This window comes from Lonchura striata, chromosome 2 (assembly GCF_050655825.1).
Source record: "Lonchura striata isolate lonStrDom1 chromosome 2, ASM5065582v1, whole genome shotgun sequence".
NCBI classification, from domain to species: domain Eukaryota; kingdom Metazoa; phylum Chordata; class Aves; order Passeriformes; family Estrildidae; genus Lonchura; species Lonchura striata.
Window position 1 is genome coordinate 81,736,796 of NC_140704.1, and position 69,657 is coordinate 81,806,452.

Consider the following 69,657-nt stretch of genomic DNA (forward strand, 5'->3'; position numbering starts at 1 on the left):
AGCGCTTCGGAGCGTACGGCTGTTGTGTGCGCGAAGCAGCCGCTTCTCCTGCTCCGGGAGCCGGACAGAGCGGTAGCTTGTACGAGGGCGAAGAACGAAGCCGCAGAGCACCGGGCTTCTGCGCGCACACTAGAGGACTGCTAGAGAACGGTGGTGGCCGCTCGCCTGCCTCTTCAATTCCATTCTAGCATCATTATGGAAGGTGTTCCAGGACAATTTTCCTGAGTTTTGAATTCCTCCTGATGCAGCCCCTCCTGGGAAACTCCTGCTCGTCCTCTGAGGCTCCGACATGCAGAGACCTCGATGGCAACTGCAGAAATGAAGGGCTGCGTTGTGTTGTCGAGAAGCAAGAACATAGCCAGCGCCTTGTGTTTGGGAGTCAGGAGGTGCTGGACTTTTGCGATTGCTTTCACTGTGCACTGAATGCCAGGACGGCACGTGCACGTTAAAACAACGAGCTGGGCAAGAGTAATCGAAAGATCACGGCCGTCAGAAAGCAGCTTCTCTATTGCCCTGGAAAGAGCAGTGTTTTTGGAGTGTGCAGTAAAATCGTGTTTCTGGACAAGGGAGGCATAAGTGCGCTGCGCTCCTAAGCTATCTCCCTGCGAGACACACTGCCAAAGCTTTTCGTTATCATGCAGTCTTGTGCAGACGCACACTACGGCTCTCCGGAGCTGTCCGAAGCCAAGCGCCGGTCGCCGGCGTCTTTCGGCTGAAGCAGCGCTTCGGAGCGTACGGCTGTTGTGTGCGCGAAGCAGCCGCTTCTCCTGCTCCGGGAGCCGGACAGAGCGGTAGCTTGTACGAGGGCGAAGAACGAAGCCGCAGAGCACCGGGCTTCTGCGCGCACACTAGAGGACTGCTAGAGGACCGTGGTGGCCGCTCGCCTGCCTCTTCAATTCCATTCTAGCATCATTATGGAAGGTGTTCCAGGACAATTTTCCTGAGTTTTGAATTCCTCCTGACGCAGCCCCTCCTGGGAAACTCCTGCTCGTCCTCTGAGGCTCCGACATGCAGAGACCTCGATGGCAACTGCAGAAATGAAGGGCTGCGTTGTGTTGTCGAGAAGCAAGAACATAGCCAGCGCCTTGTGTTTGGGAGTCAGGAGGTGCTGGACTTTTGCGATTGCTTTCACTGTGCACTGAATGCCAGGACGGCACGTGCACGTTAAAACAACGAGCTGGGCAAGAGTAATCGAAAGATCACGGCCGTCAGAAAGCAGCTTCTCTATTGCCCTGGAAAGAGCAGTGTTTTTGGAGTGTGCAGTAAAATCGTGTTTCTGGACAAGGGAGGCATAAGTGCGCTGCGCTCCTAAGCTATCTCCCTGCGAGACACACTGCCAAAGCTTTTCGTTATCATGCAGTCTTGTGCAGACGCACACTACGGCTCTCCGGAGCTGTCCGAAGCCAAGCGCCGGTCGCCGGCGTCTTTCGGCTGAAGCAGCGCTTCGGAGCGTACGGCTGTTGTGTGCGCGAAGCAGCCGCTTCTCCTGCTCCGGGAGCCGGACAGAGCCGTAGCTTGTACGAGGGCGAAGAACGAAGCCGCAGAGCACCGGGCTTCTGCGCGCACACTAAGGACTGCTAGAGGACCGTGGTGGCCGCTCGCCTGCCTCTTCAATTCCATTCTAGCATCATTATGGAAGGTGTTCCAGGACAATTTTCCTGAGTTTTGAATTCCTCCTGATGCAGCCCCTCCTGGGAAACTCCTGCTCGTCCTCTGAGGCTCCGACATGCAGAGACCTCGATGGCAACTGCAGAAATGAAGGGCTGCGTTGTGTTGTCGAGAAGCAAGAACATAGCCAGCGCCTTGTGTTTGGGAGTCAGGAGGTGCTGGACTTTTGCGATTGCTTTCACTGTGCACTGAATGCCAGGACGGCACGTGCACGTTAAAACAACGAGCTGGGCAAGAGTAATCGAAAGATCACGGCCGTCAGAAAGCAGCTTCTCTATTGCCCTGGAAAGAGCAGTGTTTTTGGAGTGTGCAGTAAAATCGTGTTTCTGGACAAGGGAGGCATAAGTGCGCTGCGCTCCTAAGCTATCTCCCTGCGAGACACACTGCCAAAGCTTTTCGTTATCATGCAGTCTTGTGCAGACGCACACTACGGCTCTCCGGAGCTGTCCGAAGCCAAGCGCCGGTCGCCGGCGTCTTTCGGCTGAAGCAGCGCTTCGGAGCGTACGGCTGTTGTGTGCGCGAAGCAGCCGCTTCTCCTGCTCCGGGAGCCGGACAGAGCGGTAGCTTGTACGAGGGCGAAGAACGAAGCCGCAGAGCACCGGGCTTCTGCGCGCACACTAGAGGACTGCTAGAGGACCGTGGTGGCCGCTCGCCTGCCTCTTCAATTCCATTCTAGCATCATTATGGAAGGTGTTCCAGGACAATTTTCCTGAGTTTTGAATTCCTCCTGATGCAGCCCCTCCTGGGAAACTCCTGCTCGTCCTCTGAGGCTCCGACATGCAGAGACCTCGATGGCAACTGCAGAAATGAAGGGCTGCGTTGTGTTGTCGAGAAGCAAGAACCTAGGCAGCGCCTTGTGTTTGGGAGTCAGGAGGTGCTGGACTTTTGCGATTGCTTTCACTGTGCACTGAATGCCAGGACGGCACGTGCACGTTAAAACAACGAGCTGGGCAAGAGTAATCGAAAGATCACGGCCGTCAGAAAGCAGCTTCTCTATTGCCCTGGAAAGAGCAGTGTTTTTGGAGTGTGCAGTAAAATCGTGTTTCTGGACAAGGGAGGCATAAGTGCGCTGCGCTCCTAAGCTATCTCCCTGCGAGACACAGTGCCAAAGCTTTTCGTTATCATGCAGTCTTGTGCAGACGCACACTACGGCTCTCCGGAGCTGTCCGAAGCCAAGCGCCGGTCGCCGGCGTCTTTCGGCTGAAGCAGCGCTTCGGAGCGTACGGCTGTTGTGTGCGCGAAGCAGCCGCTTCTCCTGCTCCGGGAGCCGGACAGAGCCGTAGCTTGTACGAGGGCGAAGAACGAAGCCGCAGAGCACCGGGCTTCTGCGCGCACACTAGAGGACTGCTAGAGGACCGTGGTGGCCGCTCGCCTGCCTCTTCAATTCCATTCTAGCATCATTATGGAAGGTGTTCCAGGACAATTTTCCTGAGTTTTGAATTCCTCCTGATGCAGCCCCTCCTGGGAAACTCCTGCTCGTCCTCTGAGGCTCCGACATGCAGAGACCTCGATGGCAACTGCAAAAATGAAGGGCTGCGTTGAGTTGTCGAGAAGCAAGAACATAGCCAGCGCCTTGTGTTTGGGAGTTAGGAGGTGCTGGACTTTTGCGATTGCTTTCACTGTGCACTGAATGCCAGGACGGCACGTGCACGTTAAAACAACGAGCTGGGCAAGAGTAATCGAAAGATCACGGCCGTCAGAAAGCAGCTTCTCTATTGCCCTGGAAAGAGCAGTGTTTTTGGAGTGTGCAGTAAAATCGTGTTTCTGGACAAGGGAGGCATAAGTGCGCTGCGCTCCTAAGCTATCTCCCTGCGAGACACACTGCCAAAGCTTTTCGTTATCATGCAGTCTTGTGCAGACGCACACTACGGCTCTCCGGAGCTGTCCGAAGCCAAGCGCCGGTCGCCGGCGTCTTTCGGCTGAAGCAGCGCTTCGGAGCGTACGGCTGTTGTGTGCGCGAAGCAGCCGCTTCTCCTGCTCCGGGAGCCGGACAGAGCGGTAGCTTGTACGAGGGCGAAGAACGAAGCCGCAGAGCACCGGGCTTCTGCGCGCACCCTAAGGACTGCTAGAGGACCGTGGTGGCCGCTCGCCTGCCTCTTCAATTCCATTCTAGCATCATTATGGAAGGTGTTCCAGGACAATTTTCCTGAGTTTTGAATTCCTCCTGATGCAGCCCCTCCTGGGAAACTCCTGCTCGTCCTCTGAGGCTCCGACATGCAGAGACCTCGATGGCAACTGCAAAAATGAAGGGCTGCCTTGAGTTGTCGAGAAGCAAGAACATAGCCAGCGCCTTGTGTTTGGGAGTCAGGAGGTGCTGGACTTTTGCGATTGCTTTCACTGTGCACTGAATGCCAGGACGGCACGTGCACGTTAAAACAACGAGCTGGGCAAGAGTAATCGAAAGATCACGGCCGTCAGAAAGCAGCTTCTCTATTGCCCTGGAAAGAGCAGTGTTTTTGGAGTGTGCAGTAAAATCGTGTTTCTGGACAAGGGAGGCATAAGTGCGCTGCGCTCCTAAGCTATCTCCCTGCGAGACACAGTGCCAAAGCTTTTCGTTATCATGCAGTCTTGTGCAGACGCACACTACGGCTCTCCGGAGCTGTCCGAAGCCAAGCGCCGGTCGCCGGCGTCTTTCGGCTGAAGCAGCGCTTCGGAGCGTACGGCTGTTGTGTGCGCGAAGCAGCCGCTTCTCCTGCTCCGGGAGCCGGACAGAGCGGTAGCTTGTACGAGGGCGAAGAACGAAGCCGCAGAGCACCGGGCTTCTGCGCGCACACTAGAGGACTGCTAGAGGACCGTGGTGGCCGCTCGCCTGCCTCTTCAATTCCATTCTAGCATCATTATGGAAGGTGTTCCAGGACAATTTTCCTGAGTTTTGAATTCCTCCTGATGCAGCCCCTCCTGGGAAACTCCTGCTCGTCCTCTGAGGCTCCGACATGCAGAGACCTCGATGGCAACTGCAAAAATGAAGGGCTGCGTTGAGTTGTCGAGAAGCAAGAACATAGCCAGCGCCTTGTGTTTGGGAGTCAGGAGGTGCTGGACTTTTGCGATTGCTTTCACTGTGCACTGAATGCCAGGACGGCACGTGCACGTTAAAACAACGAGCTGGGCAAGAGTAATCGAAAGATCACGGCCGTCAGAAAGCAGCTTCTCTATTGCCCTGGAAAGAGCAGTGTTTTTGGAGTGTGCAGTAAAATCGTGTTTCTGGACAAGGGAGGCATAAGTGCGCTGCGCTCCTAAGCTATCTCCCTGCGAGACACACTGCCAAAGCTTTTCGTTATCATGCAGTCTTGTGCAGACGCACACTACGGCTCTCCGGAGCTGTCCGAAGCCAAGCGCCGGTCGCCGGCGTCTTTCGGCTGAAGCAGCGCTTCGGAGCGTACGGCTGTTGTGTGCGCGAAGCAGCCGCTTCTCCTGCTCCGGGAGCCGGACAGAGCGGTAGCTTGTACGAGGGCGAAGAACGAAGCCGCAGAGCACCGGGCTTCTGCGCGCACACTAGAGGACTGCTAGAGGACCGTGGTGGCCGCTCGCCTGCCTCTTCAATTCCATTCTAGCATCATTATGGAAGGTGTTCCAGGACAATTTTCCTGAGTTTTGAATTCCTCCTGACGCAGCCCCTCCTGGGAAACTCCTGCTCGTCCTCTGAGGCTCCGACATGCAGAGACCTCGATGGCAACTGCAGAAATGAAGGGCTGCGTTGTGTTGTCGAGAAGCAAGAACATAGCCAGCGCCTTGTGTTTGGGAGTCAGGAGGTGCTGGACTTTTGCGATTGCTTTCACTGTGCACTGAATGCCAGGACGGCACGTGCACGTTAAAACAACGAGCTGGGCAAGAGTAATCGAAAGATCACGGCCGTCAGAAAGCAGCTTCTCTATTGCCCTGGAAAGAGCAGTGTTTTTGGAGTGTGCAGTAAAATCGTGTTTCTGGACAAGGGAGGCATAAGTGCGCTGCGCTCCTAAGCTATCTCCCTGCGAGACACACTGCCAAAGCTTTTCGTTATCATGCAGTCTTGTGCAGACGCACACTACGGCTCTCCGGAGCTGTCCGAAGCCAAGCGCCGGTCGCCGGCGTCTTTCGGCTGAAGCAGCGCTTCGGAGCGTACGGCTGTTGTGTGCGCGAAGCAGCCGCTTCTCCTGCTCCGGGAGCCGGACAGAGCGGTAGCTTGTACGAGGGCGAAGAACGAAGCCGCAGAGCACCGGGCTTCTGCGCGCACACTAGAGGACTGCTAGAGGACCGTGGTGGCCGCTCGCCTGCCTCTTCAATTCCATTCTAGCATCATTATGGAAGGTGTTCCAGGACAATTTTCCTGAGTTTTGAATTCCTCCTGATGCAGCCCCTCCTGGGAAACTCCTGCTCGTCCTCTGAGGCTCCGACATGCAGAGACCTCGATGGCAACTGCAGAAATGAAGGGCTGCGTTGTGTTGTCGAGAAGCAAGAACATAGCCAGCGCCTTGTGTTTGGGAGTCAGGAGGTGCTGGACTTTTGCGATTGCTTTCACTGTGCACTGAATGCCAGGACGGCACGTGCACGTTAAAACAACGAGCTGGGCAAGAGTAATCGAAAGATCACGGCCGTCAGAAAGCAGCTTCTCTATTGCCCTGGAAAGAGCAGTGTTTTTGGAGTGTGCAGTAAAATCGTGTTTCTGGACAAGGGAGGCATAAGTGCGCTGCGCTCCTAAGCTATCTCCCTGCGAGACACACTGCCAAAGCTTTTCGTTATCATGCAGTCTTGTGCAGACGCACACTACGGCTCTCCGGAGCTGTCCGAAGCCAAGCGCCGGTCGCCGGCGTCTTTCGGCTGAAGCAGCGCTTCGGAGCGTACGGCTGTTGTGTGCGCGAAGCAGCCGCTTCTCCTGCTCCGGGAGCCGGACAGAGCGGTAGCTTGTACGAGGGCGAAGAACGAAGCCGCAGAGCACCGGGCTTCTGCGCGCACACTAGAGGACTGCTAGAGGACCGTGGTGGCCGCTCGCCTGCCTCTTCAATTCCATTCTAGCATCATTATGGAAGGTGTTCCAGGACAATTTTCCTGAGTTTTGAATTCCTCCTGACGCAGCCCCTCCTGGGAAACTCCTGCTCGTCCTCTGAGGCTCCGACATGCAGAGACCTCGATGGCAACTGCAGAAATGAAGGGCTGCGTTGTGTTGTCGAGAAGCAAGAACATAGCCAGCGCCTTGTGTTTGGGAGTCAGGAGGTGCTGGACTTTTGCGATTGCTTTCACTGTGCACTGAATGCCAGGACGGCACGTGCACGTTAAAACAACGAGCTGGGCAAGAGTAATCGAAAGATCACGGCCGTCAGAAAGCAGCTTCTCTATTGCCCTGGAAAGAGCAGTGTTTTTGGAGTGTGCAGTAAAATCGTGTTTCTGGACAAGGGAGGCATAAGTGCGCTGCGCTCCTAAGCTATCTCCCTGCGAGACACACTGCCAAAGCTTTTCGTTATCATGCAGTCTTGTGCAGACGCACACTACGGCTCTCCGGAGCTGTCCGAAGCCAAGCGCCGGTCGCCGGCGTCTTTCGGCTGAAGCAGCGCTTCGGAGCGTACGGCTGTTGTGTGCGCGAAGCAGCCGCTTCTCCTGCTCCGGGAGCCGGACAGAGCGGTAGCTTGTACGAGGGCGAAGAACGAAGCCGCAGAGCACCGGGCTTCTGCGCGCACACTAGAGGACTGCTAGAGAACGGTGGTGGCCGCTCGCCTGCCTCTTCAATTCCATTCTAGCATCATTATGGAAGGTGTTCCAGGACAATTTTCCTGAGTTTTGAATTCCTCCTGATGCAGCCCCTCCTGGGAAACTCCTGCTCGTCCTCTGAGGCTCCGACATGCAGAGACCTCGATGGCAACTGCAGAAATGAAGGGCTGCGTTGTGTTGTCGAGAAGCAAGAACATAGCCAGCGCCTTGTGTTTGGGAGTCAGGAGGTGCTGGACTTTTGCGATTGCTTTCACTGTGCACTGAATGCCAGGACGGCACGTGCACGTTAAAACAACGAGCTGGGCAAGAGTAATCGAAAGATCACGGCCGTCAGAAAGCAGCTTCTCTATTGCCCTGGAAAGAGCAGTGTTTTTGGAGTGTGCAGTAAAATCGTGTTTCTGGACAAGGGAGGCATAAGTGCGCTGCGCTCCTAAGCTATCTCCCTGCGAGACACACTGCCAAAGCTTTTCGTTATCATGCAGTCTTGTGCAGACGCACACTACGGCTCTCCGGAGCTGTCCGAAGCCAAGCGCCGGTCGCCGGCGTCTTTCGGCTGAAGCAGCGCTTCGGAGCGTACGGCTGTTGTGTGCGCGAAGCAGCCGCTTCTCCTGCTCCGGGAGCCGGACAGAGCGGTAGCTTGTACGAGGGCGAAGAACGAAGCCGCAGAGCACCGGGCTTCTGCGCGCACACTAGAGGACTGCTAGAGGACCGTGGTGGCCGCTCGCCTGCCTCTTCAATTCCATTCTAGCATCATTATGGAAGGTGTTCCAGGACAATTTTCCTGAGTTTTGAATTCCTCCTGACGCAGCCCCTCCTGGGAAACTCCTGCTCGTCCTCTGAGGCTCCGACATGCAGAGACCTCGATGGCAACTGCAGAAATGAAGGGCTGCGTTGTGTTGTCGAGAAGCAAGAACATAGCCAGCGCCTTGTGTTTGGGAGTCAGGAGGTGCTGGACTTTTGCGATTGCTTTCACTGTGCACTGAATGCCAGGACGGCACGTGCACGTTAAAACAACGAGCTGGGCAAGAGTAATCGAAAGATCACGGCCGTCAGAAAGCAGCTTCTCTATTGCCCTGGAAAGAGCAGTGTTTTTGGAGTGTGCAGTAAAATCGTGTTTCTGGACAAGGGAGGCATAAGTGCGCTGCGCTCCTAAGCTATCTCCCTGCGAGACACACTGCCAAAGCTTTTCGTTATCATGCAGTCTTGTGCAGACGCACACTACGGCTCTCCGGAGCTGTCCGAAGCCAAGCGCCGGTCGCCGGCGTCTTTCGGCTGAAGCAGCGCTTCGGAGCGTACGGCTGTTGTGTGCGCGAAGCAGCCGCTTCTCCTGCTCCGGGAGCCGGACAGAGCCGTAGCTTGTACGAGGGCGAAGAACGAAGCCGCAGAGCACCGGGCTTCTGCGCGCACACTAAGGACTGCTAGAGGACCGTGGTGGCCGCTCGCCTGCCTCTTCAATTCCATTCTAGCATCATTATGGAAGGTGTTCCAGGACAATTTTCCTGAGTTTTGAATTCCTCCTGATGCAGCCCCTCCTGGGAAACTCCTGCTCGTCCTCTGAGGCTCCGACATGCAGAGACCTCGATGGCAACTGCAGAAATGAAGGGCTGCGTTGTGTTGTCGAGAAGCAAGAACATAGCCAGCGCCTTGTGTTTGGGAGTCAGGAGGTGCTGGACTTTTGCGATTGCTTTCACTGTGCACTGAATGCCAGGACGGCACGTGCACGTTAAAACAACGAGCTGGGCAAGAGTAATCGAAAGATCACGGCCGTCAGAAAGCAGCTTCTCTATTGCCCTGGAAAGAGCAGTGTTTTTGGAGTGTGCAGTAAAATCGTGTTTCTGGACAAGGGAGGCATAAGTGCGCTGCGCTCCTAAGCTATCTCCCTGCGAGACACACTGCCAAAGCTTTTCGTTATCATGCAGTCTTGTGCAGACGCACACTACGGCTCTCCGGAGCTGTCCGAAGCCAAGCGCCGGTCGCCGGCGTCTTTCGGCTGAAGCAGCGCTTCGGAGCGTACGGCTGTTGTGTGCGCGAAGCAGCCGCTTCTCCTGCTCCGGGAGCCGGACAGAGCGGTAGCTTGTACGAGGGCGAAGAACGAAGCCGCAGAGCACCGGGCTTCTGCGCGCACACTAGAGGACTGCTAGAGGACCGTGGTGGCCGCTCGCCTGCCTCTTCAATTCCATTCTAGCATCATTATGGAAGGTGTTCCAGGACAATTTTCCTGAGTTTTGAATTCCTCCTGATGCAGCCCCTCCTGGGAAACTCCTGCTCGTCCTCTGAGGCTCCGACATGCAGAGACCTCGATGGCAACTGCAGAAATGAAGGGCTGCGTTGTGTTGTCGAGAAGCAAGAACCTAGGCAGCGCCTTGTGTTTGGGAGTCAGGAGGTGCTGGACTTTTGCGATTGCTTTCACTGTGCACTGAATGCCAGGACGGCACGTGCACGTTAAAACAACGAGCTGGGCAAGAGTAATCGAAAGATCACGGCCGTCAGAAAGCAGCTTCTCTATTGCCCTGGAAAGAGCAGTGTTTTTGGAGTGTGCAGTAAAATCGTGTTTCTGGACAAGGGAGGCATAAGTGCGCTGCGCTCCTAAGCTATCTCCCTGCGAGACACAGTGCCAAAGCTTTTCGTTATCATGCAGTCTTGTGCAGACGCACACTACGGCTCTCCGGAGCTGTCCGAAGCCAAGCGCCGGTCGCCGGCGTCTTTCGGCTGAAGCAGCGCTTCGGAGCGTACGGCTGTTGTGTGCGCGAAGCAGCCGCTTCTCCTGCTCCGGGAGCCGGACAGAGCCGTAGCTTGTACGAGGGCGAAGAACGAAGCCGCAGAGCACCGGGCTTCTGCGCGCACACTAGAGGACTGCTAGAGGACCGTGGTGGCCGCTCGCCTGCCTCTTCAATTCCATTCTAGCATCATTATGGAAGGTGTTCCAGGACAATTTTCCTGAGTTTTGAATTCCTCCTGATGCAGCCCCTCCTGGGAAACTCCTGCTCGTCCTCTGAGGCTCCGACATGCAGAGACCTCGATGGCAACTGCAAAAATGAAGGGCTGCGTTGAGTTGTCGAGAAGCAAGAACATAGCCAGCGCCTTGTGTTTGGGAGTTAGGAGGTGCTGGACTTTTGCGATTGCTTTCACTGTGCACTGAATGCCAGGACGGCACGTGCACGTTAAAACAACGAGCTGGGCAAGAGTAATCGAAAGATCACGGCCGTCAGAAAGCAGCTTCTCTATTGCCCTGGAAAGAGCAGTGTTTTTGGAGTGTGCAGTAAAATCGTGTTTCTGGACAAGGGAGGCATAAGTGCGCTGCGCTCCTAAGCTATCTCCCTGCGAGACACACTGCCAAAGCTTTTCGTTATCATGCAGTCTTGTGCAGACGCACACTACGGCTCTCCGGAGCTGTCCGAAGCCAAGCGCCGGTCGCCGGCGTCTTTCGGCTGAAGCAGCGCTTCGGAGCGTACGGCTGTTGTGTGCGCGAAGCAGCCGCTTCTCCTGCTCCGGGAGCCGGACAGAGCGGTAGCTTGTACGAGGGCGAAGAACGAAGCCGCAGAGCACCGGGCTTCTGCGCGCACCCTAAGGACTGCTAGAGGACCGTGGTGGCCGCTCGCCTGCCTCTTCAATTCCATTCTAGCATCATTATGGAAGGTGTTCCAGGACAATTTTCCTGAGTTTTGAATTCCTCCTGATGCAGCCCCTCCTGGGAAACTCCTGCTCGTCCTCTGAGGCTCCGACATGCAGAGACCTCGATGGCAACTGCAAAAATGAAGGGCTGCCTTGAGTTGTCGAGAAGCAAGAACATAGCCAGCGCCTTGTGTTTGGGAGTCAGGAGGTGCTGGACTTTTGCGATTGCTTTCACTGTGCACTGAATGCCAGGACGGCACGTGCACGTTAAAACAACGAGCTGGGCAAGAGTAATCGAAAGATCACGGCCGTCAGAAAGCAGCTTCTCTATTGCCCTGGAAAGAGCAGTGTTTTTGGAGTGTGCAGTAAAATCGTGTTTCTGGACAAGGGAGGCATAAGTGCGCTGCGCTCCTAAGCTATCTCCCTGCGAGACACAGTGCCAAAGCTTTTCGTTATCATGCAGTCTTGTGCAGACGCACACTACGGCTCTCCGGAGCTGTCCGAAGCCAAGCGCCGGTCGCCGGCGTCTTTCGGCTGAAGCAGCGCTTCGGAGCGTACGGCTGTTGTGTGCGCGAAGCAGCCGCTTCTCCTGCTCCGGGAGCCGGACAGAGCGGTAGCTTGTACGAGGGCGAAGAACGAAGCCGCAGAGCACCGGGCTTCTGCGCGCACACTAGAGGACTGCTAGAGGACCGTGGTGGCCGCTCGCCTGCCTCTTCAATTCCATTCTAGCATCATTATGGAAGGTGTTCCAGGACAATTTTCCTGAGTTTTGAATTCCTCCTGATGCAGCCCCTCCTGGGAAACTCCTGCTCGTCCTCTGAGGCTCCGACATGCAGAGACCTCGATGGCAACTGCAAAAATGAAGGGCTGCGTTGAGTTGTCGAGAAGCAAGAACATAGCCAGCGCCTTGTGTTTGGGAGTCAGGAGGTGCTGGACTTTTGCGATTGCTTTCACTGTGCACTGAATGCCAGGACGGCACGTGCACGTTAAAACAACGAGCTGGGCAAGAGTAATCGAAAGATCACGGCCGTCAGAAAGCAGCTTCTCTATTGCCCTGGAAAGAGCAGTGTTTTTGGAGTGTGCAGTAAAATCGTGTTTCTGGACAAGGGAGGCATAAGTGCGCTGCGCTCCTAAGCTATCTCCCTGCGAGACACACTGCCAAAGCTTTTCGTTATCATGCAGTCTTGTGCAGACGCACACTACGGCTCTCCGGAGCTGTCCGAAGCCAAGCGCCGGTCGCCGGCGTCTTTCGGCTGAAGCAGCGCTTCGGAGCGTACGGCTGTTGTGTGCGCGAAGCAGCCGCTTCTCCTGCTCCGGGAGCCGGACAGAGCGGTAGCTTGTACGAGGGCGAAGAACGAAGCCGCAGAGCACCGGGCTTCTGCGCGCACACTAGAGGACTGCTAGAGGACCGTGGTGGCCGCTCGCCTGCCTCTTCAATTCCATTCTAGCATCATTATGGAAGGTGTTCCAGGACAATTTTCCTGAGTTTTGAATTCCTCCTGACGCAGCCCCTCCTGGGAAACTCCTGCTCGTCCTCTGAGGCTCCGACATGCAGAGACCTCGATGGCAACTGCAGAAATGAAGGGCTGCGTTGTGTTGTCGAGAAGCAAGAACATAGCCAGCGCCTTGTGTTTGGGAGTCAGGAGGTGCTGGACTTTTGCGATTGCTTTCACTGTGCACTGAATGCCAGGACGGCACGTGCACGTTAAAACAACGAGCTGGGCAAGAGTAATCGAAAGATCACGGCCGTCAGAAAGCAGCTTCTCTATTGCCCTGGAAAGAGCAGTGTTTTTGGAGTGTGCAGTAAAATCGTGTTTCTGGACAAGGGAGGCATAAGTGCGCTGCGCTCCTAAGCTATCTCCCTGCGAGACACACTGCCAAAGCTTTTCGTTATCATGCAGTCTTGTGCAGACGCACACTACGGCTCTCCGGAGCTGTCCGAAGCCAAGCGCCGGTCGCCGGCGTCTTTCGGCTGAAGCAGCGCTTCGGAGCGTACGGCTGTTGTGTGCGCGAAGCAGCCGCTTCTCCTGCTCCGGGAGCCGGACAGAGCGGTAGCTTGTACGAGGGCGAAGAACGAAGCCGCAGAGCACCGGGCTTCTGCGCGCACACTAGAGGACTGCTAGAGGACCGTGGTGGCCGCTCGCCTGCCTCTTCAATTCCATTCTAGCATCATTATGGAAGGTGTTCCAGGACAATTTTCCTGAGTTTTGAATTCCTCCTGATGCAGCCCCTCCTGGGAAACTCCTGCTCGTCCTCTGAGGCTCCGACATGCAGAGACCTCGATGGCAACTGCAGAAATGAAGGGCTGCGTTGTGTTGTCGAGAAGCAAGAACATAGCCAGCGCCTTGTGTTTGGGAGTCAGGAGGTGCTGGACTTTTGCGATTGCTTTCACTGTGCACTGAATGCCAGGACGGCACGTGCACGTTAAAACAACGAGCTGGGCAAGAGTAATCGAAAGATCACGGCCGTCAGAAAGCAGCTTCTCTATTGCCCTGGAAAGAGCAGTGTTTTTGGAGTGTGCAGTAAAATCGTGTTTCTGGACAAGGGAGGCATAAGTGCGCTGCGCTCCTAAGCTATCTCCCTGCGAGACACACTGCCAAAGCTTTTCGTTATCATGCAGTCTTGTGCAGACGCACACTACGGCTCTCCGGAGCTGTCCGAAGCCAAGCGCCGGTCGCCGGCGTCTTTCGGCTGAAGCAGCGCTTCGGAGCGTACGGCTGTTGTGTGCGCGAAGCAGCCGCTTCTCCTGCTCCGGGAGCCGGACAGAGCGGTAGCTTGTACGAGGGCGAAGAACGAAGCCGCAGAGCACCGGGCTTCTGCGCGCACACTAGAGGACTGCTAGAGGACCGTGGTGGCCGCTCGCCTGCCTCTTCAATTCCATTCTAGCATCATTATGGAAGGTGTTCCAGGACAATTTTCCTGAGTTTTGAATTCCTCCTGATGCAGCCCCTCCTGGGAAACTCCTGCTCGTCCTCTGAGGCTCCGACATGCAGAGACCTCGATGGCAACTGCAGAAATGAAGGGCTGCGTTGTGTTGTCGAGAAGCAAGAACCTAGGCAGCGCCTTGTGTTTGGGAGTCAGGAGGTGCTGGACTTTTGCGATTGCTTTCACTGTGCACTGAATGCCAGGACGGCACGTGCACGTTAAAACAACGAGCTGGGCAAGAGTAATCGAAAGATCACGGCCGTCAGAAAGCAGCTTCTCTATTGCCCTGGAAAGAGCAGTGTTTTTGGAGTGTGCAGTAAAATCGTGTTTCTGGACAAGGGAGGCATAAGTGCGCTGCGCTCCTAAGCTATCTCCCTGCGAGACACAGTGCCAAAGCTTTTCGTTATCATGCAGTCTTGTGCAGACGCACACTACGGCTCTCCGGAGCTGTCCGAAGCCAAGCGCCGGTCGCCGGCGTCTTTCGGCTGAAGCAGCGCTTCGGAGCGTACGGCTGTTGTGTGCGCGAAGCAGCCGCTTCTCCTGCTCCGGGAGCCGGACAGAGCGGTAGCTTGTACGAGGGCGAAGAACGAAGCCGCAGAGCACCGGGCTTCTGCGCGCACACTAGAGGACTGCTAGAGGACCGTGGTGGCCGCTCGCCTGCCTCTTCAATTCCATTCTAGCATCATTATGGAAGGTGTTCCAGGACAATTTTCCTGAGTTTTGAATTCCTCCTGATGCAGCCCCTCCTGGGAAACTCCTGCTCGTCCTCTGAGGCTCCGACATGCAGAGACCTCGATGGCAACTGCAAAAATGAAGGGCTGCGTTGAGTTGTCGAGAAGCAAGAACATAGCCAGCGCCTTGTGTTTGGGAGTTAGGAGGTGCTGGACTTTTGCGATTGCTTTCACTGTGCACTGAATGCCAGGACGGCACGTGCACGTTAAAACAACGAGCTGGGCAAGAGTAATCGAAAGATCACGGCCGTCAGAAAGCAGCTTCTCTATTGCCCTGGAAAGAGCAGTGTTTTTGGAGTGTGCAGTAAAATCGTGTTTCTGGACAAGGGAGGCATAAGTGCGCTGCGCTCCTAAGCTATCTCCCTGCGAGACACACTGCCAAAGCTTTTCGTTATCATGCAGTCTTGTGCAGACGCACACTACGGCTCTCCGGAGCTGTCCGAAGCCAAGCGCCGGTCGCCGGCGTCTTTCGGCTGAAGCAGCGCTTCGGAGCGTACGGCTGTTGTGTGCGCGAAGCAGCCGCTTCTCCTGCTCCGGGAGCCGGACAGAGCGGTAGCTTGTACGAGGGCGAAGAACGAAGCCGCAGAGCACCGGGCTTCTGCGCGCACCCTAAGGACTGCTAGAGGACCGTGGTGGCCGCTCGCCTGCCTCTTCAATTCCATTCTAGCATCATTATGGAAGGTGTTCCAGGACAATTTTCCTGAGTTTTGAATTCGTCCTGATGCAGCCCCTCCTGGGAAACTCCTGCTCGTCCTCTGAGGCTCCGACATGCAGAGACCTCGATGGCAACTGCAAAAATGAAGGGCTGCCTTGAGTTGTCGAGAAGCAAGAACATAGCCAGCGCCTTGTGTTTGGGAGTCAGGAGGTGCTGGACTTTTGCGATTGCTTTCACTGTGCACTGAATGCCAGGACGGCACGTGCACGTTAAAACAACGAGCTGGGCAAGAGTAATCGAAAGATCACGGCCGTCAGAAAGCAGCTTCTCTATTGCCCTGGAAAGAGCAGTGTTTTTGGAGTGTGCAGTAAAATCGTGTTTCTGGACAAGGGAGGCATAAGTGCGCTGCGCTCCTAAGCTATCTCCCTGCGAGACACAGTGCCAAAGCTTTTCGTTATCATGCAGTCTTGTGCAGACGCACACTACGGCTCTCCGGAGCTGTCCGAAGCCAAGCGCCGGTCGCCGGCGTCTTTCGGCTGAAGCAGCGCTTCGGAGCGTACGGCTGTTGTGTGCGCGAAGCAGCCGCTTCTCCTGCTCCGGGAGCCGGACAGAGCCGTAGCTTGTACGAGGGCGAAGAACGAAGCCGCAGAGCACCGGGCTTCTGCGCGCACACTAGAGGACTGCTAGAGGACCGTGGTGGCCGCTCGCCTGCCTCTTCAATTCCATTCTAGCATCATTATGGAAGGTGTTCCAGGACAATTTTCCTGAGTTTTGAATTCCTCCTGATGCAGCCCCTCCTGGGAAACTCCTGCTCGTCCTCTGAGGCTCCGACATGCAGAGACCTCGATGGCAACTGCAAAAATGAAGGGCTGCGTTGAGTTGTCGAGAAGCAAGAACATAGCCAGCGCCTTGTGTTTGGGAGTCAGGAGGTGCTGGACTTTTGCGATTGCTTTCACTGTGCACTGAATGCCAGGACGGCACGTGCACGTTAAAACAACGAGCTGGGCAAGAGTAATCGAAAGATCACGGCCGTCAGAAAGCAGCTTCTCTATTGCCCTGGAAAGAGCAGTGTTTTTGGAGTGTGCAGTAAAATCGTGTTTCTGGACAAGGGAGGCATAAGTGCGCTGCGCTCCTAAGCTATCTCCCTGCGAGACACACTGCCAAAGCTTTTCGTTATCATGCAGTCTTGTGCAGACGCACACTACGGCTCTCCGGAGCTGTCCGAAGCCAAGCGCCGGTCGCCGGCGTCTTTCGGCTGAAGCAGCGCTTCGCAGAGTACGGCGGTTGTGTGCGTGAAGCAGCCGCTTCTCCTGCTCCGGGAGCCGGACAGAGCGGTAGCTTGTACGAGGGCGAAGAACGAAGCCGCAGAGCACCGGGCTTCTGCGCGCACACTAGAGGACAGCTAGAGAACGGTGGTGGCCGCTCGCCTGCCTCTTCAATTCCATTCTAGCATCATTATGGAAGGTGTTCCAGGACAATTTTCCTGAGTTTTGAATTCCTCCTGATGCAGCCCCTCCTGGGAAACTCCTGCTCGTCCTCTGAGGCTCCGACATGCAGAGACCTCGATGGCAACTGCAGAAATGAAGGGCTGCGTTGTGTTGTCGAGAAGCAAGAACATAGCCAGCGCCTTGTGTTTGGGAGTTAGGAGGTGCTGGACTTTTGCGATTGCTTTCACTGTGCACTGAATGCCAGGACGGCACGTGCACATTAAAACAACGAGCTGGGCAAGAGTAATCGAAAGATCACGGCCGTCAGAAAGCAGCTTCTCTATTGCCCTGGAAAGAGCAGTGTTTTTGGAGTGTGCAGTAAAATCGTGTTTCTGGACAAGGGAGGCATAAGTGCGCTGCGCTCCTAAGCTATCTCCCTGCGAGACACAGTGCCAAAGCTTTTCGTTATCATGCAGTCTTGTGCAGACGCACACTACGGCTCTCCGGAGCTGTCCGAAGCCAAGCGCCGGTCGCCGGCGTCTTTCGGCTGAAGCAGCGCTTCGGAGCGTACGGCTGTTGTGTGCGCGAAGCAGCCGCTTCTCCTGCTCCGGGAGCCGGACAGAGCGGTAGCTTGTACGAGGGCGAAGAACGAAGCCGCAGAGCACCGGGCTTCTGCGCGCACACTAGAGGACTGCTAGAGGACCGTGGTGGCCGCTCGCCTGCCTCTTCAATTCCATTCTAGCATCATTATGGAAGGTGTTCCAGGACAATTTTCCTGAGTTTTGAATTCCTCCTGATGCAGCCCCTCCTGGGAAACTCCTGCTCGTCCTCTGAGGCTCCGACATGCAGAGACCTCGATGGCAACTGCAGAAATGAAGGGCTGCGTTGTGTTGTCGAGAAGCAAGAACATAGCCAGCGCCTTGTGTTTGGGAGTCAGGAGGTGCTGGACTTTTGCGATTGCTTTCACTGTGCACTGAATGCCAGGACGGCACGTGCACGTTAAAACAACGAGCTGGGCAAGAGTAATCGAAAGATCACGGCCGTCAGAAAGCAGCTTCTCTATTGCCCTGGAAAGAGCAGTGTTTTTGGAGTGTGCAGTAAAATCGTGTTTCTGGACAAGGGAGGCATAAGTGCGCTGCGCTCCTAAGCTATCTCCCTGCGAGACACACTGCCAAAGCTTTTCGTTATCATGCAGTCTTGTGCAGACGCACACTACGGCTCTCCGGAGCTGTCCGAAGCCAAGCGCCGGTCGCCGGCGTCTTTCGGCTGAAGCAGCGCTTCGGAGCGTACGGCTGTTGTGTGCGCGAAGCAGCCGCTTCTCCTGCTCCGGGAGCCGGACAGAGCGGTAGCTTGTACGAGGGCGAAGAACGAAGCCGCAGAGCACCGGGCTTCTGCGCGCACACTAGAGGACTGCTAGAGGACCGTGGTGGCCGCTCGCCTGCCTCTTCAATTCCATTCTAGCATCATTATGGAAGGTGTTCCAGGACAATTTTCCTGAGTTTTGAATTCCTCCTGATGCAGCCCCTCCTGGGAAACTCCTGCTCGTCCTCTGAGGCTCCGACATGCAGAGACCTCGATGGCAACTGCAGAAATGAAGGGCTGCGTTGTGTTGTCGAGAAGCAAGAACATAGCCAGCGCCTTGTGTTTGGGAGTCAGGAGGTGCTGGACTTTTGCGATTGCTTTCACTGTGCACTGAATGCCAGGACGGCACGTGCACGTTAAAACAACGAGCTGGGCAAGAGTAATCGAAAGATCACGGCCGTCAGAAAGCAGCTTCTCTATTGCCCTGGAAAGAGCAGTGTTTTTGGAGTGTGCAGTAAAATCGTGTTTCTGGACAAGGGAGGCATAAGTGCGCTGCGCTCCTAAGCTATCTCCCTGCGAGACACACTGCCAAAGCTTTTCGTTATCATGCAGTCTTGTGCAGACGCACACTACGGCTCTCCGGAGCTGTCCGAAGCCAAGCGCCGGTCGCCGGCGTCTTTCGGCTGAAGCAGCGCTTCGGAGCGTACGGCTGTTGTGTGCGCGAAGCAGCCGCTTCTCCTGCTCCGGGAGCCGGACAGAGCGGTAGCTTGTACGAGGGCGAAGAACGAAGCCGCAGAGCACCGGGCTTCTGCGCGCACACTAGAGGACTGCTAGAGGACCGTGGTGGCCGCTCGCCTGCCTCTTCAATTCCATTCTAGCATCATTATGGAAGGTGTTCCAGGACAATTTTCCTGAGTTTTGAATTCCTCCTGACGCAGCCCCTCCTGGGAAACTCCTGCTCGTCCTCTGAGGCTCCGACATGCAGAGACCTCGATGGCAACTGCAGAAATGAAGGGCTGCGTTGTGTTGTCGAGAAGCAAGAACATAGCCAGCGCCTTGTGTTTGGGAGTCAGGAGGTGCTGGACTTTTGCGATTGCTTTCACTGTGCACTGAATGCCAGGACGGCACGTGCACGTTAAAACAACGAGCTGGGCAAGAGTAATCGAAAGATCACGGCCGTCAGAAAGCAGCTTCTCTATTGCCCTGGAAAGAGCAGTGTTTTTGGAGTGTGCAGTAAAATCGTGTTTCTGGACAAGGGAGGCATAAGTGCGCTGCGCTCCTAAGCTATCTCCCTGCGAGACACACTGCCAAAGCTTTTCGTTATCATGCAGTCTTGTGCAGACGCACACTACGGCTCTCCGGAGCTGTCCGAAGCCAAGCGCCGGTCGCCGGCGTCTTTCGGCTGAAGCAGCGCTTCGGAGCGTACGGCTGTTGTGTGCGCGAAGCAGCCGCTTCTCCTGCTCCGGGAGCCGGACAGAGCGGTAGCTTGTACGAGGGCGAAGAACGAAGCCGCAGAGCACCGGGCTTCTGCGCGCACACTAGAGGACTGCTAGAGAACGGTGGTGGCCGCTCGCCTGCCTCTTCAATTCCATTCTAGCATCATTATGGAAGGTGTTCCAGGACAATTTTCCTGAGTTTTGAATTCCTCCTGATGCAGCCCCTCCTGGGAAACTCCTGCTCGTCCTCTGAGGCTCCGACATGCAGAGACCTCGATGGCAACTGCAGAAATGAAGGGCTGCGTTGTGTTGTCGAGAAGCAAGAACATAGCCAGCGCCTTGTGTTTGGGAGTCAGGAGGTGCTGGACTTTTGCGATTGCTTTCACTGTGCACTGAATGCCAGGACGGCACGTGCACGTTAAAACAACGAGCTGGGCAAGAGTAATCGAAAGATCACGGCCGTCAGAAAGCAGCTTCTCTATTGCCCTGGAAAGAGCAGTGTTTTTGGAGTGTGCAGTAAAATCGTGTTTCTGGACAAGGGAGGCATAAGTGCGCTGCGCTCCTAAGCTATCTCCCTGCGAGACACAGTGCCAAAGCTTTTCGTTATCATGCAGTCTTGTGCAGACGCACACTACGGCTCTCCGGAGCTGTCCGAAGCCAAGCGCCGGTCGCCGGCGTCTTTCGGCTGAAGCAGCGCTTCGGAGCGTACGGCTGTTGTGTGCGCGAAGCAGCCGCTTCTCCTGCTCCGGGAGCCGGACAGAGCGGTAGCTTGTACGAGGGCGAAGAACGAAGCCGCAGAGCACCGGGCTTCTGCGCGCACACTAGAGGACTGCTAGAGGACCGTGGTGGCCGCTCGCCTGCCTCTTCAATTCCATTCTAGCATCATTATGGAAGGTGTTCCAGGACAATTTTCCTGAGTTTTGAATTCCTCCTGACGCAGCCCCTCCTGGGAAACTCCTGCTCGTCCTCTGAGGCTCCGACATGCAGAGACCTCGATGGCAACTGCAGAAATGAAGGGCTGCGTTGTGTTGTCGAGAAGCAAGAACATAGCCAGCGCCTTGTGTTTGGGAGTCAGGAGGTGCTGGACTTTTGCGATTGCTTTCACTGTGCACTGAATGCCAGGACGGCACGTGCACGTTAAAACAACGAGCTGGGCAAGAGTAATCGAAAGATCACGGCCGTCAGAAAGCAGCTTCTCTATTGCCCTGGAAAGAGCAGTGTTTTTGGAGTGTGCAGTAAAATCGTGTTTCTGGACAAGGGAGGCATAAGTGCGCTGCGCTCCTAAGCTATCTCCCTGCGAGACACAGTGCCAAAGCTTTTCGTTATCATGCAGTCTTGTGCAGACGCACACTACGGCTCTCCGGAGCTGTCCGAAGCCAAGCGCCGGTCGCCGGCGTCTTTCGGCTGAAGCAGCGCTTCGGAGCGTACGGCTGTTGTGTGCGCGAAGCAGCCGCTTCTCCTGCTCCGGGAGCCGGACAGAGCCGTAGCTTGTACGAGGGCGAAGAACGAAGCCGCAGAGCACCGGGCTTCTGCGCGCACCCTAAGGACTGCTAGAGGACCGTGGTGGCCGCTCGCCTGCCTCTTCAATTCCATTCTAGCATCATTATGGAAGGTGTTCCAGGACAATTTTCCTGAGTTTTGAATTCCTCCTGATGCAGCCCCTCCTGGGAAACTCCTGCTCGTCCTCTGAGGCTCCGACATGCAGAGACCTCGATGGCAACTGCAGAAATGAAGGGCTGCGTTGTGTTGTCGAGAAGCAAGAACATAGCCAGCGCCTTGTGTTTGGGAGTCAGAAGCTGCTGGACTTTTGCGATTGCTTTCACTGTGCACTGAATGCCAGGACGGCACGTGCACGTTAAAACAACGAGCTGGGCAAGAGTAATCGAAAGATCACGGCCGTCAGAAAGCAGCTTCTCTATTGCCCTGGAAAGAGCAGTGTTTTTGGAGTGTGCAGTAAAATCGTGTTTCTGGACAAGGGAGGCATAAGTGCGCTGCGCTCCTAAGCTATCTCCCTGCGAGACACACTGCCAAAGCTTTTCGTTATCATGCAGTCTTGTGCAGACGCACACTACGGCTCTCCGGAGCTGTCCGAAGCCAAGCGCCGGTCGCCGGCGTCTTTCGGCTGAAGCAGCGCTTCGGAGCGTACGGCTGTTGTGTGCGCGAAGCAGCCGCTTCTCCTGCTCCGGGAGCCGGACAGAGCGGTAGCTTGTACGAGGGCGAAGAACGAAGCCGCAGAGCACCGGGCTTCTGCGCGCACCCTAAGGACTGCTAGAGGACCGTGGTGGCCGCTCGCCTGCCACTTCAATTCCATTCTAGCATCATTATGGAAGGTGTTCCAGGACAATTTTCCTGAGTTTTGAATTCGTCCTGATGCAGCCCCTCCTGGGAAACTCCTGCTCGTCCTCTGAGGCTCCGACATGCAGAGACCTCGATGGCAACTGCAAAAATGAAGGGCTGCCTTGAGTTGTCGAGAAGCAAGAACATAGCCAGCGCCTTGTGTTTGGGAGTCAGGAGGTGCTGGACTTTTGCGATTGCTTTCACTGTGCACTGAATGCCAGGACGGCACGTGCACGTTAAAACAACGAGCTGGGCAAGAGTAATCGAAAGATCACGGCCGTCAGAAAGCAGCTTCTCTATTGCCCTGGAAAGAGCAGTGTTTTTGGAGTGTGCAGTAAAATCGTGTTTCTGGACAAGGGAGGCATAAGTGCGCTGCGCTCCTAAGCTATCTCCCTGCGAGACACAGTGCCAAAGCTTTTCGTTATCATGCAGTCTTGTGCAGACGCACACTACGGCTCTCCGGAGCTGTCCGAAGCCAAGCGCCGGTCGCCGGCGTCTTTCGGCTGAAGCAGCGCTTCGGAGCGTACGGCTGTTGTGTGCGCGAAGCAGCCGCTTCTCCTGCTCCGGGAGCCGGACAGAGCCGTAGCTTGTACGAGGGCGAAGAAGGAAGCCGCAGAGCACCGGGCTTCTGCGCGCACACTAGAGGACTGCTAGAGGACCGTGGTGGCCGCTCGCCTGCCTCTTCAATTCCATTCTAGCATCATTATGGAAGGTGTTCCAGGACAATTTTCCTGAGTTTTGAATTCCTCCTGATGCAGCCCCTCCTGGGAAACTCCTGCTCGTCCTCTGAGGCTCCGACATGCAGAGACCTCGATGGCAACTGCAGAAATGAAGGGCTGCGTTGTGTTGTCGAGAAGCAAGAACATAGCCAGCGCCTTGTGTTTGGGAGTCAGGAGGTGCTGGACTTTTGCGATTGCTTTCACTGTGCACTGAATGCCAGGACGGCACGTGCACGTTAAAACAACGAGCTGGGCAAGAGTAATCGAAAGATCACGGCCGTCAGAAAGCAGCTTCTCTATTGCCCTGGAAAGAGCAGTGTTTTTGGAGTGTGCAGTAAAATCGTGTTTCTGGACAAGGGAGGCATAAGTGCGCTGCGCTCCTAAGCTATCTCCCTGCGAGACACACTGCCAAAGCTTTTCGTTATCATGCAGTCTTGTGCAGACGCACACTACGGCTCTCCGGAGCTGTCCGAAGCCAAGCGCCGGTCGCCGGCGTCTTTCGGCTGAAGCAGCGCTTCGGAGCGTACGGCTGTTGTGTGCGCGAAGCAGCCGCTTCTCCTGCTCCGGGAGCCGGACAGAGCGGTAGCTTGTACGAGGGCGAAGAACGAAGCCGCAGAGCACCGGGCTTCTGCGCGCACACTAGAGGACTGCTAGAGGACCGTGGTGGCCGCTCGCCTGCCTCTTCAATTCCATTCTAGCATCATTATGGAAGGTGTTCCAGGACAATTTTCCTGAGTTTTGAATTCCTCCTGACGCAGCCCCTCCTGGGAAACTCCTGCTCGTCCTCTGAGGCTCCGACATGCAGAGACCTCGATGGCAACTGCAGAAATGAAGGGCTGCGTTGTGTTGTCGAGAAGCAAGAACATAGCCAGCGCCTTGTGTTTGGGAGTCAGGAGGTGCTGGACTTTTGCGATTGCTTTCACTGTGCACTGAATGCCAGGACGGCACGTGCACGTTAAAACAACGAGCTGGGCAAGAGTAATCGAAAGATCACGGCCGTCAGAAAGCAGCTTCTCTATTGCCCTGGAAAGAGCAGTGTTTTTGGAGTGTGCAGTAAAATCGTGTTTCTGGACAAGGGAGGCATAAGTGCGCTGCGCTCCTAAGCTATCTCCCTGCGAGACACAGTGCCAAAGCTTTTCGTTATCATGCAGTCTTGTGCAGACGCACACTACGGCTCTCCGGAGCTGTCCGAAGCCAAGCGCCGGTCGCCGGCGTCTTTCGGCTGAAGCAGCGCTTCGGAGCGTACGGCTGTTGTGTGCGCGAAGCAGCCGCTTCTCCTGCTCCGGGAGCCGGACAGAGCCGTAGCTTGTACGAGGGCGAAGAACGAAGCCGCAGAGCACCGGGCTTCTGCGCGCACCCTAAGGACTGCTAGAGGACCGTGGTGGCCGCTCGCCTGCCTCTTCAATTCCATTCTAGCATCATTATGGAAGGTGTTCCAGGACAATTTTCCTGAGTTTTGAATTCCTCCTGATGCAGCCCCTCCTGGGAAACTCCTGCTCGTCCTCTGAGGCTCCGACATGCAGAGACCTCGATGGCAACTGCAGAAATGAAGGGCTGCGTTGTGTTGTCGAGAAGCAAGAACATAGCCAGCGCCTTGTGTTTGGGAGTCAGAAGCTGCTGGACTTTTGCGATTGCTTTCACTGTGCACTGAATGCCAGGACGGCACGTGCACGTTAAAACAACGAGCTGGGCAAGAGTAATCGAAAGATCACGGCCGTCAGAAAGCAGCTTCTCTATTGCCCTGGAAAGAGCAGTGTTTTTGGAGTGTGCAGTAAAATCGTGTTTCTGGACAAGGGAGGCATAAGTGCGCTGCGCTCCTAAGCTATCTCCCTGCGAGACACACTGCCAAAGCTTTTCGTTATCATGCAGTCTTGTGCAGACGCACACTACGGCTCTCCGGAGCTGTCCGAAGCCAAGCGCCGGTCGCCGGCGTCTTTCGGCTGAAGCAGCGCTTCGGAGCGTACGGCTGTTGTGTGCGCGAAGCAGCCGCTTCTCCTGCTCCGGGAGCCGGACAGAGCGGTAGCTTGTACGAGGGCGAAGAACGAAGCCGCAGAGCACCGGGCTTCTGCGCGCACACTAGAGGACTGCTAGAGGACCGTGGTGGCCGCTCGCCTGCCTCTTCAATTCCATTCTAGCATCATTATGGAAGGTGTTCCAGGACAATTTTCCTGAGTTTTGAATTCCTCCTGACGCAGCCCCTCCTGGGAAACTCCTGCTCGTCCTCTGAGGCTCCGACATGCAGAGACCTCGATGGCAACTGCAGAAATGAAGGGCTGCGTTGTGTTGTCGAGAAGCAAGAACATAGCCAGCGCCTTGTGTTTGGGAGTCAGGAGGTGCTGGACTTTTGCGATTGCTTTCACTGTGCACTGAATGCCAGGACGGCACGTGCACGTTAAAACAACGAGCTGGGCAAGAGTAATCGAAAGATCACGGCCGTCAGAAAGCAGCTTCTCTATTGCCCTGGAAAGAGCAGTGTTTTTGGAGTGTGCAGTAAAATCGTGTTTCTGGACAAGGGAGGCATAAGTGCGCTGCGCTCCTAAGCTATCTCCCTGCGAGACACAGTGCCAAAGCTTTTCGTTATCATGCAGTCTTGTGCAGACGCACACTACGGCTCTCCGGAGCTGTCCGAAGCCAAGCGCCGGTCGCCGGCGTCTTTCGGCTGAAGCAGCGCTTCGGAGCGTACGGCTGTTGTGTGCGCGAAGCAGCCGCTTCTCCTGCTCCGGGAGCCGGACAGAGCCGTAGCTTGTACGAGGGCGAAGAACGAAGCCGCAGAGCACCGGGCTTCTGCGCGCACCCTAAGGACTGCTAGAGGACCGTGGTGGCCGCTCGCCTGCCTCTTCAATTCCATTCTAGCATCATTATGGAAGGTGTTCCAGGACAATTTTCCTGAGTTTTGAATTCCTCCTGATGCAGCCCCTCCTGGGAAACTCCTGCTCGTCCTCTGAGGCTCCGACATGCAGAGACCTCGATGGCAACTGCAGAAATGAAGGGCTGCGTTGTGTTGTCGAGAAGCAAGAACATAGCCAGCGCCTTGTGTTTGGGAGTCAGAAGCTGCTGGACTTTTGCGATTGCTTTCACTGTGCACTGAATGCCAGGACGGCACGTGCACGTTAAAACAACGAGCTGGGCAAGAGTAATCGAAAGATCACGGCCGTCAGAAAGCAGCTTCTCTATTGCCCTGGAAAGAGCAGTGTTTTTGGAGTGTGCAGTAAAATCGTGTTTCTGGACAAGGGAGGCATAAGTGCGCTGCGCTCCTAAGCTATCTCCCTGCGAGACACAGTGCCAAAGCTTTTCGTTATCATGCAGTCTTGTGCAGACGCACACTACGGCTCTCCGGAGCTGTCCGAAGCCAAGCGCCGGTCGCCGGCGTCTTTCGGCTGAAGCAGCGCTTCGGAGCGTACGGCTGTTGTGTGCGCGAAGCAGCCGCTTCTCCTGCTCCGGGAGCCGGACAGAGCGGTAGCTTGTACGAGGGCGAAGAACGAAGCCGCAGAGCACCGGGCTTCTGCGCGCACCCTAAGGACTGCTAGAGGACCGTGGTGGCCGCTCGCCTGCCACTTCAATTCCATTCTAGCATCATTATGGAAGGTGTTCCAGGACAATTTTCCTGAGTTTTGAATTCGTCCTGATGCAGCCCCTCCTGGGAAACTCCTGCTCGTCCTCTGAGGCTCCGACATGCAGAGACCTCGATGGCAACTGCAAAAATGAAGGGCTGCCTTGAGTTGTCGAGAAGCAAGAACATAGCCAGCGCCTTGTGTTTGGGAGTCAGGAGGTGCTGGACTTTTGCGATTGCTTTCACTGTGCACTGAATGCCAGGACGGCACGTGCACGTTAAAACAACGAGCTGGGCAAGAGTAATCGAAAGATCACGGCCGTCAGAAAGCAGCTTCTCTATTGCCCTGGAAAGAGCAGTGTTTTTGGAGTGTGCAGTAAAATCGTGTTTCTGGACAAGGGAGGCATAAGTGCGCTGCGCTCCTAAGCTATCTCCCTGCGAGACACAGTGCCAAAGCTTTTCGTTATCATGCAGTCTTGTGCAGACGCACACTACGGCTCTCCGGAGCTGTCCGAAGCCAAGCGCCGGTCGCCGGCGTCTTTCGGCTGAAGCAGCGCTTCGGAGCGTACGGCTGTTGTGTGCGCGAAGCAGCCGCTTCTCCTGCTCCGGGAGCCGGACAGAGCGGTAGCTTGTACGAGGGCGAAGAACGAAGCCGCAGAGCACCGGGCTTCTGCGCGCACACTAGAGGACTGCTAGAGGACCCTGGTGGCCGCTCGCCTGCCTCTTCAATTCCATTCTAGCATCATTATGGAAGGTGTTCCAGGACAATTTTCCTGAGTTTTGAATTCCTCCTGACGCAGCCCCTCCTGGGAAACTCCTGCTCGTCCTCTGAGGCTCCGACATGCAGAGACCTCGATGGCAACTGCAGAAATGAAGGGCTGCGTTGTGTTGTCGAGAAGCAAGAACATAGCCAGCGCCTTGTGTTTGGGAGTCAGGAGGTGCTGGACTTTTGCGATTGCTTTCACTGTGCACTGAATGCCAGGACGGCACGTGCACGTTAAAACAACGAGCTGGGCAAGAGTAATCGAAAGATCACGGCCGTCAGAAAGCAGCTTCTCTATTGCCCTGGAAAGAGCAGTGTTTTTGGAGTGTGCAGTAAAATCGTGTTTCTGGACAAGGGAGGCATAAGTGCGCTGCGCTCCTAAGCTATCTCCCTGCGAGACACAGTGCCAAAGCTTTTCGTTATCATGCAGTCTTGTGCAGACGCACACTACGGCTCTCCGGAGCTGTCCGAAGCCAAGCGCCGGTCGCCGGCGTCTTTCGGCTGAAGCAGCGCTTCGGAGCGTACGGCTGTTGTGTGCGCGAAGCAGCCGCTTCTCCTGCTCCGGGAGCCGGACAGAGCCGTAGCTTGTACGAGGGCGAAGAACGAAGCCGCAGAGCACCGGGCTTCTGCGCGCACCCTAAGGACTGCTAGAGGACCGTGGTGGCCGCTCGCCTGCCTCTTCAATTCCATTCTAGCATCATTATGGAAGGTGTTCCAGGACAATTTTCCTGAGTTTTGAATTCCTCCTGATGCAGCCCCTCCTGGGAAACTCCTGCTCGTCCTCTGAGGCTCCGACATGCAGAGACCTCGATGGCAACTGCAGAAATGAAGGGCTGCGTTGTGTTGTCGAGAAGCAAGAACATAGCCAGCGCCTTGTGTTTGGGAGTCAGAAGCTGCTGGACTTTTGCGATTGCTTTCACTGTGCACTGAATGCCAGGACGGCACGTGCACGTTAAAACAACGAGCTGGGCAAGAGTAATCGAAAGATCACGGCCGTCAGAAAGCAGCTTCTCTATTGCCCTGGAAAGAGCAGTGTTTTTGGAGTGTGCAGTAAAATCGTGTTTCTGGACAAGGGAGGCATAAGTGCGCTGCGCTCCTAAGCTATCTCCCTGCGAGACACAGTGCCAAAGCTTTTCGTTATCATGCAGTCTTGTGCAGACGCACACTACGGCTCTCCGGAGCTGTCCGAAGCCAAGCGCCGGTCGCCGGCGTCTTTCGGCTGAAGCAGCGCTTCGGAGCGTACGGCTGTTGTGTGCGCGAAGCAGCCGCTTCTCCTGCTCCGGGAGCCGGACAGAGCCGTAGCTTGTACGAGGGCGAAGAACGAAGCCGCAGAGCACCGGGCTTCTGCGCGCACCCTAAGGACTGCTAGAGGACCGTGGTGGCCGCTCGCCTGCCTCTTCAATTCCATTCTAGCATCATTATGGAAGGTGTTCCAGGACAATTTTCCTGAGTTTTGAATTCCTCCTGATGCAGCCCCTCCTGGGAAACTCCTGCTCGTCCTCTGAGGCTCCGACATGCAGAGACCTCGATGGCAACTGCAGAAATGAAGGGCTGCGTTGTGTTGTCGAGAAGCAAGAACATAGCCAGCGCCTTGTGTTTGGGAGTCAGAAGCTGCTGGACTTTTGCGATTGCTTTCACTGTGCACTGAATGCCAGGACGGCACGTGCACGTTAAAACAACGAGCTGGGCAAGAGTAATCGAAAGATCACGGCCGTCAGAAAGCAGCTTCTCTATTGCCCTGGAAAGAGCAGTGTTTTTGGAGTGTGCAGTAAAATCGTGTTTCTGGACAAGGGAGGCATAAGTGCGCTGCGCTCCTAAGCTATCTCCCTGCGAGACACACTGCCAAAGCTTTTCGTTATCATGCAGTCTTGTGCAGACGCACACTACGGCTCTCCGGAGCTGTCCGAAGCCAAGCGCCGGTCGCCGGCGTCTTTCGGCTGAAGCAGCGCTTCGGAGCGTACGGCTGTTGTGTGCGCGAAGCAGCCGCTTCTCCTGCTCCGGGAGCCGGACAGAGCGGTAGCTTGTACGAGGGCGAAGAACGAAGCCGCAGAGCACCGGGCTTCTGCGCGCACACTAGAGGACTGCTAGAGGACCGTGGTGGCCGCTCGCCTGCCTCTTCAATTCCATTCTAGCATCATTATGGAAGGTGTTCCAGGACAATTTTCCTGAGTTTTGAATTCCTCCTGACGCAGCCCCTCCTGGGAAACTCCTGCTCGTCCTCTGAGGCTCCGACATGCAGAGACCTCGATGGCAACTGCAGAAATGAAGGGCTGCGTTGTGTTGTCGAGAAGCAAGAACATAGCCAGCGCCTTGTGTTTGGGAGTCAGGAGGTGCTGGACTTTTGCGATTGCTTTCACTGTGCACTGAATGCCAGGACGGCACGTGCACGTTAAAACAACGAGCTGGGCAAGAGTAATCGAAAGATCACGGCCGTCAGAAAGCAGCTTCTCTATTGCCCTGGAAAGAGCAGTGTTTTTGGAGTGTGCAGTAAAATCGTGTTTCTGGACAAGGGAGGCATAAGTGCGCTGCGCTCCTAAGCTATCTCCCTGCGAGACACAGTGCCAAAGCTTTTCGTTATCATGCAGTCTTGTGCAGACGCACACTACGGCTCTCCGGAGCTGTCCGAAGCCAAGCGCCGGTCGCCGGCGTCTTTCGGCTGAAGCAGCGCTTCGGAGCGTACGGCTGTTGTGTGCGCGAAGCAGCCGCTTCTCCTGCTCCGGGAGCCGGACAGAGCCGTAGCTTGTACGAGGGCGAAGAACGAAGCCGCAGAGCACCGGGCTTCTGCGCGCACCCTAAGGACTGCTAGAGGACCGTGGTGGCCGCTCGCCTGCCTCTTCAATTCCATTCTAGCATCATTATGGAAGGTGTTCCAGGACAATTTTCCTGAGTTTTGAATTCCTCCTGACGCAGCCCCTCCTGGGAAACTCCTGCTCGTCCTCTGAGGCTCCGACATGCAGAGACCTCGATGGCAACTGCAGAAATGAAGGGCTGCGTTGTGTTGTCGAGAAGCAAGAACATAGCCAGCGCCTTGTGTTTGGGAGTCAGAAGCTGCTGGACTTTTGCGATTGCTTTCACTGTGCACTGAATGCCAGGACGGCACGTGCACGTTAAAACAACGAGCTGGGCAAGAGTAATCGAAAGATCACGGCCGTCAGAAAGCAGCTTCTCTATTGCCCTGGAAAGAGCAGTGTTTTTGGAGTGTGCAGTAAAATCGTGTTTCTGGACAAGGGAGGCATAAGTGCGCTGCGCTCCTAAGCTATCTCCCTGCGAGACACACTGCCAAAGCTTTTCGTTATCATGCAGTCTTGTGCAGACGCACACTACGGCTCTCCGGAGCTGTCCGAAGCCAAGCGCCGGTCGCCGGCGTCTTTCGGCTGAAGCAGCGCTTCGGAGCGTACGGCTGTTGTGTGCGCGAAGCAGCCGCTTCTCCTGCTCCGGGAGCCGGACAGAGCGGTAGCTTGTACGAGGGCGAAGAACGAAGCCGCAGAGCACCGGGCTTCTGCGCGCACCCTAAGGACTGCTAGAGGACCGTGGTGGCCGCTCGCCTGCCACTTCAATTCCATTCTAGCATCATTATGGAAGGTGTTCCAGGACAATTTTCCTGAGTTTTGAATTCGTCCTGATGCAGCCCCTCCTGGGAAACTCCTGCTCGTCCTCTGAGGCTCCGACATGCAGAGACCTCGATGGCAACTGCAAAAATGAAGGGCTGCCTTGAGTTGTCGAGAAGCAAGAACATAGCCAGCGCCTTGTGTTTGGGAGTCAGGAGGTGCTGGACTTTTGCGATTGCTTTCACTGTGCACTGAATGCCAGGACGGCACGTGCACGTTAAAACAACGAGCTGGGCAAGAGTAATCGAAAGATCACGGCCGTCAGAAAGCAGCTTCTCTATTGCCCTGGAAAGAGCAGTGTTTTTGGAGTGTGCAGTAAAATCGTGTTTCTGGACAAGGGAGGCATAAGTGCGCTGCGCTCCTAAGCTATCTCCCTGCGAGACACACTGCCAAAGCTTTTCGTTATCATGCAGTCTTGTGCAGACGCACACTACGGCTCTCCGGAGCTGTCCGAAGCCAAGCGCCGGTCGCCGGCGTCTTTCGGCTGAAGCAGCGCTTCGGAGCGTACGGCTGTTGTGTGCGCGAAGCAGCCGCTTCTCCTGCTCCGGGAGCCGGACAGAGCGGTAGCTTGTACGAGGGCGAAGAACGAAGCCGCAGAGCACCGGGCTTCTGCGCGCACACTAGAGGACTGCTAGAGGACCGTGGTGGCCGCTCGCCTGCCTCTTCAATTCCATTCTAGCATCATTATGGAAGGTGTTCCAGGACAATTTTCCTGAGTTTTGAATTCCTCCTGACGCAGCCCCTCCTGGGAAACTCCTGCTCGTCCTCTGAGGCTCCGACATGCAGAGACCTCGATGGCAACTGCAGAAATGAAGGGCTGCGTTGTGTTGTCGAGAAGCAAGAACATAGCCAGCGCCTTGTGTTTGGGAGTCAGGAGGTGCTGGACTTTTGCGATTGCTTTCACTGTGCACTGAATGCCAGGACGGCACGTGCACGTTAAAACAACGAGCTGGGCAAGAGTAATCGAAAGATCACGGCCGTCAGAAAGCAGCTTCTCTATTGCCCTGGAAAGAGCAGTGTTTTTGGAGTGTGCAGTAAAATCGTGTTTCTGGACAAGGGAGGCATAAGTGCGCTGCGCTCCTAAGCTATCTCCCTGCGAGACACAGTGCCAAAGCTTTTCGTTATCATGCAGTCTTGTGCAGACGCACACTACGGCTCTCCGGAGCTGTCCGAAGCCAAGCGCCGGTCGCCGGCGTCTTTCGGCTGAAGCAGCGCTTCGGAGCGTACGGCTGTTGTGTGCGCGAAGCAGCCGCTTCTCCTGCTCCGGGAGCCGGACAGAGCCGTAGCTTGTACGAGGGCGAAGAACGAAGCCGCAGAGCACCGGGCTTCTGCGCGCACCCTAAGGACTGCTAGAGGACCGTGGTGGCCGCTCGCCTGCCTCTTCAATTCCATTCTAGCATCATTATGGAAGGTGTTCCAGGACAATTTTCCTGAGTTTTGAATTCCTCCTGATGCAGCCCCTCCTGGGAAACTCCTGCTCGTCCTCTGAGGCTCCGACATGCAGAGACCTCGATGGCAACTGCAGAAATGAAGGGCTGCGTTGTGTTGTCGAGAAGCAAGAACATAGCCAGCGCCTTGTGTTTGGGAGTCAGAAGCTGCTGGACTTTTGCGATTGCTTTCACTGTGCACTGAATGCCAGGACGGCACGTGCACGTTAAAACAACGAGCTGGGCAAGAGTAATCGAAAGATCACGGCCGTCAGAAAGCAGCTTCTCTATTGCCCTGGAAAGAGCAGTGTTTTTGGAGTGTGCAGTAAAATCGTGTTTCTGGACAAGGGAGGCATAAGTGCGCTGCGCTCCTAAGCTATCTCCCTGCGAGACACAGTGCCAAAGCTTTTCGTTATCATGCAGTCTTGTGCAGACGCACACTACGGCTCTCCGGAGCTGTCCGAAGCCAAGCGCCGGTCGCCGGCGTCTTTCGGCTGAAGCAGCGCTTCGGAGCGTACGGCTGTTGTGTGCGCGAAGCAGCCGCTTCTCCTGCTCCGGGAGCCGGACAGAGCCGTAGCTTGTACGAGGGCGAAGAACGAAGCCGCAGAGCACCGGGCTTCTGCGCGCACACTAGAGGACTGCTAGAGGACCGTGGTGGCCGCTCGCCTGCCTCTTCAATTCCATTCTAGCATCATTATGGAAGGTGTTCCAGGACAATTTTCCTGAGTTTTGAATTCCTCCTGACGCAGCCCCTCCTGGGAAACTCCTGCTCGTCCTCTGAGGCTCCGACATGCAGAGACCTCGATGGCAACTGCAGAAATGAAGGGCTGCGTTGTGTTGTCGAGAAGCAAGAACATAGCCAGCGCCTTGTGTTTGGGAGTCAGGAGGTGCTGGACTTTTGCGATTGCTTTCACTGTGCACTGAATGCCAGGACGGCACGTGCACGTTAAAACAACGAGCTGGGCAAGAGTAATCGAAAGATCACGGCCGTCAGAAAGCAGCTTCTCTATTGCCCTGGAAAGAGCAGTGTTTTTGGAGTGTGCAGTAAAATCGTGTTTCTGGACAAGGGAGGCATAAGTGCGCTGCGCTCCTAAGCTATCTCCCTGCGAGACACAGTGCCAAAGCTTTTCGTTATCATGCAGTCTTGTGCAGACGCACACTACGGCTCTCCGGAGCTGTCCGAAGCCAAGCGCCGGTCGCCGGCGTCTTTCGGCTGAAGCAGCGCTTCGGAGCGTACGGCTGTTGTGTGCGCGAAGCAGCCGCTTCTCCTGCTCCGGGAGCCGGACAGAGCGGTAGCTTGTACGAGGGCGAAGAACGAAGCCGCAGAGCACCGGGCTTCTGCGCGCACACTAGAGGACTGCTAGAGGACCGTGGTGGCCGCTCGCCTGCCTCTTCAATTCCATTCTAGCATCATTATGGAAGGTGTTCCAGGACAATTTTCCTGAGTTTTGAATTCCTCCTGATGCAGCCCCTCCTGGGAAACTCCTGCTCGTCCTCTGAGGCTCCGACATGCAGAGACCTCGATGGCAACTGCAAAAATGAAGGGCTGCGTTGAGTTGTCGAGAAGCAAGAACATAGCCAGCGCCTTGTGTTTGGGAGTCAGGAGGTGCTGGACTTTTGCGATTGCTTTCACTGTGCACTGAATGCCAGGACGGCACGTGCACGTTAAAACAACGAGCTGGGCAAGAGTAATCGAAAGATCACGGCCGTCAGAAAGCAGCTTCTCTATTGCCCTGGAAAGAGCAGTGTTTTTGGAGTGTGCAGTAAAATCGTGTTTCTGGACAAGGGAGGCATAAGTGCGCTGCGCTCCTAAGCTATCTCCCTGCGAGACACACTGCCAAAGCTTTTCGTTATCATGCAGTCTTGTGCAGACGCACACTACGGCTCTCCGGAGCTGTCCGAAGCCAAGCGCCGGTCGCCGGCGTCTTTCGGCTGAAGCAGCGCTTCGGAGCGTACGGCTGTTGTGTGCGCGAAGCAGCCGCTTCTCCTGCTCCGGGAGCCGGACAGAGCGGTAGCTTGTACGAGGGCGAAGAACGAAGCCGCAGAGCACCGGGCTTCTGCGCGCACACTAGAGGACTGCTAGAGGACCGTGGTGGCCGCTCGCCTGCCTCTTCAATTCCATTCTAGCATCATTATGGAAGGTGTTCCAGGACAATTTTCCTGAGTTTTGAATTCCTCCTGACGCAGCCCCTCCTGGGAAACTCCTGCTCGTCCTCTGAGGCTCCGACATGCAGAGACCTCGATGGCAACTGCAGAAATGAAGGGCTGCGTTGTGTTGTCGAGAAGCAAGAACATAGCCAGCGCCTTGTGTTTGGGAGTCAGGAGGTGCTGGACTTTTGCGATTGCTTTCACTGTGCACTGAATGCCAGGACGGCACGTGCACGTTAAAACAACGAGCTGGGCAAGAGTAATCGAAAGATCACGGCCGTCAGAAAGCAGCTTCTCTATTGCCCTGGAAAGAGCAGTGTTTTTGGAGTGTGCAGTAAAATCGTGTTTCTGGACAAGGGAGGCATAAGTGCGCTGCGCTCCTAAGCTATCTCCCTGCGAGACACACTGCCAAAGCTTTTCGTTATCATGCAGTCTTGTGCAGACGCACACTACGGCTCTCCGGAGCTGTCCGAAGCCAAGCGCCGGTCGCCGGCGTCTTTCGGCTGAAGCAGCGCTTCGGAGCGTACGGCTGTTGTGTGCGCGAAGCAGCCGCTTCTCCTGCTCCGGGAGCCGGACAGAGCGGTAGCTTGTACGAGGGCGAAGAACGAAGCCGCAGAGCACCGGGCTTCTGCGCGCACACTAGAGGACTGCTAGAGGACCGTGGTGGCCGCTCGCCTGCCTCTTCAATTCCATTCTAGCATCATTATGGAAGGTGTTCCAGGACAATTTTCCTGAGTTTTGAATTCGTCCTGATGCAGCCCCTCCTGGGAAACTCCTGCTCGTCCTCTGAGGCTCCGACATGCAGAGACCTCGATGGCAACTGCAGAAATGAAGGGCTGCGTTGTGTTGTCGAGAAGCAAGAACATAGCCAGCGCCTTGTGTTTGGGAGTCAGGAGGTGCTGGACTTTTGCGATTGCTTTCACTGTGCACTGAATGCCAGGACGGCACGTGCACGTTAAAACAACGAGCTGGGCAAGAGTAATCGAAAGATCACGGCCGTCAGAAAGCAGCTTCTCTATTGCCCTGGAAAGAGCAGTGTTTTTGGAGTGTGCAGTAAAATCGTGTTTCTGGACAAGGGAGGCATAAGTGCGCTGCGCTCCTAAGCTATCTCCCTGCGAGACACACTGCCAAAGCTTTTCGTTATCATGCAGTCTTGTGCAGACGCACACTACGGCTCTCCGGAGCTGTCCGAAGCCAAGCGCCGGTCGCCGGCGTCTTTCGGCTGAAGCAGCGCTTCGGAGCGTACGGCTGTTGTGTGCGCGAAGCAGCCGCTTCTCCTGCTCCGGGAGCCGGACAGAGCGGTAGCTTGTACGAGGGCGAAGAACGAAGCCGCAGAGCACCGGGCTTCTGCGCGCACACTAGAGGACTGCTAGAGGACCGTGGTGGCCGCTCGCCTGCCTCTTCAATTCCATTCTAGCATCATTATGGAAGGTGTTCCAGGACAATTTTCCTGAGTTTTGAATTCCTCCTGATGCAGCCCCTCCTGGGAAACTCCTGCTCGTCCTCTGAGGCTCCGACATGCAGAGACCTCGATGGCAACTGCAGAAATGAAGGGCTGCGTTGTGTTGTCGAGAAGCAAGAACATAGCCAGCGCCTTGTGTTTGGGAGTCAGGAGGTGCTGGACTTTTGCGATTGCTTTCACTGTGCACTGAATGCCAGGACGGCACGTGCACGTTAAAACAACGAGCTGGGCAAGAGTAATCGAAAGATCACGGCCGTCAGAAAGCAGCTTCTCTATTGCCCTGGAAAGAGCAGTGTTTTTGGAGTGTGCAGTAAAATCGTGTTTCTGGACAAGGGAGGCATAAGTGCGCTGCGCTCCTAAGCTATCTCCCTGCGAGACACACTGCCAAAGCTTTTCGTTATCATGCAGTCTTGTGCAGACGCACACTACGGCTCTCCGGAGCTGTCCGAAGCCAAGCGCCGGTCGCCGGCGTCTTTCGGCTGAAGCAGCGCTTCGGAGCGTACGGCTGTTGTGTGCGCGAAGCAGCCGCTTCTCCTGCTCCGGGAGCCGGACAGAGCCGTAGCTTGTACGAGGGCGAAGAACGAAGCCGCAGAGCACCGGGCTTCTGCGCGCACACTAGAGGACTGCTAGAGGACCGTGGTGGCCGCTCGCCTGCCTCTTCAATTCCATTCTAGCATCATTATGGAAGGTGTTCCAGGACAATTTTCCTGAGTTTTGAATTCCTCCTGATGCAGCCCCTCCTGGGAAACTCCTGCTCGTCCTCTGAGGCTCCGACATGCAGAGACCTCGATGGCAACTGCAAAAATGAAGGGCTGCGTTGAGTTGTCGAGAAGCAAGAACATAGCCAGCGCCTTGTGTTTGGGAGTTAGGAGGTGCTGGACTTTTGCGATTGCTTTCACTGTGCACTGAATGCCAGGACGGCACGTGCACGTTAAAACAACGAGCTGGGCAAGAGTAATCGAAAGATCACGGCCGTCAGAAAGCAGCTTCTCTATTGCCCTGGAAAGAGCAGTGTTTTTGGAGTGTGCAGTAAAATCGTGTTTCTGGACAAGGGAGGCATAAGTGCGCTGCGCTCCTAAGCTATCTCCCTGCGAGACACACTGCCAAAGCTTTTCGTTATCATGCAGTCTTGTGCAGACGCACACTACGGCTCTCCGGAGCTGTCCGAAGCCAAGCGCCGGTCGCCGGCGTCTTTCGGCTGAAGCAGCGCTTCGGAGCGTACGGCTGTTGTGTGCGCGAAGCAGCCGCTTCTCCTGCTCCGGGAGCCGGACAGAGCGGTAGCTTGTACGAGGGCGAAGAACGAAGCCGCAGAGCACCGGGCTTCTGCGCGCACCCTAAGGACTGCTAGAGGACCGTGGTGGCCGCTCGCCTGCCTCTTCAATTCCATTCTAGCATCATTATGGAAGGTGTTCCAGGACAATTTTCCTGAGTTTTGAATTCGTCCTGATGCAGCCCCTCCTGGGAAACTCCTGCTCGTCCTCTGAGGCTCCGACATGCAGAGACCTCGATGGCAACTGCAAAAATGAAGGGCTGCCTTGAGTTGTCGAGAAGCAAGAACATAGCCAGCGCCTTGTGTTTGGGAGTCAGGAGGTGCTGGACTTTTGCGATTGCTTTCACTGTGCACTGAATGCCAGGACGGCACGTGCACGTTAAAACAACGAGCTGGGCAAGAGTAATCGAAAGATCACGGCCGTCAGAAAGCAGCTTCTCTATTGCCCTGGAAAGAGCAGTGTTTTTGGAGTGTGCAGTAAAATCGTGTTTCTGGACAAGGGAGGCATAAGTGCGCTGCGCTCCTAAGCTATCTCCCTGCGAGACACAGTGCCAAAGCTTTTCGTTATCATGCAGTCTTGTGCAGACGCACACTACGGCTCTCCGGAGCTGTCCGAAGCCAAGCGCCGGTCGCCGGCGTCTTTCGGCTGAAGCAGCGCTTCGGAGCGTACGGCTGTTGTGTGCGCGAAGCAGCCGCTTCTCCTGCTCCGGGAGCCGGACAGAGCGGTAGCTTGTACGAGGGCGAAGAACGAAGCCGCAGAGCACCGGGCTTCTGCGCGCACACTAGAGGACTGCTAGAGGACCGTGGTGGCCGCTCGCCTGCCTCTTCAATTCCATTCTAGCATCATTATGGAAGGTGTTCCAGGACAATTTTCCTGAGTTTTGAATTCCTCCTGATGCAGCCCCTCCTGGGAAACTCCTGCTCGTCCTCTGAGGCTCCGACATGCAGAGACCTCGATGGCAACTGCAAAAATGAAGGGCTGCGTTGAGTTGTCGAGAAGCAAGAACATAGCCAGCGCCTTGTGTTTGGGAGTCAGGAGGTGCTGGACTTTTGCGATTGCTTTCACTGTGCACTGAATGCCAGGACGGCACGTGCACGTTAAAACAACGAGCTGGGCAAGAGTAATCGAAAGATCACGGCCGTCAGAAAGCAGCTTCTCTATTGCCCTGGAAAGAGCAGTGTTTTTGGAGTGTGCAGTAAAATCGTGTTTCTGGACAAGGGAGGCATAAGTGCGCTGCGCTCCTAAGCTATCTCCCTGCGAGACACAGTGCCAAAGCTTTTCGTTATCATGCAGTCTTGTGCAGACGCACACTACGGCTCTCCGGAGCTGTCCGAAGCCAAGCGCCGGTCGCCGGCGTCTTTCGGCTGAAGCAGCGCTTCGCAGAGTACGGCGGTTGTGTGCGTGAAGCAGCCGCTTCTCCTGCTCCGGGAGCCGGACAGAGCGGTAGCTTGTACGAGGGCGAAGAACGAAGCCGCAGAGCACCGGGCTTCTGCGCGCACACTAGAGGACAGCTAGAGAACGGTGGTGGCCGCTCGCCTGCCTCTTCAATTCCATTCTAGCATCATTATGGAAGGTGTTCCAGGACAATTTTCCTGAGTTTTGAATTCCTCCTGATGCAGCCCCTCCTGGGAAACTCCTGCTCGTCCTCTGAGGCTCCGACATGCAGAGACCTCGATGGCAACTGCAGAAATGAAGGGCTGCGTTGTGTTGTCGAGAAGCAAGAACATAGCCAGCGCCTTGTGTTTGGGAGTTAGGAGGTGCTGGACTTTTGCGATTGCTTTCACTGTGCACTGAATGCCAGGACGGCACGTGCACATTAAAACAACGAGCTGGGCAAGAGTAATCGAAAGATCACGGCCGTCAGAAAGCAGCTTCTCTATTGCCCTGGAAAGAGCAGTGTTTTTGGAGTGTGCAGTAAAATCGTGTTTCTGGACAAGGGAGGCATAAGTGCGCTGCGCTCCTAAGCTATCTCCCTGCGAGACACAGTGCCAAAGCTTTTCGTTATCATGCAGTCTTGTGCAGACGCACACTACGGCTCTCCGGAGCTGTCCGAAGCCAAGCGCCGGTCGCCGGCGTCTTTCGGCTGAAGCAGCGCTTCGGAGCGTACGGCTGTTGTGTGCGCGAAGCAGCCGCTTCTCCTGCTCCGGGAGCCGGACAGAGCGGTAGCTTGTACGAGGGCGAAGAACGAAGCCGCAGAGCACCGGGCTTCTGCGCGCACACTAGAGGACTGCTAGAGGACCGTGGTGGCCGCTCGCCTGCCTCTTCAATTCCATTCTAGCATCATTATGGAAGGTGTTCCAGGACAATTTTCCTGAGTTTTGAATTCCTCCTGACGCAGCCCCTCCTGGGAAACTCCTGCTCGTCCTCTGAGGCTCCGACATGCAGAGACCTCGATGGCAACTGCAGAAATGAAGGGCTGCGTTGTGTTGTCGAGAAGCAAGAACATAGCCAGCGCCTTGTGTTTGGGAGTCAGGAGGTGCTGGACTTTTGCGATTGCTTTCACTGTGCACTGAATGCCAGGACGGCACGTGCACGTTAAAACAACGAGCTGGGCAAGAGTAATCGAAAGATCACGGCCGTCAGAAAGCAGCTTCTCTATTGCCCTGGAAAGAGCAGTGTTTTTGGAGTGTGCAGTAAAATCGTGTTTCTGGACAAGGGAGGCATAAGTGCGCTGCGCTCCTAAGCTATCTCCCTGCGAGACACACTGCCAAAGCTTTTCGTTATCATGCAGTCTTGTGCAGACGCACACTACGGCTCTCCGGAGCTGTCCGAAGCCAAGCGCCGGTCGCCGGCGTCTTTCGGCTGAAGCAGCGCTTCGGAGCGTACGGCTGTTGTGTGCGCGAAGCAGCCGCTTCTCCTGCTCCGGGAGCCGGACAGAGCGGTAGCTTGTACGAGGGCGAAGAACGAAGCCGCAGAGCACCGGGCTTCTGCGCGCACACTAGAGGACTGCTAGAGGACCGTGGTGGCCGCTCGCCTGCCTCTTCAATTCCATTCTAGCATCATTATGGAAGGTGTTCCAGGACAATTTTCCTGAGTTTTGAATTCCTCCTGATGCAGCCCCTCCTGGGAAACTCCTGCTCGTCCTCTGAGGCTCCGACATGCAGAGACCTCGATGGCAACTGCAGAAATGAAGGGCTGCGTTGTGTTGTCGAGAAGCAAGAACATAGCCAGCGCCTTGTGTTTGGGAGTCAGGAGGTGCTGGACTTTTGCGATTGCTTTCACTGTGCACTGAATGCCAGGACGGCACGTGCACGTTAAAACAACGAGCTGGGCAAGAGTAATCGAAAGATCACGGCCGTCAGAAAGCAGCTTCTCTATTGCCCTGGAAAGAGCAGTGTTTTTGGAGTGTGCAGTAAAATCGTGTTTCTGGACAAGGGAGGCATAAGTGCGCTGCGCTCCTAAGCTATCTCCCTGCGAGACACACTGCCAAAGCTTTTCGTTATCATGCAGTCTTGTGCAGACGCACACTACGGCTCTCCGGAGCTGTCCGAAGCCAAGCGCCGGTCGCCGGCGTCTTTCGGCTGAAGCAGCGCTTCGGAGCGTACGGCTGTTGTGTGCGCGAAGCAGCCGCTTCTCCTGCTCCGGGAGCCGGACAGAGCGGTAGCTTGTACGAGGGCGAAGAACGAAGCCGCAGAGCACCGGGCTTCTGCGCGCACACTAGAGGACTGCTAGAGGACCGTGGTGGCCGCTCGCCTGCCTCTTCAATTCCATTCTAGCATCATTATGGAAGGTGTTCCAGGACAATTTTCCTGAGTTTTGAATTCGTCCTGATGCAGCCCCTCCTGGGAAACTCCTGCTCGTCCTCTGAGGCTCCGACATGCAGAGACCTCGATGGCAACTGCAAAAATGAAGGGCTGCCTTGAGTTGTCGAGAAGCAAGAACATAGCCAGCGCCTTGTGTTTGGGAGTCAGGAGGTGCTGGACTTTTGCGATTGCTTTCACTGTGCACTGAATGCCAGGACGGCACGTGCACGTTAAAACAACGAGCTGGGCAAGAGTAATCGAAAGATCACGGCCGTCAGAAAGCAGCTTCTCTATTGCCCTGGAAAGAGCAGTGTTTTTGGAGTGTGCAGTAAAATCGTGTTTCTGGACAAGGGAGGCATAAGTGCGCTGCGCTCCTAAGCTATCTCCCTGCGAGACACAGTGCCAAAGCTTTTCGTTATCATGCAGTCTTGTGCAGACGCACACTACGGCTCTCCGGAGCTGTCCGAAGCCAAGCGCCGGTCGCCGGCGTCTTTCGGCTGAAGCAGCGCTTCGGAGCGTACGGCTGTTGTGTGCGCGAAGCAGCCGCTTCTCCTGCTCCGGGAGCCGGACAGAGCGGTAGCTTGTACGAGGGCGAAGAACGAAGCCGCAGAGCACCGGGCTTCTGCGCGCACACTAGAGGACTGCTAGAGGACCGTGGTGGCCGCTCGCCTGCCTCTTCAATTCCATTCTAGCATCATTATGGAAGGTGTTCCAGGACAATTTTCCTGAGTTTTGAATTCCTCCTGATGCAGCCCCTCCTGGGAAACTCCTGCTCGTCCTCTGAGGCTCCGACATGCAGAGACCTCGATGGCAACTGCAAAAATGAAGGGCTGCGTTGAGTTGTCGAGAAGCAAGAACATAGCCAGCGCCTTGTGTTTGGGAGTCAGGAGGTGCTGGACTTTTGCGATTGCTTTCACTGTGCACTGAATGCCAGGACGGCACGTGCACGTTAAAACAACGAGCTGGGCAAGAGTAATCGAAAGATCACGGCCGTCAGAAAGCAGCTTCTCTATTGCCCTGGAAAGAGCAGTGTTTTTGGAGTGTGCAGTAAAATCGTGTTTCTGGACAAGGGAGGCATAAGTGCGCTGCGCTCCTAAGCTATCTCCCTGCGAGACACACTGCCAAAGCTTTTCGTTATCATGCAGTCTTGTGCAGACGCACACTACGGCTCTCCGGAGCTGTCCGAAGCCAAGCGCCGGTCGCCGGCGTCTTTCGGCTGAAGCAGCGCTTCGCAGAGTACGGCGGTTGTGTGCGTGAAGCAGCCGCTTCTCCTGCTCCGGGAGCCGGACAGAGCGGTAGCTTGTACGAGGGCGAAGAACGAAGCCGCAGAGCACCGGGCTTCTGCGCGCACACTAGAGGACAGCTAGAGAACGGTGGTGGCCGCTCGCCTGCCTCTTCAATTCCATTCTAGCATCATTATGGAAGGTGTTCCAGGACAATTTTCCTGAGTTTTGAATTCCTCCTGATGCAGCCCCTCCTGGGAAACTCCTGCTCGTCCTCTGAGGCTCCGACATGCAGAGACCTCGATGGCAACTGCAGAAATGAAGGGCTGCGTTGTGTTGTCGAGAAGCAAGAACATAGCCAGCGCCTTGTGTTTGGGAGTTAGGAGGTGCTGGACTTTTGCGATTGCTTTCACTGTGCACTGAATGCCAGGACGGCACGTGCACATTAAAACAACGAGCTGGGCAAGAGTAATCGAAAGATCACGGCCGTCAGAAAGCAGCTTCTCTATTGCCCTGGAAAGAGCAGTGTTTTTGGAGTGTGCAGTAAAATCGTGTTTCTGGACAAGGGAGGCATAAGTGCGCTGCGCTCCTAAGCTATCTCCCTGCGAGACACAGTGCCAAAGCTTTTCGTTATCATGCAGTCTTGTGCAGACGCACACTACGGCTCTCCGGAGCTGTCCGAAGCCAAGCGCCGGTCGCCGGCGTCTTTCGGCTGAAGCAGCGCTTCGGAGCGTACGGCTGTTGTGTGCGCGAAGCAGCCGCTTCTCCTGCTCCGGGAGCCGGACAGAGCGGTAGCTTGTACGAGGGCGAAGAACGAAGCCGCAGAGCACCGGGCTTCTGCGCGCACACTAGAGGACTGCTAGAGGACCGTGGTGGCCGCTCGCCTGCCTCTTCAATTCCATTCTAGCATCATTATGGAAGGTGTTCCAGGACAATTTTCCTGAGTTTTGAATTCCTCCTGACGCAGCCCCTCCTGGGAAACTCCTGCTCGTCCTCTGAGGCTCCGACATGCAGAGACCTCGATGGCAACTGCAGAAATGAAGGGCTGCGTTGTGTTGTCGAGAAGCAAGAACATAGCCAGCGCCTTGTGTTTGGGAGTCAGGAGGTGCTGGACTTTTGCGATTGCTTTCACTGTGCACTGAATGCCAGGACGGCACGTGCACGTTAAAACAACGAGCTGGGCAAGAGTAATCGAAAGATCACGGCCGTCAGAAAGCAGCTTCTCTATTGCCCTGGAAAGAGCAGTGTTTTTGGAGTGTGCAGTAAAATCGTGTTTCTGGACAAGGGAGGCATAAGTGCGCTGCGCTCCTAAGCTATCTCCCTGCGAGACACACTGCCAAAGCTTTTCGTTATCATGCAGTCTTGTGCAGACGCACACTACGGCTCTCCGGAGCTGTCCGAAGCCAAGCGCCGGTCGCCGGCGTCTTTCGGCTGAAGCAGCGCTTCGGAGCGTACGGCTGTTGTGTGCGCGAAGCAGCCGCTTCTCCTGCTCCGGGAGCCGGACAGAGCGGTAGCTTGTACGAGGGCGAAGAACGAAGCCGCAGAGCACCGGGCTTCTGCGCGCACACTAGAGGACTGCTAGAGGACCGTGGTGGCCGCTCGCCTGCCTCTTCAATTCCATTCTAGCATCATTATGGAAGGTGTTCCAGGACAATTTTCCTGAGTTTTGAATTCCTCCTGATGCAGCCCCTCCTGGGAAACTCCTGCTCGTCCTCTGAGGCTCCGACATGCAGAGACCTCGATGGCAACTGCAGAAATGAAGGGCTGCGTTGTGTTGTCGAGAAGCAAGAACATAGCCAGCGCCTTGTGTTTGGGAGTCAGGAGGTGCTGGACTTTTGCGATTGCTTTCACTGTGCACTGAATGCCAGGACGGCACGTGCACGTTAAAACAACGAGCTGGGCAAGAGTAATCGAAAGATCACGGCCGTCAGAAAGCAGCTTCTCTATTGCCCTGGAAAGAGCAGTGTTTTTGGAGTGTGCAGTAAAATCGTGTTTCTGGACAAGGGAGGCATAAGTGCGCTGCGCTCCTAAGCTATCTCCCTGCGAGACACACTGCCAAAGCTTTTCGTTATCATGCAGTCTTGTGCAGACGCACACTACGGCTCTCCGGAGCTGTCCGAAGCCAAGCGCCGGTCGCCGGCGTCTTTCGGCTGAAGCAGCGCTTCGGAGCGTACGGCTGTTGTGTGCGCGAAGCAGCCGCTTCTCCTGCTCCGGGAGCCGGACAGAGCGGTAGCTTGTACGAGGGCGAAGAACGAAGCCGCAGAGCACCGGGCTTCTGCGCGCACACTAGAGGACTGCTAGAGGACCGTGGTGGCCGCTCGCCTGCCTCTTCAATTCCATTCTAGCATCATTATGGAAGGTGTTCCAGGACAATTTTCCTGAGTTTTGAATTCCTCCTGACGCAGCCCCTCCTGGGAAACTCCTGCTCGTCCTCTGAGGCTCCGACATGCAGAGACCTCGATGGCAACTGCAGAAATGAAGGGCTGCGTTGTGTTGTCGAGAAGCAAGAACATAGCCAGCGCCTTGTGTTTGGGAGTCAGGAGGTGCTGGACTTTTGCGATTGCTTTCACTGTGCACTGAATGCCAGGACGGCACGTGCACGTTAAAACAACGAGCTGGGCAAGAGTAATCGAAAGATCACGGCCGTCAGAAAGCAGCTTCTCTATTGCCCTGGAAAGAGCAGTGTTTTTGGAGTGTGCAGTAAAATCGTGTTTCTGGACAAGGGAGGCATAAGTGCGCTGCGCTCCTAAGCTATCTCCCTGCGAGACACACTGCCAAAGCTTTTCGTTATCATGCAGTCTTGTGCAGACGCACACTACGGCTCTCCGGAGCTGTCCGAAGCCAAGCGCCGGTCGCCGGCGTCTTTCGGCTGAAGCAGCGCTTCGGAGCGTACGGCTGTTGTGTGCGCGAAGCAGCCGCTTCTCCTGCTCCGGGAGCCGGACAGAGCGGTAGCTTGTACGAGGGCGAAGAACGAAGCCGCAGAGCACCGGGCTTCTGCGCGCACACTAGAGGACTGCTAGAGAACGGTGGTGGCCGCTCGCCTGCCTCTTCAATTCCATTCTAGCATCATTATGGAAGGTGTTCCAGGACAATTTTCCTGAGTTTTGAATTCCTCCTGATGCAGCCCCTCCTGGGAAACTCCTGCTCGTCCTCTGAGGCTCCGACATGCAGAGACCTCGATGGCAACTGCAGAAATGAAGGGCTGCGTTGTGTTGTCGAGAAGCAAGAACATAGCCAGCGCCTTGTGTTTGGGAGTCAGGAGGTGCTGGACTTTTGCGATTGCTTTCACTGTGCACTGAATGCCAGGACGGCACGTGCACGTTAAAACAACGAGCTGGGCAAGAGTAATCGAAAGATCACGGCCGTCAGAAAGCAGCTTCTCTATTGCCCTGGAAAGAGCAGTGTTTTTGGAGTGTGCAGTAAAATCGTGTTTCTGGACAAGGGAGGCATAAGTGCGCTGCGCTCCTAAGCTATCTCCCTGCGAGACACACTGCCAAAGCTTTTCGTTATCATGCAGTCTTGTGCAGACGCACACTACGGCTCTCCGGAGCTGTCCGAAGCCAAGCGCCGGTCGCCGGCGTCTTTCGGCTGAAGCAGCGCTTCGGAGCGTACGGCTGTTGTGTGCGCGAAGCAGCCGCTTCTCCTGCTCCGGGAGCCGGACAGAGCGGTAGCTTGTACGAGGGCGAAGAACGAAGCCGCAGAGCACCGGGCTTCTGCGCGCACACTAGAGGACTGCTAGAGGACCGTGGTGGCCGCTCGCCTGCCTCTTCAATTCCATTCTAGCATCATTATGGAAGGTGTTCCAGGACAATTTTCCTGAGTTTTGAATTCCTCCTGACGCAGCCCCTCCTGGGAAACTCCTGCTCGTCCTCTGAGGCTCCGACATGCAGAGACCTCGATGGCAACTGCAGAAATGAAGGGCTGCGTTGTGTTGTCGAGAAGCAAGAACATAGCCAGCGCCTTGTGTTTGGGAGTCAGGAGGTGCTGGACTTTTGCGATTGCTTTCACTGTGCACTGAATGCCAGGACGGCACGTGCACGTTAAAACAACGAGCTGGGCAAGAGTAATCGAAAGATCACGGCCGTCAGAAAGCAGCTTCTCTATTGCCCTGGAAAGAGCAGTGTTTTTGGAGTGTGCAGTAAAATCGTGTTTCTGGACAAGGGAGGCATAAGTGCGCTGCGCTCCTAAGCTATCTCCCTGCGAGACACAGTGCCAAAGCTTTTCGTTATCATGCAGTCTTGTGCAGACGCACACTACGGCTCTCCGGAGCTGTCCGAAGCCAAGCGCCGGTCGCCGGCGTCTTTCGGCTGAAGCAGCGCTTCGGAGCGTACGGCTGTTGTGTGCGCGAAGCAGCCGCTTCTCCTGCTCCGGGAGCCGGACAGAGCCGTAGCTTGTACGAGGGCGAAGAACGAAGCCGCAGAGCACCGGGCTTCTGCGCGCACCCTAAGGACTGCTAGAGGACCGTGGTGGCCGCTCGCCTGCCTCTTCAATTCCATTCTAGCATCATTATGGAAGGTGTTCCAGGACAATTTTCCTGAGTTTTGAATTCCTCCTGATGCAGCCCCTCCTGGGAAACTCCTGCTCGTCCTCTGAGGCTCCGACATGCAGAGACCTCGATGGCAACTGCAGAAATGAAGGGCTGCGTTGTGTTGTCGAGAAGCAAGAACATAGCCAGCGCCTTGTGTTTGGGAGTCAGAAGCTGCTGGACTTTTGCGATTGCTTTCACTGTGCACTGAATGCCAGGACGGCACGTGCACGTTAAAACAACGAGCTGGGCAAGAGTAATCGAAAGATCACGGCCGTCAGAAAGCAGCTTCTCTATTGCCCTGGAAAGAGCAGTGTTTTTGGAGTGTGCAGTAAAATCGTGTTTCTGGACAAGGGAGGCATAAGTGCGCTGCGCTCCTAAGCTATCTCCCTGCGAGACACACTGCCAAAGCTTTTCGTTATCATGCAGTCTTGTGCAGACGCACACTACGGCTCTCCGGAGCTGTCCGAAGCCAAGCGCCGGTCGCCGGCGTCTTTCGGCTGAAGCAGCGCTTCGGAGCGTACGGCTGTTGTGTGCGCGAAGCAGCCGCTTCTCCTGCTCCGGGAGCCGGACAGAGCGGTAGCTTGTACGAGGGCGAAGAACGAAGCCGCAGAGCACCGGGCTTCTGCGCGCACCCTAAGGACTGCTAGAGGACCGTGGTGGCCGCTCGCCTGCCACTTCAATTCCATTCTAGCATCATTATGGAAGGTGTTCCAGGACAATTTTCCTGAGTTTTGAATTCGTCCTGATGCAGCCCCTCCTGGGAAACTCCTGCTCGTCCTCTGAGGCTCCGACATGCAGAGACCTCGATGGCAACTGCAAAAATGAAGGGCTGCCTTGAGTTGTCGAGAAGCAAGAACATAGCCAGCGCCTTGTGTTTGGGAGTCAGGAGGTGCTGGACTTTTGCGATTGCTTTCACTGTGCACTGAATGCCAGGACGGCACGTGCACGTTAAAACAACGAGCTGGGCAAGAGTAATCGAAAGATCACGGCCGTCAGAAAGCAGCTTCTCTATTGCCCTGGAAAGAGCAGTGTTTTTGGAGTGTGCAGTAAAATCGTGTTTCTGGACAAGGGAGGCATAAGTGCGCTGCGCTCCTAAGCTATCTCCCTGCGAGACACAGTGCCAAAGCTTTTCGTTATCATGCAGTCTTGTGCAGACGCACACTACGGCTCTCCGGAGCTGTCCGAAGCCAAGCGCCGGTCGCCGGCGTCTTTCGGCTGAAGCAGCGCTTCGGAGCGTACGGCTGTTGTGTGCGCGAAGCAGCCGCTTCTCCTGCTCCGGGAGCCGGACAGAGCCGTAGCTTGTACGAGGGCGAAGAAGGAAGCCGCAGAGCACCGGGCTTCTGCGCGCACACTAGAGGACTGCTAGAGGACCGTGGTGGCCGCTCGCCTGCCTCTTCAATTCCATTCTAGCATCATTATGGAAGGTGTTCCAGGACAATTTTCCTGAGTTTTGAATTCCTCCTGATGCAGCCCCTCCTGGGAAACTCCTGCTCGTCCTCTGAGGCTCCGACATGCAGAGACCTCGATGGCAACTGCAGAAATGAAGGGCTGCGTTGTGTTGTCGAGAAGCAAGAACATAGCCAGCGCCTTGTGTTTGGGAGTCAGGAGGTGCTGGACTTTTGCGATTGCTTTCACTGTGCACTGAATGCCAGGACGGCACGTGCACGTTAAAACAACGAGCTGGGCAAGAGTAATCGAAAGATCACGGCCGTCAGAAAGCAGCTTCTCTATTGCCCTGGAAAGAGCAGTGTTTTTGGAGTGTGCAGTAAAATCGTGTTTCTGGACAAGGGAGGCATAAGTGCGCTGCGCTCCTAAGCTATCTCCCTGCGAGACACACTGCCAAAGCTTTTCGTTATCATGCAGTCTTGTGCAGACGCACACTACGGCTCTCCGGAGCTGTCCGAAGCCAAGCGCCGGTCGCCGGCGTCTTTCGGCTGAAGCAGCGCTTCGGAGCGTACGGCTGTTGTGTGCGCGAAGCAGCCGCTTCTCCTGCTCCGGGAGCCGGACAGAGCGGTAGCTTGTACGAGGGCGAAGAACGAAGCCGCAGAGCACCGGGCTTCTGCGCGCACACTAGAGGACTGCTAGAGGACCGTGGTGGCCGCTCGCCTGCCTCTTCAATTCCATTCTAGCATCATTATGGAAGGTGTTCCAGGACAATTTTCCTGAGTTTTGAATTCCTCCTGACGCAGCCCCTCCTGGGAAACTCCTGCTCGTCCTCTGAGGCTCCGACATGCAGAGACCTCGATGGCAACTGCAGAAATGAAGGGCTGCGTTGTGTTGTCGAGAAGCAAGAACATAGCCAGCGCCTTGTGTTTGGGAGTCAGGAGGTGCTGGACTTTTGCGATTGCTTTCACTGTGCACTGAATGCCAGGACGGCACGTGCACGTTAAAACAACGAGCTGGGCAAGAGTAATCGAAAGATCACGGCCGTCAGAAAGCAGCTTCTCTATTGCCCTGGAAAGAGCAGTGTTTTTGGAGTGTGCAGTAAAATCGTGTTTCTGGACAAGGGAGGCATAAGTGCGCTGCGCTCCTAAGCTATCTCCCTGCGAGACACAGTGCCAAAGCTTTTCGTTATCATGCAGTCTTGTGCAGACGCACACTACGGCTCTCCGGAGCTGTCCGAAGCCAAGCGCCGGTCGCCGGCGTCTTTCGGCTGAAGCAGCGCTTCGGAGCGTACGGCTGTTGTGTGCGCGAAGCAGCCGCTTCTCCTGCTCCGGGAGCCGGACAGAGCCGTAGCTTGTACGAGGGCGAAGAACGAAGCCGCAGAGCACCGGGCTTCTGCGCGCACCCTAAGGACTGCTAGAGGACCGTGGTGGCCGCTCGCCTGCCTCTTCAATTCCATTCTAGCATCATTATGGAAGGTGTTCCAGGACAATTTTCCTGAGTTTTGAATTCCTCCTGATGCAGCCCCTCCTGGGAAACTCCTGCTCGTCCTCTGAGGCTCCGACATGCAGAGACCTCGATGGCAACTGCAGAAATGAAGGGCTGCGTTGTGTTGTCGAGAAGCAAGAACATAGCCAGCGCCTTGTGTTTGGGAGTCAGGAGGTGCTGGACTTTTGCGATTGCTTTCACTGTGCACTGAATGCCAGGACGGCACGTGCACGTTAAAACAACGAGCTGGGCAAGAGTAATCGAAAGATCACGGCCGTCAGAAAGCAGCTTCTCTATTGCCCTGGAAAGAGCAGTGTTTTTGGAGTGTGCAGTAAAATCGTGTTTCTGGACAAGGGAGGCATAAGTGCGCTGCGCTCCTAAGCTATCTCCCTGCGAGACACACTGCCAAAGCTTTTCGTTATCATGCAGTCTTGTGCAGACGCACACTACGGCTCTCCGGAGCTGTCCGAAGCCAAGCGCCGGTCGCCGGCGTCTTTCGGCTGAAGCAGCGCTTCGGAGCGTACGGCTGTTGTGTGCGCGAAGCAGCCGCTTCTCCTGCTCCGGGAGCCGGACAGAGCGGTAGCTTGTACGAGGGCGAAGAACGAAGCCGCAGAGCACCGGGCTTCTGCGCGCACACTAGAGGACTGCTAGAGGACCGTGGTGGCCGCTCGCCTGCCTCTTCAATTCCATTCTAGCATCATTATGGAAGGTGTTCCAGGACAATTTTCCTGAGTTTTGAATTCCTCCTGACGCAGCCCCTCCTGGGAAACTCCTGCTCGTCCTCTGAGGCTCCGACATGCAGAGACCTCGATGGCAACTGCAGAAATGAAGGGCTGCGTTGTGTTGTCGAGAAGCAAGAACATAGCCAGCGCCTTGTGTTTGGGAGTCAGGAGGTGCTGGACTTTTGCGATTGCTTTCACTGTGCACTGAATGCCAGGACGGCACGTGCACGTTAAAACAACGAGCTGGGCAAGAGTAATCGAAAGATCACGGCCGTCAGAAAGCAGCTTCTCTATTGCCCTGGAAAGAGCAGTGTTTTTGGAGTGTGCAGTAAAATCGTGTTTCTGGACAAGGGAGGCATAAGTGCGCTGCGCTCCTAAGCTATCTCCCTGCGAGACACAGTGCCAAAGCTTTTCGTTATCATGCAGTCTTGTGCAGACGCACACTACGGCTCTCCGGAGCTGTCCGAAGCCAAGCGCCGGTCGCCGGCGTCTTTCGGCTGAAGCAGCGCTTCGGAGCGTACGGCTGTTGTGTGCGCGAAGCAGCCGCTTCTCCTGCTCCGGGAGCCGGACAGAGCCGTAGCTTGTACGAGGGCGAAGAACGAAGCCGCAGAGCACCGGGCTTCTGCGCGCACCCTAAGGACTGCTAGAGGACCGTGGTGGCCGCTCGCCTGCCTCTTCAATTCCATTCTAGCATCATTATGGAAGGTGTTCCAGGACAATTTTCCTGAGTTTTGAATTCCTCCTGATGCAGCCCCTCCTGGGAAACTCCTGCTCGTCCTCTGAGGCTCCGACATGCAGAGACCTCGATGGCAACTGCAGAAATGAAGGGCTGCGTTGTGTTGTCGAGAAGCAAGAACATAGCCAGCGCCTTGTGTTTGGGAGTCAGAAGCTGCTGGACTTTTGCGATTGCTTTCACTGTGCACTGAATGCCAGGACGGCACGTGCACGTTAAAACAACGAGCTGGGCAAGAGTAATCGAAAGATCACGGCCGTCAGAAAGCAGCTTCTCTATTGCCCTGGAAAGAGCAGTGTTTTTGGAGTGTGCAGTAAAATCGTGTTTCTGGACAAGGGAGGCATAAGTGCGCTGCGCTCCTAAGCTATCTCCCTGCGAGACACACTGCCAAAGCTTTTCGTTATCATGCAGTCTTGTGCAGACGCACACTACGGCTCTCCGGAGCTGTCCGAAGCCAAGCGCCGGTCGCCGGCGTCTTTCGGCTGAAGCAGCGCTTCGGAGCGTACGGCTGTTGTGTGCGCGAAGCAGCCGCTTCTCCTGCTCCGGGAGCCGGACAGAGCGGTAGCTTGTACGAGGGCGAAGAACGAAGCCGCAGAGCACCGGGCTTCTGCGCGCACCCTAAGGACTGCTAGAGGACCGTGGTGGCCGCTCGCCTGCCACTTCAATTCCATTCTAGCATCATTATGGAAGGTGTTCCAGGACAATTTTCCTGAGTTTTGAATTCGTCCTGATGCAGCCCCTCCTGGGAAACTCCTGCTCGTCCTCTGAGGCTCCGACATGCAGAGACCTCGATGGCAACTGCAAAAATGAAGGGCTGCCTTGAGTTGTCGAGAAGCAAGAACATAGCCAGCGCCTTGTGTTTGGGAGTCAGGAGGTGCTGGACTTTTGCGATTGCTTTCACTGTGCACTGAATGCCAGGACGGCACGTGCACGTTAAAACAACGAGCTGGGCAAGAGTAATCGAAAGATCACGGCCGTCAGAAAGCAGCTTCTCTATTGCCCTGGAAAGAGCAGTGTTTTTGGAGTGTGCAGTAAAATCGTGTTTCTGGACAAGGGAGGCATAAGTGCGCTGCGCTCCTAAGCTATCTCCCTGCGAGACACAGTGCCAAAGCTTTTCGTTATCATGCAGTCTTGTGCAGACGCACACTACGGCTCTCCGGAGCTGTCCGAAGCCAAGCGCCGGTCGCCGGCGTCTTTCGGCTGAAGCAGCGCTTCGGAGCGTACGGCTGTTGTGTGCGCGAAGCAGCCGCTTCTCCTGCTCCGGGAGCCGGACAGAGCCGTAGCTTGTACGAGGGCGAAGAACGAAGCCGCAGAGCACCGGGCTTCTGCGCGCACACTAGAGGACTGCTAGAGGACCGTGGTGGCCGCTCGCCTGCCTCTTCAATTCCATTCTAGCATCATTATGGAAGGTGTTCCAGGACAATTTTCCTGAGTTTTGAATTCCTCCTGACGCAGCCCCTCCTGGGAAACTCCTGCTCGTCCTCTGAGGCTCCGACATGCAGAGACCTCGATGGCAACTGCAGAAATGAAGGGCTGCGTTGTGTTGTCGAGAAGCAAGAACATAGCCAGCGCCTTGTGTTTGGGAGTCAGGAGGTGCTGGACTTTTGCGATTGCTTTCACTGTGCACTGAATGCCAGGACGGCACGTGCACGTTAAAACAACGAGCTGGGCAAGAGTAATCGAAAGATCACGGCCGTCAGAAAGCAGCTTCTCTATTGCCCTGGAAAGAGCAGTGTTTTTGGAGTGTGCAGTAAAATCGTGTTTCTGGACAAGGGAGGCATAAGTGCGCTGCGCTCCTAAGCTATCTCCCTGCGAGACACAGTGCCAAAGCTTTTCGTTATCATGCAGTCTTGTGCAGACGCACACTACGGCTCTCCGGAGCTGTCCGAAGCCAAGCGCCGGTCGCCGGCGTCTTTCGGCTGAAGCAGCGCTTCGGAGCGTACGGCTGTTGTGTGCGCGAAGCAGCCGCTTCTCCTGCTCCGGGAGCCGGACAGAGCCGTAGCTTGTACGAGGGCGAAGAACGAAGCCGCAGAGCACCGGGCTTCTGCGCGCACCCTAAGGACTGCTAGAGGACCGTGGTGGCCGCTCGCCTGCCTCTTCAATTCCATTCTAGCATCATTATGGAAGGTGTTCCAGGACAATTTTCCTGAGTTTTGAATTCCTCCTGATGCAGCCCCTCCTGGGAAACTCCTGCTCGTCCTCTGAGGCTCCGACATGCAGAGACCTCGATGGCAACTGCAGAAATGAAGGGCTGCGTTGTGTTGTCGAGAAGCAAGAACATAGCCAGCGCCTTGTGTTTGGGAGTCAGAAGCTGCTGGACTTTTGCGATTGCTTTCACTGTGCACTGAATGCCAGGACGGCACGTGCACGTTAAAACAACGAGCTGGGCAAGAGTAATCGAAAGATCACGGCCGTCAGAAAGCAGCTTCTCTATTGCCCTGGAAAGAGCAGTGTTTTTGGAGTGTGCAGTAAAATCGTGTTTCTGGACAAGGGAGGCATAAGTGCGCTGCGCTCCTAAGCTATCTCCCTGCGAGACACAGTGCCAAAGCTTTTCGTTATCATGCAGTCTTGTGCAGACGCACACTACGGCTCTCCGGAGCTGTCCGAAGCCAAGCGCCGGTCGCCGGCGTCTTTCGGCTGAAGCAGCGCTTCGGAGCGTACGGCTGTTGTGTGCGCGAAGCAGCCGCTTCTCCTGCTCCGGGAGCCGGACAGAGCCGTAGCTTGTACGAGGGCGAAGAACGAAGCCGCAGAGCACCGGGCTTCTGCGCGCACCCTAAGGACTGCTAGAGGACCGTGGTGGCCGCTCGCCTGCCTCTTCAATTCCATTCTAGCATCATTATGGAAGGTGTTCCAGGACAATTTTCCTGAGTTTTGAATTCCTCCTGATGCAGCCCCTCCTGGGAAACTCCTGCTCGTCCTCTGAGGCTCCGACATGCAGAGACCTCGATGGCAACTGCAGAAATGAAGGGCTGCGTTGTGTTGTCGAGAAGCAAGAACATAGCCAGCGCCTTGTGTTTGGGAGTCAGAAGCTGCTGGACTTTTGCGATTGCTTTCACTGTGCACTGAATGCCAGGACGGCACGTGCACGTTAAAACAACGAGCTGGGCAAGAGTAATCGAAAGATCACGGCCGTCAGAAAGCAGCTTCTCTATTGCCCTGGAAAGAGCAGTGTTTTTGGAGTGTGCAGTAAAATCGTGTTTCTGGACAAGGGAGGCATAAGTGCGCTGCGCTCCTAAGCTATCTCCCTGCGAGACACACTGCCAAAGCTTTTCGTTATCATGCAGTCTTGTGCAGACGCACACTACGGCTCTCCGGAGCTGTCCGAAGCCAAGCGCCGGTCGCCGGCGTCTTTCGGCTGAAGCAGCGCTTCGGAGCGTACGGCTGTTGTGTGCGCGAAGCAGCCGCTTCTCCTGCTCCGGGAGCCGGACAGAGCGGTAGCTTGTACGAGGGCGAAGAACGAAGCCGCAGAGCACCGGGCTTCTGCGCGCACACTAGAGGACTGCTAGAGGACCGTGGTGGCCGCTCGCCTGCCTCTTCAATTCCATTCTAGCATCATTATGGAAGGTGTTCCAGGACAATTTTCCTGAGTTTTGAATTCCTCCTGACGCAGCCCCTCCTGGGAAACTCCTGCTCGTCCTCTGAGGCTCCGACATGCAGAGACCTCGATGGCAACTGCAGAAATGAAGGGCTGCGTTGTGTTGTCGAGAAGCAAGAACATAGCCAGCGCCTTGTGTTTGGGAGTCAGGAGGTGCTGGACTTTTGCGATTGCTTTCACTGTGCACTGAATGCCAGGACGGCACGTGCACGTTAAAACAACGAGCTGGGCAAGAGTAATCGAAAGATCACGGCCGTCAGAAAGCAGCTTCTCTATTGCCCTGGAAAGAGCAGTGTTTTTGGAGTGTGCAGTAAAATCGTGTTTCTGGACAAGGGAGGCATAAGTGCGCTGCGCTCCTAAGCTATCTCCCTGCGAGACACAGTGCCAAAGCTTTTCGTTATCATGCAGTCTTGTGCAGACGCACACTACGGCTCTCCGGAGCTGTCCGAAGCCAAGCGCCGGTCGCCGGCGTCTTTCGGCTGAAGCAGCGCTTCGGAGCGTACGGCTGTTGTGTGCGCGAAGCAGCCGCTTCTCCTGCTCCGGGAGCCGGACAGAGCCGTAGCTTGTACGAGGGCGAAGAACGAAGCCGCAGAGCACCGGGCTTCTGCGCGCACCCTAAGGACTGCTAGAGGACCGTGGTGGCCGCTCGCCTGCCTCTTCAATTCCATTCTAGCATCATTATGGAAGGTGTTCCAGGACAATTTTCCTGAGTTTTGAATTCCTCCTGACGCAGCCCCTCCTGGGAAACTCCTGCTCGTCCTCTGAGGCTCCGACATGCAGAGACCTCGATGGCAACTGCAGAAATGAAGGGCTGCGTTGTGTTGTCGAGAAGCAAGAACATAGCCAGCGCCTTGTGTTTGGGAGTCAGAAGCTGCTGGACTTTTGCGATTGCTTTCACTGTGCACTGAATGCCAGGACGGCACGTGCACGTTAAAACAACGAGCTGGGCAAGAGTAATCGAAAGATCACGGCCGTCAGAAAGCAGCTTCTCTATTGCCCTGGAAAGAGCAGTGTTTTTGGAGTGTGCAGTAAAATCGTGTTTCTGGACAAGGGAGGCATAAGTGCGCTGCGCTCCTAAGCTATCTCCCTGCGAGACACACTGCCAAAGCTTTTCGTTATCATGCAGTCTTGTGCAGACGCACACTACGGCTCTCCGGAGCTGTCCGAAGCCAAGCGCCGGTCGCCGGCGTCTTTCGGCTGAAGCAGCGCTTCGGAGCGTACGGCTGTTGTGTGCGCGAAGCAGCCGCTTCTCCTGCTCCGGGAGCCGGACAGAGCGGTAGCTTGTACGAGGGCGAAGAACGAAGCCGCAGAGCACCGGGCTTCTGCGCGCACCCTAAGGACTGCTAGAGGACCGTGGTGGCCGCTCGCCTGCCACTTCAATTCCATTCTAGCATCATTATGGAAGGTGTTCCAGGACAATTTTCCTGAGTTTTGAATTCGTCCTGATGCAGCCCCTCCTGGGAAACTCCTGCTCGTCCTCTGAGGCTCCGACATGCAGAGACCTCGATGGCAACTGCAAAAATGAAGGGCTGCCTTGAGTTGTCGAGAAGCAAGAACATAGCCAGCGCCTTGTGTTTGGGAGTCAGGAGGTGCTGGACTTTTGCGATTGCTTTCACTGTGCACTGAATGCCAGGACGGCACGTGCACGTTAAAACAACGAGCTGGGCAAGAGTAATCGAAAGATCACGGCCGTCAGAAAGCAGCTTCTCTATTGCCCTGGAAAGAGCAGTGTTTTTGGAGTGTGCAGTAAAATCGTGTTTCTGGACAAGGGAGGCATAAGTGCGCTGCGCTCCTAAGCTATCTCCCTGCGAGACACACTGCCAAAGCTTTTCGTTATCATGCAGTCTTGTGCAGACGCACACTACGGCTCTCCGGAGCTGTCCGAAGCCAAGCGCCGGTCGCCGGCGTCTTTCGGCTGAAGCAGCGCTTCGGAGCGTACGGCTGTTGTGTGCGCGAAGCAGCCGCTTCTCCTGCTCCGGGAGCCGGACAGAGCGGTAGCTTGTACGAGGGCGAAGAACGAAGCCGCAGAGCACCGGGCTTCTGCGCGCACACTAGAGGACTGCTAGAGGACCGTGGTGGCCGCTCGCCTGCCTCTTCAATTCCATTCTAGCATCATTATGGAAGGTGTTCCAGGACAATTTTCCTGAGTTTTGAATTCCTCCTGACGCAGCCCCTCCTGGGAAACTCCTGCTCGTCCTCTGAGGCTCCGACATGCAGAGACCTCGATGGCAACTGCAGAAATGAAGGGCTGCGTTGTGTTGTCGAGAAGCAAGAACATAGCCAGCGCCTTGTGTTTGGGAGTCAGGAGGTGCTGGACTTTTGCGATTGCTTTCACTGTGCACTGAATGCCAGGACGGCACGTGCACGTTAAAACAACGAGCTGGGCAAGAGTAATCGAAAGATCACGGCCGTCAGAAAGCAGCTTCTCTATTGCCCTGGAAAGAGCAGTGTTTTTGGAGTGTGCAGTAAAATCGTGTTTCTGGACAAGGGAGGCATAAGTGCGCTGCGCTCCTAAGCTATCTCCCTGCGAGACACAGTGCCAAAGCTTTTCGTTATCATGCAGTCTTGTGCAGACGCACACTACGGCTCTCCGGAGCTGTCCGAAGCCAAGCGCCGGTCGCCGGCGTCTTTCGGCTGAAGCAGCGCTTCGGAGCGTACGGCTGTTGTGTGCGCGAAGCAGCCGCTTCTCCTGCTCCGGGAGCCGGACAGAGCCGTAGCTTGTACGAGGGCGAAGAACGAAGCCGCAGAGCACCGGGCTTCTGCGCGCACCCTAAGGACTGCTAGAGGACCGTGGTGGCCGCTCGCCTGCCTCTTCAATTCCATTCTAGCATCATTATGGAAGGTGTTCCAGGACAATTTTCCTGAGTTTTGAATTCCTCCTGATGCAGCCCCTCCTGGGAAACTCCTGCTCGTCCTCTGAGGCTCCGACATGCAGAGACCTCGATGGCAACTGCAGAAATGAAGGGCTGCGTTGTGTTGTCGAGAAGCAAGAACATAGCCAGCGCCTTGTGTTTGGGAGTCAGAAGCTGCTGGACTTTTGCGATTGCTTTCACTGTGCACTGAATGCCAGGACGGCACGTGCACGTTAAAACAACGAGCTGGGCAAGAGTAATCGAAAGATCACGGCCGTCAGAAAGCAGCTTCTCTATTGCCCTGGAAAGAGCAGTGTTTTTGGAGTGTGCAGTAAAATCGTGTTTCTGGACAAGGGAGGCATAAGTGCGCTGCGCTCCTAAGCTATCTCCCTGCGAGACACACTGCCAAAGCTTTTCGTTATCATGCAGTCTTGTGCAGACGCACACTACGGCTCTCCGGAGCTGTCCGAAGCCAAGCGCCGGTCGCCGGCGTCTTTCGGCTGAAGCAGCGCTTCGGAGCGTACGGCTGTTGTGTGCGCGAAGCAGCCGCTTCTCCTGCTCCGGGAGCCGGACAGAGCCGTAGCTTGTACGAGGGCGAAGAACGAAGCCGCAGAGCACCGGGCTTCTGCGCGCACACTAGAGGACTGCTAGAGGACCGTGGTGGCCGCTCGCCTGCCTCTTCAATTCCATTCTAGCATCATTATGGAAGGTGTTCCAGGACAATTTTCCTGAGTTTTGAATTCCTCCTGACGCAGCCCCTCCTGGGAAACTCCTGCTCGTCCTCTGAGGCTCCGACATGCAGAGACCTCGATGGCAACTGCAGAAATGAAGGGCTGCGTTGTGTTGTCGAGAAGCAAGAACATAGCCAGCGCCTTGTGTTTGGGAGTCAGGAGGTGCTGGACTTTTGCGATTGCTTTCACTGTGCACTGAATGCCAGGACGGCACGTGCACGTTAAAACAACGAGCTGGGCAAGAGTAATCGAAAGATCACGGCCGTCAGAAAGCAGCTTCTCTATTGCCCTGGAAAGAGCAGTGTTTTTGGAGTGTGCAGTAAAATCGTGTTTCTGGACAAGGGAGGCATAAGTGCGCTGCGCTCCTAAGCTATCTCCCTGCGAGACACAGTGCCAAAGCTTTTCGTTATCATGCAGTCTTGTGCAGACGCACACTACGGCTCTCCGGAGCTGTCCGAAGCCAAGCGCCGGTCGCCGGCGTCTTTCGGCTGAAGCAGCGCTTCGGAGCGTACGGCTGTTGTGTGCGCGAAGCAGCCGCTTCTCCTGCTCCGGGAGCCGGACAGAGCCGTAGCTTGTACGAGGGCGAAGAACGAAGCCGCAGAGCACCGGGCTTCTGCGCGCACCCTAAGGACTGCTAGAGGACCGTGGTGGCCGCTCGCCTGCCTCTTCAATTCCATTCTAGCATCATTATGGAAGGTGTTCCAGGACAATTTTCCTGAGTTTTGAATTCCTCCTGATGCAGCCCCTCCTGGGAAACTCCTGCTCGTCCTCTGAGGCTCCGACATGCAGAGACCTCGATGGCAACTGCAGAAATGAAGGGCTGCGTTGTGTTGTCGAGAAGCAAGAACATAGCCAGCGCCTTGTGTTTGGGAGTCAGGAGGTGCTGGACTTTTGCGATTGCTTTCACTGTGCACTGAATGCCAGGACGGCACGTGCACGTTAAAACAACGAGCTGGGCAAGAGTAATCGAAAGATCACGGCCGTCAGAAAGCAGCTTCTCTATTGCCCTGGAAAGAGCAGTGTTTTTGGAGTGTGCAGTAAAATCGTGTTTCTGGACAAGGGAGGCATAAGCGCGCTGCGCTCCTAAGCTATCTCCCTGCGAGACACACTGCCAAAGCTTTTCGTTATCATGCAGTCTTGTGCAGACGCACACTACGGCTCTCCGGAGCTGTCCGAAGCCAAGCGCCGGTCGCCGGCGTCTTTCGGCTGAAGCAGCGCTTCGGAGCGTACGGCTGTTGTGTGCGCGAAGCAGCCGCTTCTCCTGCTCCGGGAGCCGGACAGAGCGGTAGCTTGTACGAGGGCGAAGAACGAAGCCGCAGAGCACCGGGCTTCTGCGCGCACACTAGAGGACTGCTAGAGGACCGTGGTGGCCGCTCGCCTGCCTCTTCAATTCCATTCTAGCATCATTATGGAAGGTGTTCCAGGACAATTTTCCTGAGTTTTGAATTCCTCCTGATGCAGCCCCTCCTGGGAAACTCCTGCTCGTCCTCTGAGGCTCCGACATGCAGAGACCTCGATGGCAACTGCAGAAATGAAGGGCTGCGTTGTGTTGTCGAGAAGCAAGAACATAGCCAGCGCCTTGTGTTTGGGAGTCAGGAGGTGCTGGACTTTTGCGATTGCTTTCACTGTGCACTGAATGCCAGGACGGCACGTGCACGTTAAAACAACGAGCTGGGCAAGAGTAATCGAAAGATCACGGCCGTCAGAAAGCAGCTTCTCTATTGCCCTGGAAAGAGCAGTGTTTTTGGAGTGTGCAGTAAAATCGTGTTTCTGGACAAGGGAGGCATAAGTGCGCTGCGCTCCTAAGCTATCTCCCTGCGAGACACACTGCCAAAGCTTTTCCTTATCATGCAGTCTTGTGCAGACGCACACTACGGCTCTCCGGAGCTGTCCGAAGCCAAGCGCCGGTCGCCGGCGTCTTTCGGCTGAAGCAGCGCTTCGGAGCGTACGGCTGTTGTGTGCGCGAAGCAGCCGCTTCTCCTGCTCCGGGAGCCGGACAGAGCCGTAGCTTGTACGAGGGCGAAGAACGAAGCCGCAGAGCACCGGGCTTCTGCGCGCACCCTAAGGACTGCTAGAGGACCGTGGTGGCCGCTCGCCTGCCTCTTCAATTCCATTCTAGCATCATTATGGAAGGTGTTCCAGGACAATTTTCCTGAGTTTTGAATTCCTCCTGATGCAGCCCCTCCTGGGAAACTCCTGCTCGTCCTCTGAGGCTCCGACATGCAGAGACCTCGATGGCAACTGCAGAAATGAAGGGCTGCGTTGTGTTGTCGAGAAGCAAGAACATAGCCAGCGCCTTGTGTTTGGGAGTCAGGAGGTGCTGGACTTTTGCGATTGCTTTCACTGTGCACTGAATGCCAGGACGGCACGTGCACGTTAAAACAACGAGCTGGGCAAGAGTAATCGAAAGATCACGGCCGTCAGAAAGCAGCTTCTCTATTGCCCTGGAAAGAGCAGTGTTTTTGGAGTGTGCAGTAAAATCGTGTTTCTGGACAAGGGAGGCATAAGTGCGCTGCGCTCCTAAGCTATCTCCCTGCGAGACACACTGCCAAAGCTTTTCGTTATCATGCAGTCTTGTGCAGACGCACACTACGGCTCTCCGGAGCTGTCCGAAGCCAAGCGCCGGTCGCCGGCGTCTTTCGGCTGAAGCAGCGCTTCGGAGCGTACGGCTGTTGTGTGCGCGAAGCAGCCGCTTCTCCTGCTCCGGGAGCCGGACAGAGCGGTAGCTTGTACGAGGGCGAAGAACGAAGCCGCAGAGCACCGGGCTTCTGCGCGCACACTAGAGGACTGCTAGAGGACCGTGGTGGCCGCTCGCCTGCCTCTTCAATTCCATTCTAGCATCATTATGGAAGGTGTTCCAGGACAATTTTCCTGAGTTTTGAATTCCTCCTGATGCAGCCCCTCCTGGGAAACTCCTGCTCGTCCTCTGAGGCTCCGACATGCAGAGACCTCGATGGCAACTGCAGAAATGAAGGGCTGCGTTGTGTTGTCGAGAAGCAAGAACATAGCCAGCGCCTTGTGTTTGGGAGTCAGGAGGTGCTGGACTTTTGCGATTGCTTTCACTGTGCACTGAATGCCAGGACGGCACGTGCACGTTAAAACAACGAGCTGGGCAAGAGTAATCGAAAGATCACGGCCGTCAGAAAGCAGCTTCTCTATTGCCCTGGAAAGAGCAGTGTTTTTGGAGTGTGCAGTAAAATCGTGTTTCTGGACAAGGGAGGCATAAGCGCGCTGCGCTCCTAAGCTATCTCCCTGCGAGACACACTGCCAAAGCTTTTCGTTATCATGCAGTCTTGTGCAGACGCACACTACGGCTCTCCGGAGCTGTCCGAAGCCAAGCGCCGGTCGCCGGCGTCTTTCGGCTGAAGCAGCGCTTCGGAGCGTACGGCTGTTGTGTGCGCGAAGCAGCCGCTTCTCCTGCTCCGGGAGCCGGACAGAGCGGTAGCTTGTACGAGGGCGAAGAACGAAGCCGCAGAGCACCGGGCTTCTGCGCGCACACTAGAGGACTGCTAGAGGACCGTGGTGGCCGCTCGCCTGCCTCTTCAATTCCATTCTAGCATCATTATGGAAGGTGTTCCAGGACAATTTTCCTGAGTTTTGAATTCCTCCTGATGCAGCCCCTCCTGGGAAACTCCTGCTCGTCCTCTGAGGCTCCGACATGCAGAGACCTCGATGGCAACTGCAGAAATGAAGGGCTGCGTTGTGTTGTCGAGAAGCAAGAACATAGCCAGCGCCTTGTGTTTGGGAGTCAGCAGCTGCTGGACTTTTGCGATTGCTTTCACTGTGCACTGAATGCCAGGACGGCACGTGCACGTTAAAACAACGAGCTGGGCAAGAGTAATCGAAAGATCACGGCCGTCAGAAAGCAGCTTCTCTATTGCCCTGGAAAGAGCAGTGTTTTTGGAGTGTGCAGTAAAATCGTGTTTCTGGACAAGGGAGGCATAAGTGCGCTGCGCTCCTAAGCTATCTCCCTGCGAGACACACTGCCAAAGCTTTTCGTTATCATGCAGTCTTGTGCAGACGCACACTACGGCTCTCCGGAGCTGTCCGAAGCCAAGCGCCGGTCGCCGGCGTCTTTCGGCTGAAGCAGCGCTTCGGAGCGTACGGCTGTTGTGTGCGCGAAGCAGCCGCTTCTCCTGCTCCGGGAGCCGGACAGAGCCGTAGCTTGTACGAGGGCGAAGAACGAAGCCGCAGAGCACCGGGCTTCTGCGCGCACACTAGAGGACTGCTAGAGGACCGTGGTGGCCGCTCGCCTGCCTCTTCAATTCCATTCTAGCATCATTATGGAAGGTGTTCCAGGACAATTTTCCTGAGTTTTGAATTCCTCCTGACGCAGCCCCTCCTGGGAAACTCCTGCTCGTCCTCTGAGGCTCCGACATGCAGAGACCTCGATGGCAACTGCAGAAATGAAGGGCTGCGTTGTGTTGTCGAGAAGCAAGAACATAGCCAGCGCCTTGTGTTTGGGAGTCAGGAGGTGCTGGACTTTTGCGATTGCTTTCACTGTGCACTGAATGCCAGGACGGCACGTGCACGTTAAAACAACGAGCTGTGCAAGAGTAATCGAAAGATCACGGCCGTCAGAAAGCAGCTTCTCTATTGCCCTGGAAAGAGCAGTGTTTTTGGAGTGTGCAGTAAAATCGTGTTTCTGGACAAGGGAGGCATAAGTGCGCTGCGCTCCTAAGCTATCTCCCTGCGAGACACACTGCCAAAGCTTTTCGTTATCATGCAGTCTTGTGCAGACGCACACTACGGCTCTCCGGAGCTGTCCGAAGCCAAGCGCCGGTCGCCGGCGTCTTTCGGCTGAAGCAGCGCTTCGGAGCGTACGGCTGTTGTGTGCGCGAAGCAGCCGCTTCTCCTGCTCCGGGAGCCGGACAGAGCCGTAGCTTGTACGAGGGCGAAGAACGAAGCCGCAGAGCACCGGGCTTCTGCGCGCACCCTAAGGACTGCTAGAGGACCGTGGTGGCCGCTCGCCTGCCTCTTCAATTCCATTCTAGCATCATTATGGAAGGTGTTCCAGGACAATTTTCCTGAGTTTTGAATTCCTCCTGATGCAGCCCCTCCTGGGAAACTCCTGCTCGTCCTCTGAGGCTCCGACATGCAGAGACCTCGATGGCAACTGCAGAAATGAAGGGCTGCGTTGTGTTGTCGAGAAGCAAGAACATAGCCAGCGCCTTGTGTTTGGGAGTCAGGAGGTGCTGGACTTTTGCGATTGCTTTCACTGTGCACTGAATGCCAGGACGGCACGTGCACGTTAAAACAACGAGCTGGGCAAGAGTAATCGAAAGATCACGGCCGTCAGAAAGCAGCTTCTCTATTGCCCTGGAAAGAGCAGTGTTTTTGGAGTGTGCAGTAAAATCGTGTTTCTGGACAAGGGAGGCATAAGTGCGCTGCGCTCCTAAGCTATCTCCCTGCGAGACACACTGCCAAAGCTTTTCGTTATCATGCAGTCTTGTGCAGACGCACACTACGGCTCTCCGGAGCTGTCCGAAGCCAAGCGCCGGTCGCCGGCGTCTTTCGGCTGAAGCAGCGCTTCGGAGCGTACGGCTGTTGTGTGCGCGAAGCAGCCGCTTCTCCTGCTCCGGGAGCCGGACAGAGCGGTAGCTTGTACGAGGGCGAAGAACGAAGCCGCAGAGCACCGGGCTTCTGCGCGCACACTAGAGGACTGCTAGAGGACCGTGGTGGCCGCTCGCCTGCCTCTTCAATTCCATTCTAGCATCATTATGGAAGGTGTTCCAGGACAATTTTCCTGAGTTTTGAATTCCTCCTGATGCAGCCCCTCCTGGGAAACTCCTGCTCGTCCTCTGAGGCTCCGACATGCAGAGACCTCGATGGCAACTGCAGAAATGAAGGGCTGCGTTGTGTTGTCGAGAAGCAAGAACATAGCCAGCGCCTTGTGTTTGGGAGTCAGGAGGTGCTGGACTTTTGCGATTGCTTTCACTGTGCACTGAATGCCAGGACGGCACGTGCACGTTAAAACAACGAGCTGGGCAAGAGTAATCGAAAGATCACGGCCGTCAGAAAGCAGCTTCTCTATTGCCCTGGAAAGAGCAGTGTTTTTGGAGTGTGCAGTAAAATCGTGTTTCTGGACAAGGGAGGCATAAGCGCGCTGCGCTCCTAAGCTATCTCCCTGCGAGACACACTGCCAAAGCTTTTCGTTATCATGCAGTCTTGTGCAGACGCACACTACGGCTCTCCGGAGCTGTCCGAAGCCAAGCGCCGGTCGCCGGCGTCTTTCGGCTGAAGCAGCGCTTCGGAGCGTACGGCTGTTGTGTGCGCGAAGCAGCCGCTTCTCCTGCTCCGGGAGCCGGACAGAGCGGTAGCTTGTACGAGGGCGAAGAACGAAGCCGCAGAGCACCGGGCTTCTGCGCGCACACTAGAGGACTGCTAGAGGACCGTGGTGGCCGCTCGCCTGCCTCTTCAATTCCATTCTAGCATCATTATGGAAGGTGTTCCAGGACAATTTTCCTGAGTTTTGAATTCCTCCTGATGCAGCCCCTCCTGGGAAACTCCTGCTCGTCCTCTGAGGCTCCGACATGCAGAGACCTCGATGGCAACTGCAGAAATGAAGGGCTGCGTTGTGTTGTCGAGAAGCAAGAACATAGCCAGCGCCTTGTGTTTGGGAGTCAGCAGCTGCTGGACTTTTGCGATTGCTTTCACTGTGCACTGAATGCCAGGACGGCACGTGCACGTTAAAACAACGAGCTGGGCAAGAGTAATCGAAAGATCACGGCCGTCAGAAAGCAGCTTCTCTATTGCCCTGGAAAGAGCAGTGTTTTTGGAGTGTGCAGTAAAATCGTGTTTCTGGACAAGGGAGGCATAAGCGCGCTGCGCTCCTAAGCTATCTCCCTGCGAGACACACTGCCAAAGCTTTTCGTTATCATGCAGTCTTGTGCAGACGCACACTACGGCTCTCCGGAGCTGTCCGAAGCCAAGCGCCGGTCGCCGGCGTCTTTCGGCTGAAGCAGCGCTTCGGAGCGTACGGCTGTTGTGTGCGCGAAGCAGCCGCTTCTCCTGCTCCGGGAGCCGGACAGAGCGGTAGCTTGTACGAGGGCGAAGAACGAAGCCGCAGAGCACCGGGCTTCTGCGCGCACACTAGAGGACTGCTAGAGGACCGTGGTGGCCGCTCGCCTGCCTCTTCAATTCCATTCTAGCATCATTATGGAAGGTGTTCCAGGACAATTTTCCTGAGTTTTGAATTCCTCCTGATGCAGCCCCTCCTGGGAAACTCCTGCTCGTCCTCTGAGGCTCCGACATGCAGAGACCTCGATGGCAACTGCAGAAATGAAGGGCTGCGTTGTGTTGTCGAGAAGCAAGAACATAGCCAGCGCCTTGTGTTTGGGAGTCAGGAGGTGCTGGACTTTTGCGATTGCTTTCACTGTGCACTGAATGCCAGGACGGCACGTGCACGTTAAAACAACGAGCTGGGCAAGAGTAATCGAAAGATCACGGCCGTCAGAAAGCAGCTTCTCTATTGCCCTGGAAAGAGCAGTGTTTTTGGAGTGTGCAGTAAAATCGTGTTTCTGGACAAGGGAGGCATAAGTGCGCTGCGCTCCTAAGCTATCTCCCTGCGAGACACACTGCCAAAGCTTTTCGTTATCATGCAGTCTTGTGCAGACGCACACTACGGCTCTCCGGAGCTGTCCGAAGCCAAGCGCCGGTCGCCGGCGTCTTTCGGCTGAAGCAGCGCTTCGGAGCGTACGGCTGTTGTGTGCGCGAAGCAGCCGCTTCTCCTGCTCCGGGAGCCGGACAGAGCGGTAGCTTGTACGAGGGCGAAGAACGAAGACGCAGAGCACCGGGCTTCTGCGCGCACACTAGAGGACTGCTAGAGGACCGTGGTGGCCGCTCGCCTGCCTCTTCAATTCCATTCTAGCATCATTATGGAAGGTGTTCCAGGACAATTTTCCTGAGTTTTGAATTCCTCCTGATGCAGCCCCTCCTGGGAAACTCCTGCTCGTCCTCTGAGGCTCCGACATGCAGAGACCTCGATGGCAACTGCAGAAATGAAGGGCTGCGTTGTGTTGTCGAGAAGCAAGAACATAGCCAGCGCCTTGTGTTTGGGAGTCAGGAGGTGCTGGACTTTTGCGATTGCTTTCACTGTGCACTGAATGCCAGGACGGCACGTGCACGTTAAAACAACGAGCTGGGCAAGAGTAATCGAAAGATCACGGCCGTCAGAAAGCAGCTTCTCTATTGCCCTGGAAAGAGCAGTGTTTTTGGAGTGTGCAGTAAAATCGTGTTTCTGGACAAGGGAGGCATAAGCGCGCTGCGCTCCTAAGCTATCTCCCTGCGAGACACACTGCCAAAGCTTTTCGTTATCATGCAGTCTTGTGCAGACGCACACTACGGCTCTCCGGAGCTGTCCGAAGCCAAGCGCCGGTCGCCGGCGTCTTTCGGCTGAAGCAGCGCTTCGGAGCGTACGGCTGTTGTGTGCGCGAAGCAGCCGCTTCTCCTGCTCCGGGAGCCGGACAGAGCGGTAGCTTGTACGAGGGCGAAGAACGAAGCCGCAGAGCACCGGGCTTCTGCGCGCACACTAGAGGACTGCTAGAGGACCGTGGTGGCCGCTCGCCTGCCTCTTCAATTCCATTCTAGCATCATTATGGAAGGTGTTCCAGGACAATTTTCCTGAGTTTTGAATTCCTCCTGATGCAGCCCCTCCTGGGAAACTCCTGCTCGTCCTCTGAGGCTCCGACATGCAGAGACCTCGATGGCAACTGCAGAAATGAAGGGCTGCGTTGAGTTGTCGAGAAGCAAGAACATAGCCAGCGCCTTGTGTTTGGGAGTCAGGAGGTGCTGGACTTTTGCGATTGCTTTCACTGTGCACTGAATGCCAGGACGGCACGTGCACGTTAAAACAACGAGCTGGGCAAGAGTAATCGAAAGATCACGGCCGTCAGAAAGCAGCTTCTCTATTGCCCTGGAAAGAGCAGTGTTTTTGGAGTGTGCAGTAAAATCGTGTTTCTGGACAAGGGAGGCATAAGTGCGCTGCGCTCCTAAGCTATCTCCCTGCGAGACACACTGCCAAAGCTTTTCGTTATCATGCAGTCTTGTGCAGACGCACACTACGGCTCTCCGGAGCTGTCCGAAGCCAAGCGCCGGTCGCCGGCGTCTTTCGGCTGAAGCAGCGCTTCGGAGCGTACGGCTGTTGTGTGCGCGAAGCAGCCGCTTCTCCTGCTCCGGGAGCCGGACAGAGCGGTAGCTTGTACGAGGGCGAAGAACGAAGCCGCAGAGCACCGGGCTTCTGCGCGCACACTAGAGGACTGCTAGAGGACCGTGGTGGCCGCTCGCCTGCCTCTTCAATTCCATTCTAGCATCATTATGGAAGGTGTTCCAGGACAATTTTCCTGAGTTTTGAATTCCTCCTGATGCAGCCCCTCCTGGGAAACTCCTGCTCGTCCTCTGAGGCTCCGACATGCAGAGACCTCGATGGCAACTGCAGAAATGAAGGGCTGCGTTGTGTTGTCGAGAAGCAAGAACATAGCCAGCGCCTTGTGTTTGGGAGTCAGCAGCTGCTGGACTTTTGCGATTGCTTTCACTGTGCACTGAATGCCAGGACGGCACGTGCACGTTAAAACAACGAGCTGGGCAAGAGTAATCGAAAGATCACGGCCGTCAGAAAGCAGCTTCTCTATTGCCCTGGAAAGAGCAGTGTTTTTGGAGTGTGCAGTAAAATCGTGTTTCTGGACAAGGGAGGCATAAGTGCGCTGCGCTCCTAAGCTATCTCCCTGCGAGACACACTGCCAAAGCTTTTCGTTATCATGCAGTCTTGTGCAGACGCACACTACGGCTCTCCGGAGCTGTCCGAAGCCAAGCGCCGGTCGCCGGCGTCCTTCGGCCGAAGCAGCGCTTCGGAGCGTACGGCTGTTGTGTGCGCGAAGCAGCCGCTTCTCCTGCTCCGGGAGCCGGACAGAGCGGTAGCTTGTACGAGGGCGAAGAACGAAGCCGCAGAGCACCGGGCTTCTGCGCGCACACTAGAGGACTGCTAGAGGACCGTGGTGGCCGCTCGCCTGCCACTTCAATTCCATTCTAGCATCATTATGGAAGGTGTTCCAGGACAATTTTCCTGAGTTTTGAATTCCTCCTGATGCAGCCCCTCCTGGGAAACTCCTGCTCGTCCTCTGAGGCTCCGACATGCAGAGACCTCGATGGCAACTGCAGAAATGAAGGGATGCGTTGAGTTGTCGAGAAGCAAAAACATAGCCAGCGCCTTGTGTTTGGGAGTCAGGAGGTGCTGGACTTTTGCGATTGCTTTCACTGTGCACTGAATGCCAGGACGGCACGTGCACGTTAAAACAACGAGCTGGGCAAGAGTAATCGAAAGATCACGGCCGTCAGAAAGCAGCTTCTCTATTGCCCTGGAAAGAGCAGTGTTTTTGGAGTGTGCAGTAAAATCGTGTTTCTGGACAAGGGAGGCATAAGCGCGCTGCGCTCCTAAGCTATCTCCCTGCGAGACACACTGCCAAAGCTTTTCGTTATCATGCAGTCTTGTGCAGACGCACACTACGGCTCTCCGGAGCTGTCCGAAGCCAAGCGCCGGTCGCCGGCGTCTTTCGGCTGAAGCAGCGCTTCGGAGCGTACGGCTGTTGTGTGCGCGAAGCAGCCGCTTCTCCTGCTCCGGGAGCCGGACAGAGCGGTAGCTTGTACGAGGGCGAAGAACGAAGACGCAGAGCACCGGGCTTCTGCGCGCACACTAGCGGACTGCTAGAGGACCGTGGTGGCCGCTCGCCTGCCTCTTCAATTCCATTCTAGCATCATTATGGAAGGTGTTCCAGGACAATTTTCCTGAGTTTTGAATTCCTCCTGATGCAGCCCCTCCTGGGAAACTCCTGCTCGTCCTCTGAGGCTCCGACATGCAGAGACCTCGATGGCAACTGCAGAAATGAAGGGCTGCGTTGTGTTGTCGAGAAGCAAGAACCTAGCCAGCGCCTTGTGTTTGGGAGTCAGGAGGTGCTGGACTTTTGCGATTGCTTTCACTGTGCACTGAATGCCAGGACGGCACGTGCACGTTAAAACAACGAGCTGGGCAAGAGTAATCGAAAGATCACGGCCGTCAGAAAGCAGCTTCTCTATTGCCCTGGAAAGAGCAGTGTTTTTGGAGTGTGCAGTAAAATCGTGTTTCTGGACAAGGGAGGCATAAGCGCGCTGCGCTCCTAAGCTATCTCCCTGCGAGACACACTGCCAAAGCTTTTCGTTATCATGCAGTCTTGTGCAGACGCACACTACGGCTCTCCGGAGCTGTCCGAAGCCAAGCGCCGGTCGCCGGCGTCTTTCGGCTGAAGCAGCGCTTCGGAGCGTACGGCTGTTGTGTGCGCGAAGCAGCCGCTTCTCCTGCTCCGGGAGCCGGACAGAGCGGTAGCTTGTACGAGGGCGAAGAACGAAGCCGCAGAGCACCGGGCTTCTGCGCGCACACTAGAGGACTGCTAGAGGACCGTGGTGGCCGCTCGCCTGCCTCTTCAATTCCATTCTAGCATCATTATGGAAGGTGTTCCAGGACAATTTTCCTGAGTTTTGAATTCCTCCTGATGCAGCCCCTCCTGGGAAACTCCTGCTCGTCCTCTGAGGCTCCGACATGCAGAGACCTCGATGGCAACTGCAGAAATGAAGGGCTGCGTTGTGTTGTCGAGAAGCAAGAACATAGCCAGCGCCTTGTGTTTGGGAGTCAGCAGCTGCTGGACTTTTGCGATTGCTTTCACTGTGCACTGAATGCCAGGACGGCACGTGCACGTTAAAACAACGAGCTGGGCAAGAGTAATCGAAAGATCACGGCCGTCAGAAAGCAGCTTCTCTATTGCCCTGGAAAGAGCAGTGTTTTTGGAGTGTGCAGTAAAATCGTGTTTCTGGACAAGGGAGGCATAAGCGCGCTGCGCTCCTAAGCTATCTCCCTGCGAGACACACTGCCAAAGCTTTTCGTTATCATGCAGTCTTGTGCAGACGCACACTAC